The sequence below is a fragment of the Taudactylus pleione genome, unplaced genomic scaffold (genome assembly GCF_031769625.1).
Source record: "Taudactylus pleione unplaced genomic scaffold, aTauple2 ptg002768l, whole genome shotgun sequence".
Classification (NCBI taxonomy): Eukaryota; Metazoa; Chordata; class Amphibia; order Anura; family Myobatrachidae; genus Taudactylus; species Taudactylus pleione.
The window spans coordinates 41-72,129 of record NW_028287143.1 but is presented as its reverse complement, the minus strand read 5'-3'; the positions used below and the strand labels follow the sequence as shown (position 1 = coordinate 72,129).

The 72,089-nt window shown below is 46.5% G+C and overlaps 2 protein-coding genes across 2 annotated transcripts; one reads left to right on the top strand and one right to left on the bottom strand.

The window, feature by feature from the left end:
* The first annotated feature begins 13,105 nt into the window (after positions 1–13,105).
* DOK4 (docking protein 4) lies at positions 13,106–43,156 on the top strand. Its single transcript, XM_088466313.1, has 8 exons — positions 13,106–13,274; positions 27,993–28,100; positions 28,269–28,383; positions 28,513–28,632; positions 30,574–30,763; positions 36,981–37,116; positions 38,557–38,674; positions 42,955–43,156. The coding sequence occupies exons 1-8, from the start codon at positions 13,209–13,211 to the stop codon at positions 43,032–43,034; spliced, it is 933 nt and encodes a 310-aa protein (XP_088322439.1). The 5' UTR covers positions 13,106–13,208; the 3' UTR covers positions 43,035–43,156.
* A 79-nt stretch (positions 43,157–43,235) lies between these two features.
* Positions 43,236–67,306, bottom strand: POLR2C (RNA polymerase II subunit C). The gene is made up of 4 exons (XM_088466315.1): positions 67,215–67,306; positions 64,815–64,983; positions 54,859–54,933; positions 43,236–43,458 (listed from the first exon to the last, which is right to left on the bottom strand). Exons 1-4 carry the CDS (start codon positions 67,288–67,290, stop codon positions 43,314–43,316), a joined length of 465 nt encoding a protein of 154 aa, XP_088322441.1. The 5' UTR covers positions 67,291–67,306; the 3' UTR covers positions 43,236–43,313.
* Positions 67,307–72,089: the final 4,783 nt, after the last annotated feature.

Genomic DNA, 72,089 nt, shown 5'->3' with positions numbered 1-72,089 from the left:
CAATACACAATACTACATCACCATTTCCATTCTCAATCACTGCACACATATGTACTCTTATACTAGCGAGCAAACCATACACACTGCAGGCTTCAGCAATACACAATACTACATCACCATTTCCATTCTCAATCACTGCACACATATGTACCCTTATGCTAGCGAGCAAACCATACACACTGCGGGCTTCAGCAATACACAATACTACATCACCATTTCCATTCTCAGTCACTGCAAACTATATGTACTCTTATACTAGCGAGCAGACCATACACACTGCAGGCTTCAGCAATACACAATCTACATCACCATTTCCATTCTCAGTCACTGCAAACTATATGTACTCTTATACTAGCGAGCAGACCATACACACTGCAGGCTTCAGCAATACACAATACTACATCACCATTTCCATTCTCAATCACTGCACACATATGTACTCTTATACTAGCGAGCAGACCATATACACTGCGGGCTTCAGCAATACACAATACTACATCACCATTTCCATTCTCAATCACTGCAAACTATATGTACTCTTATACTAGCGAGCAGACCATACACACTGCGGGTTTCAGCAATACACAATACTACATCACCATTTCCATTCTCAATCACTGCACACATATGTACTCTTATACTAGCGAGCAAACCATACACACTGCAGGCTTCAGCAATACACAATACTACATCACCATTTCCATTCTCAATCACTGCACACATATGTACCCTTATGCTAGCGAGCAAACCATACACACTGCGGGCTTCAGCAATACACAATACTACATCACCATTTCCATTCTCAATCACTGCACACATATGTACTCTTATACTAGCGAGCAGACCATATACACTGCGGGCTTCAGCAATACACAATACTACATCACCATTTCCATTCTCAATCACTGCAAACTATATGTACTCTTATACTAGCGAGCAGACCATACACACTGCAGGCTTCAGCAATACTACATCACCATTTCCATTCTCAGTCACTGCAAACTATATGTACTCTTATACTAGCGAGCAGACCATACACACTGTGGGCTTCAGCAATACTACATCACCATTTCCATTTTTAATCACTGCACACATATGTACTCTTATACTAGCGAGCAAACCATACACACTGCGGGTTTCAGCAATACACAATCTACATCACCATTTCCATTCTCAATCACTGCAAACTATATGTACTCTTATACTAGCGAGCAGACCATACACACTGCAGGCTTCAGCAATACACAATACTACATCACCATTTCCATTCTCAGTCACTGCAAACTATATGTACTCTTATACTAGCGAGCTAGTGAGCAGACCATACACACTGCGGGCTTCAGCAATACTACATCACCATTTCCATTCTCAATCACTGCAAACTATATGTACTCTTATACTAGCGAGCAGACCATACACACTGCAGGCTTCAGCAATACACAATACTACATCACCATTTCCATTCTCAATCACTGCAAACTATATGTACTCTTATACTAGCGAGCAGACCATACACACTGCAGGCTTCAGCAATACTACATCACCATTTCCATTCTCAGTCACTGCAAACTATATGTACTCTTATACTAGCGAGCAGACCATACACACTGCGGGCTTCAGCAATACTACATCACCATTTACATTCTTAATCACTGCACACATATGTACTCTTATACTAGCGAGCAAACCATACACACTGCGGGTTTCAGCAATACACAATCTACATCACCATTTCCATTGTCAATCACTGCAAACTATATGTACTCTTATACTAGCGAGCAAACCATACACACTGCAGGCTTCAGCAATACACAATACTACATCACCATTTCCATTGTCAATCACTGCAAACTATATGTACTCTTATACTAGCGAGCAAACCATACACACTGCAGGCTTCAGCAATACACAATACTACATCACCATTTCCATTCTCAGTCACTGCAAACTATATGTACTCTTATACTAGCGAGCAGACCATACACACTGCAGGCTTCAGCAATACACAATCTACATCACCATTTCCATTCTCAATCACTGCACACATATGTACTCTTATACTAGCGAGCAGACCATACACACTGCAGGCTTCAGCAATACACAATCTACATCACCATTTCCATTCTCAGTCACTGCAAACTATATGTACTCATACTAGCGAGCTAGCGAGCAGACCATACACACTGCAGGCTTCAGCAATACACAATACTACATCACCATTTCCATTGTCAATCACTGCAAACTATATGTACTCTTATACTAGCGAGCAGATCATACACACTACGGACTTCAGCAATACACAATACTACATCACCATTTCCATTCTCAATCACTGCAAACTATATGTACTCTTATACTAGCGAGCAGACCATACACACTGCGGGCTTCAGCAATACACAATACTACATCACCATTTCCATTGTCAATCACTGCAAACTATATGTACTCTTATACTAGCGAGCTAGCGAGCAGACCATACACACTGCAGGCTTCAGCAATACACAATACTACATCACCATTTCCATTCTCAATCACTGCAAACTATATGTACTCTTATACTAGCGAGCAGACCATACACACTGCAGGCTTCAGCAATACACAATACTACATCACCATTTCCATTCTCAAATCACTGTAAACTATATGTACTCTTATACTAGCGAGCAGACCATACACACTGCAGGCTTCAGCAATACACAATACTGCATCACCATTTCCATTCTCAGTCACTGCAAACTATATGTACTCTTATACTAGCGAGCTAGCGAGCAGACCATACACACTGCAGGCTTCAGCAATACACAATACTACATCACCATTTCCATTCTCAATCACTGCAAACTATATGTACTCTTATACTAGCGAGCAAACCAGACACACTGCGGGCTTCTGCAATACACAATACTACATCACCATTTCCATTCTCAATCACTGCACACATATGTACTCTTATACTAGCGAGCAAACCATACACACTGCAGGCTTCAGCAATACACAATACTACATCACCATTTCCATTCTCAATCACTGCACACATATGTACCCTTATGCTAGCGAGCAAACCATACACACTGCGGGCTTCAGCAATACACAATACTACATCACCATTTCCATTCTCAGTCACTGCAAACTATATGTACTCTTATACTAGCGAGCAGACCATACACACTGCAGGCTTCAGCAATACACAATACTACATCACCATTTCCATTCTCAATCACTGCACACATATGTACTCTTATACTAGCGAGCAGACCATATACACTGCGGGCTTCAGCAATACACAATACTACATCACCATTTCCATTCTCAATCACTGCAAACTATATGTACTCTTATACTAGCGAGCAGACCATACACACTGCGGGTTTCAGCAATACACAATACTACATCACCATTTCCATTCTCAATCACTGCACACATATGTACTCTTATACTAGCGAGCAAACCATACACACTGCAGGCTTCAGCAATACACAATACTACATCACCATTTCCATTCTCAATCACTGCACACATATGTACCCTTATGCTAGCGAGCAAACCATACACACTGCGGGCTTCAGCAATACACAATACTACATCACCATTTCCATTCTCAGTCACTGCAAACTATATGTACTCTTATACTAGCGAGCAGACCATACACACTGCAGGCTTCAGCAATACACAATACTACATCACCATTTCCATTCTCAATCACTGCACACATATGTACTCTTATACTAGCGAGCAGACCATATACACTGCGGGCTTCAGCAATACACAATACTACATCACCATTTCCATTCTCAATCACTGCAAACTATATGTACTCTTATACTAGCGAGCAGACCATACACACTGCAGGCTTCAGCAATACTACATCACCATTTCCATTCTCAGTCACTGCAAACTATATGTACTCTTATACTAGCGAGCAGACCATACACACTGTGGGCTTCAGCAATACTACATCACCATTTCCATTTTTAATCACTGCACACATATGTACTCTTATACTAGCGAGCAAACCATACACACTGCGGGTTTCAGCAATACACAATCTACATCACCATTTCCATTCTCAATCACTGCAAACTATATGTACTCTTATACTAGCGAGCAGACCATACACACTGCAGGCTTCAGCAATACACAATACTACATCACCATTTCCATTCTCAGTCACTGCAAACTATATGTACTCTTATACTAGCGAGCTAGCGAGCAGACCATACACACTGCGGGCTTCAGCAATACTACATCACCATTTCCATTCTCAATCACTGCAAACTATATGTACTCTTATACTAGCGAGCAGACCATACACACTGCAGGCTTCAGCAATACACAATACTACATCACCATTTCCATTCTCAATCACTGCACACATATGTACTCTTATACTAGCGAGCAGACCATATACACTGCGGGTTTCAGCAATACACAATCTACATCACCATTTCCATTCTCAATCACTGCACACATATGTACTCTTATACTAGCGAGCAAACCATACACACTGCGGGTTTCAGCAATACACAATCTACATCACCATTTCCATTCTCAGTCACTGCAAACTATATGTACTCTTATACTAGCGAGCTAGCGAGCAGACCATACACACTGCGGGCTTCAGCAATACTACATCACCATTTCCATTCTCAATCACTGCAAACTATATGTACTCTTATACTAGCGAGCAAACCATACACACTACGGGCTTCAGCAATACACAATACTACATCACCATTTCCATTCTCAATCACTGCACACATATGTACTCTTATACTAGCGAGCAAACCATACACACTACGGGCTTCAGCAATACACAATCTACATCACCATTTTGCATCTTCAAGAAAAGTACTTCTAATTTCCGATCCCTGGGACACACTAACAGTGCATGCTTTCCAGATCTCCTTACAGGAGAACAGGTGTACTCATTACTGATTTACACTTTTTTAAAAATTCTTTATCGTGCGATTCTGTGAGGAGACCTGGAAAACATGCCCTGTTAGTGCGTCCCGAGGACTGGATCTAAGAAGTACAAACCACACCTCATAAATGCACATTATAAACTCAGAAATAGCCAGAACTCTGCACCCCCAGAAGGGACCTGGCACGCTTGCCACTGAGGGATTGAAAGCAGAGGTCCGGGGTTGGGGAAGAAATCGGAGGCGATGCGCCTGAATATATGATTTCCTCATCCACAAAGTTTGGACATTAACGAGACCTTGCCAATGGTGCGGAGTCTAACCTGCTGGGAGGTGTTCACCAGTGACCCCTACCAATCGGGATACGGGTATTTAGCTGCACCCAGCAGGCAGGTTGCGGTCCTTTGATCTGGTATCCAAACCCTGTGGGAAGAGAGTCACACAGATGGAGGCCCAAGGAATATGCCTTCCAGGTGGCACAGTTGCACCAGGAATTAGTACTTGAGGTACCCACAGGTAGAGGTGTGTAGACGCACAATTGCACTGAAGGAGGACTCTTTGGTATAGAACACAGGCTGAGGTGGTATGAGGCACTGTAGCTCCGGAAGGAGATGCTGAGGTGGTATGAGGCACTGTAGCTCCGGAAGGAGATGCTGAGGTGTACACAGGCTGAGGTGTTATGACACACTGTTGCGCTATAGGTAGCGCAGGATTTGCACACAGGCTGAGGTGTAATAATGCACTGTTGCACTGAGGATGGCATGGAGTTGGCTCACTGGCAGGGATGGTAATATCGGGTGGCCATGTTGCACTGGAGGTAGCACAGGTTAGCATTCCGGCAGAGATGGACAAACGCACTGGAGAAGATACGGAGGAAATCTCAAGGGAACCTGGAATGAGGACCAAACTAGCGTACACTAAGAATGAGAAACGTTGTTCAGGCAACTTCCTGGTGTACTGGGGCCGGTTATATACCTAGGGGTAGCAGTTGATAGTATGGTTTGGGTCAGCTGACGCTGTCCTACCATTGGTTGGAGGTACTGACACGTGAGAAGGACTGTCATGGCGGCACCCATAACTGTAACCACAATACCCAAGACACAGGACCGCCCATGTTAGTCCACCAGCGCCTAAGGTAGAATCCTCAGTGTGTCACCCGCCAAAGCACCTGACGTCTGACTGCACGAGAAGTCAGGGGAAGCTGGCGCAGATGTGAGCAACGGCCGATCCTAGGCTGAACCCGGACAGGACCAGTGCGCTGTAACTGCCGCTACACCAGCAGAAAAGACCCTTCTAAAGGAAGCGCAGAAGTATGAGAAAGGATACTGGGCCTGATTCAACAATGAACGCACAGGAGAGCACGCACGCGGCCGATGTTTTTGCTTTGCGCATGTATTGCACTGCATGTGCACGAACTTGCCTGTGCAATCGGGTTAGGGTAAACAGACTACACGCAGTGTGTACGCATACCCTTTCGCAAATTGACAGGAAGTGCCGTTTGTGGGTGGTGACGGGGTGGGCAGGCTTACTCAGACGTTATAATGCCGTTATAGGGGCGTGCATAATTAAGGCAGTGCAGCAGCATACGCAGCCATACTGTAAGCGGCCAAAATCCTGCGGCATGTCAGGTCAACCACTATTATGCATCCTGAGACCATACATGTGTGGGGTTACTTCTCAACCAAGGGAGTGGGATCACTCACAATTTTGCCTAAGAACAACAGCCATGAACATAGAATGGTACCAAAATATCCTCCAAGAGCAACTTCTCCCAACCATACAAGAACAGCTTGGTGAGGAACAATGGCCTTATCCAGCATGATGGAGCACCACCTTGCCATAAGTCAAAAGCGATAGCTAAGTGGCTCGGGGAACAAAACATCAATATTTTGGGTCCATGGCCAGGAAACTCCCCAGACCTTAATCTCATTGGGAACTTGTGATCAATCCTCAAGAGGCGGGTGTACAAACAAACCCCACAAATTCTGACAAACTCCAAGCAATGATTAGGCAAGAATGGGCGGCCATCAGTCAGTATGTAGCCCAGAGGGTGAGTGACAGCTGCCAGGGCCAATTGCAGAGGTCTTGAAAAAGGGTCAGCACTGTAAATACTGACTCTTTGCATAAACTTAATGTAATTGTCAATAAAGCCTCTGACACTTATGTAATGCTGTAATGTTACCTCAGTATACCATAGTAACATCTGACACTTATGTAATGTTACCTCAGTATACCATAGTAACATCTCACACTTATGTAATGCTGTAATATTACCTCAGTATACCATAGTAACATCTAACACTTATGTAATGCTGTAATGTTACCTCAGTATACCATAGTAACATCTGACACTTATGTAATTATGTAATGTTACCTCAGTATACCATAGTAACATCTGACACTTATGTAATTATGTAATGTTACCTCAGTATACCATAGTAACATCTGACACTTATGTAATTATGTAATGTTACCTCAGTATACCACAGTAACATCTGACACTTATGTAATTATGTAATGTTACCTCAGTATACCACAGTAATATCTGACACTTATGTAATTATGTAATGTTACCTCAGTAGATCATAGTAACATCTGACAAAAAGGTCTAAAAACACTGAAGCTGTAACCTTTGTGAAAACCAATACTTGTGTCATTCTCAAAACTTTTGGCCATGGCTGTATATGGATGACGTGCTTTTGGCCATGGCTGTATATGGAAGACGTACATTTGGCCATGGCTGTATATGGAAGACGTACATTTGGCCATGGCTGTATTTCTGGCACATTAGGTTTTTCTTTTTCATGCTCCATAGGGGACACAGGGACTACGCTGGGGTATAGGCTGGCAGGTAGGTGTCTTCACACTCCGGCAGCCCAGACTCCTCCTCTATACCCAACCCCAGACAAGGGTCGCCCCTTTTGGATTCAGAAATGGGTCCTCACCACGGATGCAAGTCTTCGAGGGTGGGGGGCAGTGACGTGCTAGCAGTCCTACCAAGGTTGATGGATGGCTCAGGAGAGCCATTTCTGATCAACATCGAGCTGTCTTCAGGGCTCTCTGTCAAGCACAGCAGCTCTTTCTACTTCGCCTAGTCCAGGTAAGGTCCAGCAATGCGATGGCCGTCGTTTACATAAACCATCAAGGTGACACTCCTCGTCGAGGCGCCATGAAGGAGGCGAGTCGCATTCTCTCTTGGGCAGAATGTCATTTACCAGCTCTGTCAGCTGTCTTCATTCCGGGAGTCCAGAATTGGGAGGCAGACTTTCTAAGCCGCCAGCACGTTCACTCAGGCAAGTGGACGTCTTTCAACTTCTTGTTCATCGCTGGGGCTTGCTGGATATTAACTTGATGGCGTCTCGGTACAACCAAAAGTTGCCCAGGTACTGCTCTCATACCAGAGATCCGGGAGCTCTTCTGGTGGACTCCTTAGCAATTCGGTGGACCTTTCATCTCATGTTCATATCCCCCTTGCTTCTTCCGTGGGTTCTCCGCAAGTTGAAATTGGAAGGCGGCACTGTGATTGTGGTAGCTCCCAATTGGCCGTTGGAGGACTTGGTATGCAGATCTTCGGAGCATCTTCATCGACACTCCACTGAGTCTTCCTCTACGTATGGATCTTCTATCTCAGTGCCCGTGCTTCTTCTCGGACCTGATTTGCCTCGCTTTGACGAGGTGGCTCTTGAGACATGCTTCTTAAGAGCTAGGGGGTTTCATGGTCAGTCATTCGTACCATGCTGAATGCACGAAAAACCCTCCTCGGCTAGGATTTATCATCGGGTTTGGCGTAGATTTCTCCTGGTGTTCTACCAGAGACCATAACCCCAGATCCTTTCAGCTTTCCCTTTCTACAGGCGGGTCTGGATTTGGGTATTCGCCTTTCATCTTTGAAAGTGCAGGTTTTGGCCCTTTTGGTTCTTCCAAAGACAGATTGCCTTGATGCCTGATGTCCGCACTTTCTTTCAGGGAGTGCTCCACGTCCAGACCTCATTTGTTCCTCCGGTGGCACTGTAGGATTTATCCTTGGAGCTTCTGGCTCTTCAGTCTTCTCCTTTTCGAGCCCTTGGACTCGGTGAACCTTCGCTTGACTAACGTGGAAGACTATCCATCTTCTGGCTATTGCTTCGGCCCGGATGGTGTCAAACTTGAGTGCGCTGTTGTGTCGCTCGCCTTTTTTGGTCTTTCATTCGGACCGGGCTGTTTTTCCTACTCGGCTAGGCTACCTTCCGCAGGTAGTTTACAGATTTCACCTCAATCAGGAGATTGTGGTCCCAGGTTTTCAGTCTCTGGGGGTTTCTGCAGAGGAGGCCTCTTTAGATGTTGTGAGGACCCTCCGGATCTATGTCAAGCTAACCAGGAATATCCGGAAGTCTGATTCCCTTTTCTTCCTCTATGGCTTCCATGAGCCGGGCTGGCCAGCTATGAAGCAGACCATGGCCAGTTGGCTCCTTTTAACCATCCACAACATGTATGCGGCGGCAGCGGTTCTTCCTCCCTCAGCCGTGGTGACTGTTCATTCCACTATAATTTATGTCTTACCTGGTTAAGTCCTTTTCTTCCTATTCCATAGAGGACACAGGGCACCCACCCTGATGCACCTGACTTGCAGGGTTTTCCTTGTTCCCCTGTCTCTTCAGATGTGTCTGCGTGTGTGTGTGTTCTGGTCTTCCTACTCCTTCATCCTGATACTGCCTTGGGCTTGCTAACTTGACTGGCCTTCCTGGGGCTGGAGTATAGGGAAGGAGGAGCCTGGGCTGCTGGAGTGTGAAGACTAACCTGTTTGGAAAAGGACTTGCCCAGGTAAGATATGTCTCCTTTTTATTGGTTTACATACATTAATACAAGGCTAGCCTGGCACATCTCTCTCTCTCTTTCTCTATCTCTCTCCCTCTCTATATATATATAATCTACAGTGCATCCGGAAAGTATTCACGGAGCGTCACTTTTTCCACATTTTGTTATGTTACAGCCTTATTCCAAAATGGAATAAATTCATTTTTCTCCTCAAAATTCTACACACAATTCCCCATAATGACAAAGTGTAAAGTTTTTTTATTTTTTGAGATTTTTGCAAATTGAATAAAAAAAGAAACTAAGACATCACATGTACAGAAGTATCACGGCCTTTGCTCAATACTTTGTTGATGCACCTTTGGCAGCAATTACAGCCTCAGGTCTTTTTGAATATGATGCCACAAGCTTGGCACACCTGTCTTTGGGCAGTTTCGCCCATTCCTCTTTGCAGCACCTCTCAGGCTCCATCAGGTTGGATGGAAAGCGTCGGTGCGCAGCCATTCTCAGATCTCTCCAGAGATGTTCAATCGGATTCAAGTCTGGGCTCTGGCTGGGCCACTCATGGACATTCACAGAGTTGTCCTGAAGCCACTCCTGTGATATCTTGGCTGTGTGCTTAGGGTCGTTGTCCTGCTGAAAGATGAACCGTCGCCCCAGTTTGAGGTCAAGAGCGCTCTGGAGCAGGTTTTCATCCATGAGGTCTCTGTACATTGCTGCATTCATCTTTCCCTCTATCCTGACCAGTCTCCCAGTTCCTGTTGCTGAAAAACATCCCCACAGCATGATGCTGCCACCATCATGCTTCACTGTAGGGATGGTATTGGCCTGGTGATGAGCGGTGCCTGGTTTGCTCCAAACATAACGCCTGGTATTCACGCCGAAGAGTTCAATCTTTGTCTCATCAAACCAGAGAATTTTGTTTCTCATGGTCTGAGAGTCCTTCAGGTGCATTTTGGCAAACTCCAGGTGGGCTGCCATGTGCTTTTTACTAAAGAGTGGCTTCCGTCTGGCCACTATAATATACAGGCCTGACTGGTGGATTGCTGCAGAGATGGTTGTCCTTCTAGAAGGTTCTCCTCTCTCCACAGAGAAATGCTGTAGCTGTGACAGAATGACCATCGGGTTCTTGGTCACCTCCCTGACTAAGGCCTTTCTCCCCCGATCACTCAGTTTAGACAGCCAGCCAACTAGGAAGTGTCCTGGTAGTTCTAAACTTCTTCCATTTACAGATGAAGGCCACTGTGCTCATTGGGACCTTCAAAGCAGCAGATATTTTTCTGTACCCTTCCCCAGATTTGTGCCTCGAGACAATCCTGTCTCGGAGGTCTACAGACAATTCCTTGGACTTCATGCTAGGTTTGGGCTCTGACATGCACTGTCAAGTGTGGGACCTTATATAGACAGGTGTATGCCTTTCAAAATTATGTCCAATCAACTGAATTTACCATAGGTGGGCTCCAATTAAGCAGTAGGAACATCTCAAGGATGATCAGTGGAAACAGGATGCACCTGAGCTCAATTTTGAGCTTCATGGCAAAGGCCGTGAATATTTATGTACATGTGATTTCTTAGTGGTTTTTTTTATTATTAAATTTGCAAAAATATAAAAAAAACCTTTGACACGTTGTCATTATGGGGTATTGGGGTAGATGTATGAAGCCCAGAAACGGTATCAGCGCACGTTAAGTAGATAGCAGCGCCGACAGCCTGGGCTATGTACGAACGGTCAGATCGTCTGACCGTTCGGCCGGCTGTAGCTGTCGTTATCGACAGCTACAGCCTGGCGTTAGCCTATCCCCACAGCAGGGACAGCGCTGTCCCTGCTGTGGCGGCTACCGGCTCCAGGGCTGCACGCGGGGATCTCGCGATACTTGCGAGATCCCGCGCATGCTCATTGGAGCCGGCCGGGCCTGACACACATCGCATCAGCACTAGGCTGATGCGATGTGGTCTGTAGCGGGTAGCGCCGGAGGGGGGCGTTAACGCCGCTCCTCTCCGGCCGGTGAGATGTTCACACATCTCACTGGTAGTGCTTCCTGCTTCGCCTCGGTAAAGAGGCGAAGCAGGAAGCGTTATAGCGGCACTTAACGTGCCACTATAATACATCTACCCCAATGTGTGTAGAATTTTAAGGACAAAAATGAATGTATTCAATTTTGGAATAAGGCTGTAACATAACAAAATGTGGAAAAAGTGAAGCGCTGTGAATACTTTCCGGATGCACTGTATATGAGACCCCTAATAATCACATATATGGGAGTGCCCCTGTATACACCATGTGCCCCTATATACAGCATATACACACTGAGTACATATGAGACCCCTAATAATCACACATACAGCAGTGCCCCTATATACACATATACAGCAATGCCCCTATATACACATATACAGCAGGGCCCCTATCTACAGCATATACACACACATAGCAGTGCCCCTATATACACACACATAGCAGTGCCCCTATATACACACACATAGCAGTGCCCCTATATACACACACATAGCAGTGCCCCTATATACACACACATAGCAGTGCCCCTATATACACACACATAGCAGTGCCCCTATATACACCATGTGCCCCTATATACACACATATATAACAGTGCCCCTATATACACCATGTGCCCCTATATACACACATATACACCATGTGCCCCTATATACATGCATATACACCATGTGCCCCTATATATACACACATATAGCAGTGCCCCTATATACACCATGTGCCCCTATATACACACATATACACCATGTGCCCCTATATACACCATGTGCCCCTATATATACACACACACATAGCAGTGCCCCTATATACACACATATATAGCAGTGCCCCTATATACACCATGTGCCCCTATACACACACACACATAGCAGTGCCCCTATATACACACATATATAGCAGTGCCCCTATATACACCATGTGCCCCTATATACACACACACACATAGCAGTGCCCCTATATACACCATGTGCCCCTATATACACCATGTGCCCCTATATACACCATGTGCCCCTATATACACCATGTGCCCCTATATACACCATGTGCCCCTATATACACACATATACACCATGTGCCCCTATATACACACATATACACCATGTGCCCCTATATACACACATATACACCATGTGCCCCTATATACACCATGTGCCCCTATATACACACATATACACCATGTGCCCCTATATACACCATGTGCCCCTATATACACACATATACACCATGTGCCCCTATATACACACATATACACCATGTGCCCCTATATACACAGTCCTGTATGGATGACATAGGGCGTCTCTGCGGCATCTTCCGGTGTCTCTGTGGTAAGCTCCCCCCGATCCCGTGCAGTGGTTTGTTCCGATTCACCCCGGCTCTGCTCTCCGTGGGACAGTCCACTGCTTGTCAGAGGGGGAGCCGGGCTGTGACAGGACCGGAGCCGGGAGAAGGATGAGGAGAGCCGGGCCCCGGTGAGCTGCGACATGGCCTCTAATTCCACCGACATCGTCCGACAGGGCTACGTGAGGATGAAGAGCAGGAAACTGGGGGTGTGTATCCGTCCGCACCCCAGCCTATGTACATCCCAGAATAGCATGTGTGCTCCCTATGCCCCAATATATAGTGTGTGCTCCCTATGCCCCAATATATAGTGTGTGCTCCCTATGCCCCAATATATAGTGTGTGCTCCCTATGCCCCAATATATAGTGTGTGCTCCCTATGCCCCAATATATAGTGTGTGCTGCTCCCTATGCCCCAATATATAGTGTGTGCTGCTCCCTATGCCCCAATATATAGTGTGTGCTGCTCCCTATGCCCCAATATATAGTGTGTGCTGCTCCCTATGCCCCAATATATAGTGTGTGCTCCCTATGCCCCAATATATAGTGTGTGCTCCCTATGCCCCAATATATAGTGTGTGCTCCCTATGCCCCAATATATAGTGTGTGCTCCCTATGCCCCAATATATAGTGTGTGCTCCCTATGCCCCAATATATAGTGTGTGCTCCCTATGCCCCAATATATAGTGTGTGCTCCCTATGCCCCAATATATAGTGTGTGCTCCCTATGCCCCAATATATAGTGTGTGCTCCCTATGCCCCAATATATAATGTGTGCTCCCTATGCCCCAATATATAGTGTGTGCTCCCTATGCCCCAATATATAGTGTGTGCTCCCTATGCCCCAATATATAGTGTGTGCTCCCTATGCCCCAATATATAGTGTGTGCTCCCTATGCCCCAATATATAGTGTGTGCTCCCTATGCCCCAATATATAGTGTGTGCTCCCTATGCCCCAATATATAATGTGTGCTCCCTATGCCCCAATATATAGTGTGTGCTCCCTATGCCCCAATATATAGTGTGTGCTCCCTATGCCCCAATATATAGTGTGTGCTCCCTATGCCCCAATATATAGTGTGTGCTCCCTATGCCCCAATATATAGTGTGTGCTCCCTATGCCCCAATATATAGTGTGTGCTCCCTATGCCCCAATATATAGTGTGTGCTCCCTATGCCCCAATATATAATGTGTGCTCCCTATGCCCCAATATATAGTGTGTGCTCCCTATGCCCCAATATATAGTGTGTGCTCCCTATGCCCCAATATATAGTGTGTGCTCCCTATGCCCCAATATATAGTGTGTGCTCCCTATGCCCCAATATATAGTGTGTGCTCCCTATGCCCCAATATATAATGTGTGCTCCCTATGCCCCAATATATAGTGTGTGCTCCCTATGCCCCAATATATAGTGTGTGCTCCCTATGCCCCAATATATAGTGTGTGCTCCCTATGCCCCAATATATAGTGTGTGCTCCCTATGCCCCAATACATAGTGTGTGCTCCCTATGCCCCAATACATAATGTGTGCTCCCTATGCCCCAATACATAATGTGTGCTCCCTATGCCCCAATATATAGTGTGTGCTCCCTATGCCCCAATACATAATGTGTGCTCCCTATGCCCCAATATATAGTGTGTGCTGCTCCCTATGCCCCAATACATAATGTGTGCTCCCTATGCCCCAATATATAGTGTGTGCTGCTCCCTATGCCCCAATACATAATGTGTGCTCCCTATGCCCCAATACATAATGTGTGCTCCCTATGCCCCAATATATAGTGTGTGCTCCCTATGCCCCAATATATAGTGTGTGCTCCCTATGCCCCAATATATAGTGTGTGCTCCCTATGCCCCAATATATAGTGTGTGCTGCTCCCTATGCCCCAATATATAGTGTGTGCTCCCTATGCCCCAATATATAGTGTGTGCTCCCTATGCCCCAATATATAGTGTGTGCTCCCTATGCCCCAATATATAGTGTGTGCTCCCTATGCCCCAATATATAGTGTGTGCTCCCTATGCCCCAATATATAATGTGTGCTCCCTATGCCCCAATATATAGTGTGTGCTCCCTATGCCCCAATATATAACGTGTGCTCCCTGTGCCCCAATATATAACGTGTGCTCCCTGTGCCCCAATATATAACGTGTGCTCCCTGCACCCCAATATATAATGTGCTCCCTGCACCCCAATATATAATGTGCTCCCTATACCCCAATATGTGTGCTCCCTGCACACCAATAAGTGTGCTCCCTTTACCCCAATATATGTGTGCTCCCTGTGCCCCAATATGTGTGCTCCCTGTGCCCCAATATGTAGTGTGCTCCCTGCGCCCCAATAAGTGTGCTCCCTGTACCCCAATATATAACGTGTGCTCCCTGTACCCCAATATATAACGTGTGCTCCCTGTGCCCCAATATATAACGTGTGCTCCCTGTGCCCCAATATATAATGTGTGCTCCCTGTGCCCCAATATTTAGTGTGTGCTCCCTGCGCCCCAATATATAATGTGCTCCCTGCACCCCAATATATAATGTGCTCCCTGCACCCCAATATATAATGTGCTCCCTGCACCCCAATATATAGTGTGCTCCCTGCACCCCAATATATAGTGTGCTCCCTGCACACCAATAAGTGTGCTCCCTTTACCCCAATATATGTGTGCTCCCTGTGCCCCAATATGTGTGCTCCCTGTGCCCCAATATTTAGTGTGTGCTCCCTGTGCCCCAATATTTAGTGTGTGCTCCCTGTGCCCCAATATTTAGTGTGTGCTCCCTGCGCCCAAATATATAATGTGCTCCCTGTACCCCAATATAGTGTGTGCTCCCTGCGCCCAAATATATAATGTGCTCTCTGTACCCCAATATATAGTGTGCTCCCTGCGCCCCAATATGTAACGCGTGCTCCCTGCACCCCAATATATATCACGTGTGTTCCCTGTGCTCCAATATGTGTGCTGCCTGCGCTCCAATATATGTGTGCTCACTGTACCCCAATATATAACGGGGATGTTGTCTGGAAGCAGATGGTGTAAATGCCGACCGCCGGCTTCCAGACAGCTTCATCCCGACTAGGGACGAATGACAGGCGTCTAAATCTAGACGCCTGTCATTTGCCCGACGTCGGGAGACCGGCGCCCGGCATCCCGATCGAGCGTATGCAGGGTGCCGCAGCGGAGGGGTTAGGTTTAGGGCTCCAGGGGGGACTTAGGGTTAGACAACCCCCCGGGAGGGTTAGGGTAAGGCTGGGGGAGGGAGGGCTAGGGTTAGGCACCCCTGGGGGGGACTTAGGTTTAGGCAGCGAGGAAGGGGGGGTTAGGTTTAGGCACGGGGGGGAGGAGGTTAGGGTTAGGCACCCCTAAGGAGGGTTAGGGGGGTTAGGTTAGTGTATACTTACCTTTAGGACGATTGGGATTTCCTCCTTTGTCGGGCAGCCGCTGTCGGGAATTGAACCTATCACACCCTATATAACGTGTGCTCCCTGTGCCCCACCCAATATAGCATGTTTCTGTCTCCCTATACTCCCATCCCTTTGCCCCAATATATATTGTCTTCCTTATGCCCCAATATAGCATGTGTGCTCTCAGTACCCCAATATATATTGTCTTCCCTATGCCCCAATATAGCATGTGTGCTCCCAGTACCCCAATACATATTGTCTTGCCTGTGCCCCAATATAGCATGTGTGCTCCCAGTACCCCAATATATATTGTCTTCCCTGTGCCCCAATATAGCATGTGTGCTCCCAGTACCCCAATATATATTGTCGCCCCAATATAGCATCTGTGCTCCCTGTACCCCACTCAATATAGCATGTGTGCTCTCAGTACCCCAATATATATTGTCTTCCCTATGCTCCAATATAGCATGTGTGCTCTCAGTACCCCAATATATATTGTCTTCCCTATGCCCCAATATAGCATGTGTGCTCTCAGTACCCCAATATATATTGTCTTCCCTATGCCCCAATATAGCATGTGTGCTCCCAGTACCCCAATACATATTGTCTTCCCTATGCCCCAATATAGCATCTGTGCTCCCTGTACCCCACTCAATATAGCATGTGTGCTCCCAGTACCCCAATATATATTGTCTTCCCTATGCCCCAATATAGCATCTGTGCTCCCTGTACCCCACTCAATATAGCATGTGTGCTCCCAGTACCCCAATATATATTGTCTTCCCTGTGCCCCAATATAGCATGTGTGCTCCCTGTGCCCCAATTTATGTGTGCTCCCTGTGCCATACCAATATAGCATGTGTGCTCCCAGTACCCCAATATATAATTTGTGTTCCCTGTGCCCCACCCAATATAGCATGTGTGCTCCCAGTTCCCCAATCTATATCATGTGTGCTCCTATATTCGCAGCCCTGTGCCCCAATATAGAATGTGTACTCCTTATATCCCATTATATGTGTGCTCTCTGTACTGCACCAAATATAGCATGTGTGCTCCCTGTGCCCCAATATAGCATGTGTGCTCCCTGTGCCCCAATATAGCATGTGTGCTCCCTGTGCCCCAATATAGCATGTGTGCTCCCTGTGCCCCACCCAGTATAGCATGTGTGCTCCCTGTACCCCACCTAATATAGCATGTGTGTGGGGACAGGCTATAGAACCCAGAGCGAGCAGTGTCAGATGGGGGTGGGAGAGGCTATAGACACCCAGAGCGAGCAGTGTCACATGGGGGTGGGAGAGGCTATAGACACCCAGAGGGAGCAGTGTAAGGTGGGGGTGGGACAGGCTATAGACACCCAGAGCAGTGTCAGGTGGGGTGGGACAGGCTATAGACACCTAGAGGGACCAGTGTCAGGTGGGGTGGGAGAGGCTATAGACACCCAGAGGGAGCAGTGTCAGATGGGGGTGGGGCAGGCTATAGACACCCAGAGCAATGTCAGGTGGGGTGGGACAGGCTATAGCCACCCAGAGGGAGCAGTGTCAGGTGGGGTTGTAGAGGCTATAGTCTCCCATAGTGATCAGTGTCAGTTGGGGTGGTAGAGGCTATAGACACCTAGAGGGAGCAGTGTCACATGGGGGTGGTAGAGGCTATAGACACCCAGAGGGAGCAGTGTAAGGTGGGGGTGGGGCAGGCTATAGACACCCAGAGGGAGCAGTGTAAGGTGGGAGTGGGACAGGCTACAGGCACCCAGAGGGAGCAGTGTCAGGTGGGGGTGGGAGAGGCTATAGACACCCAGAGGGAGCAGTGTCAGATGGGGGTGGGAGAGGCTATAGACACCCAGAGGGAGCAGTGTCAGATGGGGGTTGGAGAGGCTATAGACACCCAGAGGGAGCAGTGTCAGGTGGCGGTGGGACAGGCTATAGACACCCAGAGGGAGCAGTGTCAGGTGGGGGTGGGAGAGGCTATAGACACCCAGAGGGAGCAGTGGTAGAGGCTATAGACACCCAGAGGGAGCAGTGTCAGGTGGGGGTGGGAGAGGCTATAGACACCCAGAGGGAGCAGTGTCACATGGGGGTGGGAGAGGCTATAGACACCCAGAGAGGTGTCAGGTGGGGTGGGACAGGCTATAGGCACCCAGAGGGAGCAGTGTCAGGTGGGGTTGTAGAGGCTATAGACACCCAGAGGGAGCAGTGTCAGGTGGGGTTGTAGAGGCTATAGACACCCAGAGGGAGCAGTGTCAGGTGGGGGTGGGAGAGGCTATAGACACCCAGAGGGAGCAGTGTCACATGGGGGTGGGAGAGGCTATAGACACCCAGAGAGGTGTCAGGTGGGGTGGGACAGGCTATAGGCACCCAGATGGAGCAGTGTCAGGTGGGGTTGTAGAGGCTATAGACACCCAGAGGGAGCAGTGTCAGGTGGGGTTGTAGAGGCTATAGACACCCAGAGGGAGCAGTGTCAGGTGGGGTTGTAGAGGCTATAGACACCCAGAGGGAGCAGTGTCAGGTGGGGTTGTAGAGGCTATAGACACCCAGGTGTATATTTACTAAAGTGCAGGTTTTAAGAAGTGGAGATGTTGCCCATAACAACCAATGAGATTCTACTTATCATTTTGTCTAGCACCTTCTACAACAGGGGTGGGGAACCTTTTTCTGCCGAGGGCCATTTTGATATATATAACATTGTTCGCGGGCTCGGTGCAGGCCATGACATGGGGATGGGGACGCAATCACCAGTGATTACAGCAATGTCGGGAGCTCCAGGGAGCTGTAAGGGCAGCGCTGTCACCATATGAAGCGTTCTAAGGACCCTCCAGGCGGCACTGGTGCATAGACTCTGGCTGCGGGGTGCTATTCTAGACACAGTGATAGCCAGATGGGGCTAACAGAATAAAGCTCCGAGGGCCAGACCAAATGATTCTGGGGGCCTTATACACCCCCACCCGGGCCTGAGGTTCCCCGTCCCTGTTCTAGAATACAATAGCTAGAATCTGATTGGTTGCTATGGGCAACATCTCCACTTCTAAAAACCTGCACTTTAGTTAATATACACCCCAGAGAGAGCAGTATCGGGTGGGAGTGGGATAGGCTATATATAGACACCCAGAGGGAACAGTATTAGGCAGGCAGGGATAGGCACCCACAGAGAATCTTTCACTTACTGCATGTACTGTACAGTGACACCATACCTTCCTAATCCTTCACTTACTACATGTACTGTACAGTAACACCATACCTTCCTAATCCTTCACTTACTGTATGTACTGTACAGTGACACCATACCTTCCTAATCCTTCACTTACTACATGTACTGTACGGTAACAGCATACCTTCCTAATCCTTCACTTACTACATGTACTGTAGTGACACCATACCTTCCTAATCCTTCACTTACTACATGTACTGTACGGTAACAGCATACCTTCCTAATGCTTCACTTACTACATGTACTGTACAGTGACACCATACCTTCCTAATCCTTCACTTACTACATGTACTGTACGGTAACAGCATACCTTCCTAATCCTTCACTTACTACATGTACTGTACGGTAACAGCATACCTTCCTAATGCTTCACTTACTACATGTACTGTACAGTGACACCATACCTTCCTAATCCTTCACTTACTACATGTACTGTACGGTAACAGCATACCTTCCTAATCCTTCACTTACTACATGTACTGTAGTGACACCATACCTTCCTAATCCTTCACTTACTACATGTACTGTACGGTAACAGCATACCTTCCTAATGCTTCACTTACTACATGTACTGTACAGTGACACCATACCTTCCTAATCCTTCACTTACTACATGTACTGTACGGTAACAGCATACCTTCCTAATCCTTCACTTACTACATGTACTGTACGGTAACAGCATACCTTCCTAATGCTTCACTTACTACATGTACTGTACAGTGACACCATACCTTCCTAATCCTTCACTTACTACATGTACTGTACGGTAACAGCATACCTTCCTAATCCTTCACTTACTACATGTACTGTAGTGACACCATACCTTCCTAATCCTTCACTTACTACATGTACTGTACGGTAACAGCATACCTTCCTAATGCTTCACTTACTACATGTACTGTAGTGACACCATACCTTCCTAATCCTTCACTTACTACATGTACTGTACAGTAACACCATACCTTCCTAATCCTTCACTTACTGTATGTACTGTACAGTGACACCATACCTTCCTAATGCTTCACTTACTACATGTACTGTACAGTAACAGCATACCTTCCTAATCCTTCACTTACTACATGTACTGTACGGTAACAGCATACCTTCCTAATCCTTCACTTACTGCATGTACTGTACGGTAACAGCATACCTTCCTAATCCTTCACTTACTGCATGTACTGTACAGTGACACCATACCTTCCTAATCCTTCACTTACTACATGTACTGTACAGTGACACCATACCTTCCTAATCCTTCACTTACTGCATGTACTGTACAGTGACACCATACCTTCCTAATCCTTCACTTACTACATGTACTGTACAGTAACACCATACCTTCCTAATGCTTCACTTACTGTATGTACTGTACAGTGACACCATACCTTCCTAATCCTTCACTTACTGTATGTACTGTACAGTGACACCATACCTTCCTAATCCTTCACTTACTGCATGTACTGTACAGTGACACCATACCTTCCTAATCCTTCACTTACTACATGTACTGTACAGTAACACCATACCTTCCTAATGCTTAACTTACTACATGTACTGTACAGTAACACCATACCTTCCTAATGCTTCACTTACTGCATGTACTGTACAGTGACACCATACCTTCCTAATCCTTCACTTACTGCATGTACTGTACAGTGACACCATACCTTCCTAATGCTTCACTTACTGCATGTACTGTACAGTGACACCATACCTTCCTAATGCTTCACTTACTGCATGTACTGTACAGTGACACCATACCTTCCTAATGCTTCACTTACTGCATGTACTGTACAGTGACACCATACCTTCCTAATGCTTCACTTACTGCATGTACTGTACAGTGACACCATACCTTCCTAATCCTTCACTTACTGCATGTACTGTACAGTGACACCATACCTTCCTAATGCTTCACTTACTACATGTACTGTACAGTGGCACTATGCCTTACCAATTCCTCAAAACCTTAATGTACTGTATGTGACACAATTAACTCCCTATTACTGCATCTACTGCTCATTGACACCATACCTTACTGCAAGTACTGTACAGTGACATAATTCCTTACTAATCCTCCTATTACTGCTTGTAATGTACAGTGACAATTACTTATTCATCTACAACTACTACATGTACTGTGACACAATTCCTTACTAATCCTCACATTACTGTATGTATTGTAGTCACTAACTTCCTTAGTAATTATCCTATTTATGCATGTACTGTACATTGACACATTTCCTTATTAATCCTTTAATACTGCAGTTACTGAACAGCAATGCAATTCCTTGTTCATCCCCTATAAATTCATGTACTGTACAGTTGTACCATAACATACTAATCCTCCAAGTACTGCATGTACTTTACCGTGACACAAGTTTTTATTAATCCACTATTATTTTATGTTTGTTACAGTGACACACAGCCTTACTAAACTTTATATTACTGCATGTATTGTACAGTGCTACAATTCATTACTAATATATTACTGCTAATACATTGACACAATCCCTTACTAATTCCCTATTACTGTTTGTTCTGTACAGTGACAATTCCTAATTAATCCTCTATTACTACTATTCCCCTATTACTCTTTGTACTGTACAGTGATATTGTTTATTTATCCTCTTATTTCATGTACTGTATAGTGACAATTCATTTCTAATCTGTATTATTGCATGCATTGTACAGTGATACAATTCCTTACTTATTACTGTACTATTGCATGTAATGTAGTGACTCCATAATCCTTTTATTGCTGCATATATTCTACATTGACACAATTATATTATAATCCTTCTATGAAAGCATTTATAGTGTTACATTTCTAAACATATTGCCTATTTATGAAATATACTATACAATTATGTAATTTCTTACTCATCCCCTATTACTGCATGCACTGTACATATACACAATTTGTAATAAACCCTCCAATTACTTCAATCATCTCATACTGTACAGTGACATAATTCCTTTCAATCATCCTAACTGCATGCACTCAATTACATACCAATCCTCCTATTACTTCATGTGTACTGTACAGGGACACACTTCCTTACCAATCCTCCTATTACTTCATGTGTACTGTACAGGGACACACTTCCTTACCAATCCTCCTATTACTTCATGTGTACTGTACAGGGACACACTTCCTTACCAATCCTCCTATTACTTCATGTGTACTGTACAGGGACACACTTCCTTACCAACCCTCCTATTACTGCATGTACTGTACAGGGACACACTTCCTTACCAATCCTCCTATTACTGCATGTACTGTACAGATACACACTTCCTTACCAATCCTCCTATTACTGCATGTGTATTGTACAGGTACACACTTCCTTACCAATCCTCCTATTACTTCATGTGTACTGTACAGGGACACACTTCCTTACCAATCCTCCTATTACTGCATGTGTATTGTACAGATACACACTTCTTTACCAATCCTCCTATTACTCATATACTGTACAGGGACACACTTCCTTACCAATCCTCCTATTACTCATATACTGTACAGATACACACTTCCTTACCAATCCTCCTATTACTTCATGTGTACTGTACAGGGACACACTTCCTTACCAACCCTCCTATTACTGCATGTACTGTACAGGGACACACTTCCTTACCAACCCTCCTATTACTGCATGTACTGTATAGGGACACACTTCCTTACCAATCCTCCTATTACTGCATGTACTGTACAGATACACACTTCCTTACCAATCCTCCTATTACTGCATGTGTATTGTACAGGTACACACTTCCTTACCAATCCTCCTATTACTTCATGTGTACTGTACAGGGACACACTTCCTTACCAACCCTCCTATTACTGCATGTACTGTACAGGGACACACTTCCTTACCAATCCTCCTATTACTGCATGTACTGTACAGATACACACTTCCTTACCAATCCTCCTATTACTGCATGTGTATTGTACAGATACACACTTCCTTACCAATCCTCCTATTTCTGCATGTGTACTGTACAGGGACACACTTCCTTACCAATCCTCCTATTACTGCATGTGTATTGTACAGATACACACTTCTTTACCAATCCTCCTATTACTCATATACTGTACAGGGACACACTTCCTTACCAATCCTCCTATTACTTCATGTGTACTGTACAGGGACACACTTCCTTACCAATCCTCCTATTACTTCATGTGTACTGTACAGGGACACACTTCCTTACCAACCCTCCTATTACTGCATGTACTGTACAGGGACACACTTCCTTACCAATCCTCCTATTACTGCATGTACTGTACAGATACACACTTCCTTACCAATCCTCCTATTACTTCATGTGTACTGTACAGATACACACTTCCTTACCAATCCTCCTATTACTCATATACCATACAGATACACACTTCCTTACCAATCCTCCTATTACTCATATACTATACAGATACACACTTCCTTACCAATCCTCCTATTACTCATATACTATACAGATACACACTTCCTTACCAATCCTCCTATTACTCATATACTATACAGATACACACTTCCTTACCAATCCTCCTATTACTCATATACTATACAGATACACACTTCCTTACCAATCCTCCCATTACTGCATGTACTGTACAGATACACACTTCCTTACCAATCCTCCTATTACTCATATACTATACAGATACACACTTCCTTACCAATCCTCCTATTACTCATATACTATACAGATACACACTTCCTTACCAATCCTCCTATTACTGCATGTACTGTACAGATACACACTTCCTTACCAATCCTCCTATTACTCATATACTATACAGATACACACTTCCTTACCAATCCTCCTATTACTGCATGTACTGTACAGATACACACTTCCTTACCAATCCTCCTATTACTCATATACTATACAGATACACACTTCCTTACCAATCCTCCTATTACTGCATGTACTGTACAAGGGACACAATGACTCATTAATCCCCTCTAATTACATGCATTGTACAGTGACCATTTTATTTTTTTTTACAAATCTTCCTATTATTGCATGTACTGTTCAGTGACAATTCCTTTAGTGTACATTATATATATTAAACTTCTACATAGTTAAATATTTATTACTAATCTACATGTGACCATGTACTATACAGTGATTGAATTTGTTTTTACTAATCCTTTAGCACTTCTTGTACTGTACAGTTACATATCTACTACTATCTTCCCAAATTACTACATGTAATTTACAGTTACTCAATCCCTACTAATTATCCTATTGCTTTATGTGCTATATTTTGACAGATTTCCTACTAATCACCTGTACTGTAATTGAATGTTCTGTACAGTGATACAATTCCTTAGAGATTATCCCATTGGTGCATGTACTGTACAGTGACACAATTTCTTACAAAGACTCCTATTACTACATGTTCTCTACAGTGACTGAATTCCTACATATTGTTCTACTACTACTCGTAGTGTACAGTGACACAATTCCTACTAATCTTTCTACTACTACTCGTAGTGTACAGTGACACAATTCCTACTAATCTTTCTACTACTACTCGTAGTGTACAGTGACACAATTCCTACTAATCTTTCTACTACTACTCGTAGTGTACAGTGACAATTCCTACTAATCTTTCTACTACTACTCGTAGTGTACAGTGACAATTCCTACTAATCTTTCTACTACTACTCGTAGTGTACAGTGACACAATTCCTACTAATCCTTCTACTACTACTCGTAGTGTACAGTGACACAATTCCTACTAATCTTTCTACTACTACTCGTAGTGTACAGTGACACAATTCCTACTAATCTTTCTACTACTACTCGTAGTGTACAGTGACACAATTCCTACTAATCCTTTGGTTACTGCATACTGTACAATAACACAAATGCTGTTAATCCTTCTATTATTGCATGTACTGTACAATTATACTATTACTCTATAATACTCGTAATATTGCATATACTGTATATTGCCACATGCTTACTAATACCTCATTACTGCATATACAGTACAGTGACACAATTCCTTTTTAATCCCTTTATGACTGCATGTACTATTCATTGATACAAGGAATTACGACATTTAATGTATAGGAACACAATTTCTTATAAATCCTCCTGCTACTGTATGTCCTGTACAGAGACACAATTTCTACCTAATCCCCTATTCCTACATATACTGTACAGTGACACAATTCCTTACTAATCCCCTATTCCTACATATATTGTACAGTGACACAATTCCTTACTAATCCTCTAAGGATTGTATATTGTGTAGGACTATACCGTGCTCAGTCTGGCTATTATTGTATATTGTGTAGGACTATACCGTGATCAGCCCGGGTATTGTATATCGTGTAGGATTGTATCGTGCTCAGCCCGGCTATTATTGTATATCGTGTAGGACTGTACCGTGCTCAGTCCGGCTATTATTGTATATTGTGTAGGACTGTACCGTGCTCAGTCCGGCTATTATTGTATATTGTGTAGGACTGTACCATGATCAACCTGGGTATTGTATATCGTGTAGTATTGTACTGTGCTCAGCCCGGCTATTATTGTATATCGTGTAGTATTGTACTATGCTCAGCCCAGGTACTGTATATCGTGTAGTATTGTACTGTGCTCAGCCCGGGTATTGTATATCGTGTAGTATTGTACTGTGCTCAGCCCGGGTATTGTATATCGTGTAGTATTGTACTGTGCTCAGCCCGGCTATTATTGTATATCGTGTAGTATTATACTGTGCTCAGCCCGGGTATTGTATATCGTGTAGTATTGTACTGTGCTCAGCCCGGCTATTATTGTATATCGTGTAGTATTGTACTGTGCTCAGCCCGGCTATTATTGTATATCGTGTAGTATTGTACTGTGCTCAGCCCGGGTATTGTATATCGTGTAGTATTGTACTGTGCTCAGCCTGGCTATTATTGTATATCGTGTAGGACTGTACCGTGCTCAGTCCGGCTATTATTGTATATCGTGTAGGACTATACCGTGATCAGCCCGGGTATTGTATATCGTGTAGGATTGTATCGTGCTCAGCCCGTCTATTGTTTGTATATTGTGTAGGATTGTACCGTGCTCAGCCCGGCTATTATTGTATATCGTGTAGGATTGTATCGTGCTCAGCCCGTCTATTGTTTGTATATCCTGTAGGACTGTACCGTGCTCAGTCCGGCTATTATTGTATATTGTGTCGGACTGTACCATGATCAACCTGGGTATTGTATATCGTGTAGTATTGTACTGTGCTCAGCCCGGGTATTGTATATCGTGTAGTATTGTACTGTGCTCAGCCCGGCTATTATTGTATATCGTGTAGGACTATACCGTGATCAGTCCGGCTATTACTGTATATTGTGTTGGACTATACCGTGATCAGTCCGGCTATTATTGTATATTGTGTAGGACTATACCGTGATCAGCCCGGGTATTGTATATCGTGTAGTATTGTACTGTGCTCAGCCCGGGTATTTTATATCGTGTAGTATTGTACTGTGCTCAGCCCGGGTATTGTATATCGTGTAGGATTGTACTGTGCTCAGCCCGGCTATTATTGTATATCGTGTAGTATTGTACTATGCTCAGCCCGGGTATTGTATATCGTGTAGTATTGTACTGTGCTCAGCCCGGGTATTGTATATCGTGTAGGATTGTACCGTGCTCAGCCCGGCTATTATTGTATATTGTGTAGGACTATACCGTGATCAGCCCGGGTATTGTATATCGTGTAGGATTGTATCGTGCTCAGCCCGGGTATTGTATATCGTGTAGTATTGTACTGTGCTCAGCCCGGGTATTGTATATCGTGTAGGATTGTACCGTGCTCAGCCCGGGTATTGTTATATATAACTTGGTTTTCATGGAGGTTACAGTTGGTATATTTGTTGGGAAACCACACAGGTCCATCAAGTTCAGTGTCTCATAAATTGTCATTGTGTTGAATCGGTAGAAATAAAACAGAATACCCCAGTGTGCCTGCTCCCAGTTCTGTCTGCCTTCCTGACCCCGATCATAGCAGCGGATAAGCATCACCTACACTTATAATTATAGCTACATTCTAACCACAGCTCGTCTTCCCTTACGGTACCGAACCCTCCTTGTGCTGGTGATGAACAAATGCCGGATTGGTAGCAGTGAATGCTCTTCTCTCTCCAACAGTGTAATATAGCGCTATACGCGATTACTAATCCAGATTTATTGACCTTGCACAGGCCCTACCTGCGCTCTGCTATCCCTGCACCCCAGCAGCTGGAGCTCCCGGCCTCCCTTAGCCTCTCACCAAGACATATCTGACCTCCAGCCTCCTCTCCTGCAGATATTCCGGCGTTGCTGGCTGGTGCTAAGAAAATCTTCCAGTAAAGGTCCCTGGAGACTGGAGAAATATCCTGACGAGAGGTCAGTCCTCCTGCGCACGTCCCCTAAGGTGAGAGTATTACACAGGAAGGTGACATCATGTGAGGCCAAGAGCTAGGCGTAATGGCTGCTCCCTGCGGCAGACCTATATCTGGCATTGGGCACTGCGCTTATGGCAGTGTGAGGGGGAACCGGGAATGTGGCCTCCAACCTCCACTGGAGTTTTGTGTCTCCCTAGGTGACGGAGATCAGTAACGTCAAGTGCATTATGCGGCTGCCAAAGGAGACTAAGAGGCAGGCAGTGGCCATTGTATTCTCTGATGACTTAGCCCGAACCTTTACCTGTGATTCAGGTGAGCTGCTGCCAGGCATGTGGGAGCCAGTTCCTGTCTTCTCGCCATTACACAGGCCAATAAGGGGGTGTACATAATGCACAGCACATTAATGGGGTGTCACCAGTACCATGGTCTCTCTATTGTCAGAGCTGGAAGCTGAGGAGTGGTACAAAGTCCTGTCCATGGAATGTCTGGGAACCAGAGTCAGTGACTGTAATCTAGGAGAACCGGATCTGCTGACTCCAGGGGTGCAAAGCGAGCAGTCAGGTGAGGAAGACAGGAGCCCTCTATCCCCCCGACAGAGTCCTTCCCAAACTACAAGGGGACGACAGAAACGTATTTGCTGCATCTTGTTATTACTCCTCCTTTATAAAGTACTAAGTGGCTACATACGACAGTAAGTCACTCACCAGTAATGTCTGTATAATATGATCATATATGTCATCCTTCCCTACACACTGAGCTCCCCCCTACTCTCCTCTCACAGTCATAGCTCCATGTACACTCTCCTCATAGGCACCAGTAATGTCTATGATCATACATGTCATCCTTCCCTACACACTGACCTCTCCTCTCACAGTCATAGCTCCGTGTGTAGGGAAGGATGATATGTATGATCATATACAGACATTACTGGTGACTATGACTGTGAGAGGAGAGGTCAGGGTGTAGGGAAGGAGGACATACAGGCAGGTGCATAAATATTGGGACATTGACAGAATTTTCATATTTTGGCCTCTATTCACCACCACAATGGCTTTGAAATGAAACAAACAAGATGAGCTTTACCTGCAGACTTTCAGATTTAATTTGAGGGTAATTACATCCAAATCAGGTGAACGGTGTAGGAATTACAATGGTATCTATATGTGTCTCCCACTTTTTAAGGGGCCAAAAGTAATGGGACTATCAACTCAAAAGCTATTTCATGGACAGGTGTGGGCTATTCCCTCGTTATTTCATTATCAATTAAGCAGGTAAAAGGTCTGGAGTTGATTCTAGGTGTGACATTTGCATTTGGAATCAGTTGCTGTCGATTCTCAATATGAGATCCAAAGAGCTGTCACTATCAGTGAAGCCATCATTAGGCTGAAAAATGAAAACAAACCCATCAGAGAGATAGCAAAAACATTAGGTGTGGCCAAATCAACTGTTTGGAACATTCTTAAAAAGAGAGAACGCACCGGAGAGCTCAGCAACACCAAAAGACCCGGAAGACCGCGGAAGACCAGATTAGAGTTTGCCAAACAACATCTAAAAAAGCCATTACAGTTCTGGAACAACATCCTATGGACAGATGAGACAAAGATCAACTTGTACCAGAGTGATGGGAAGAGAAGAGTATGGAGAAGGAAAGGAATTGCTCATGATCCAAAACATACCACCTCGTCAGTGAAGCATGGTGGTGGTAGTGTCATGGCGTGGGCATGTATGGCTGCCAATGGAACTGGTTCCCTTGTATTTATTGATGATGTGACTGCTGACAAAAGCAGCAGAATGAATTCTGAAGTGTTTCGGGCAATATTATATGCTCATATTCAGTCAAATGCTTCAGAACTCATTGGACGGCCCTTCACAGTGCAAATGGACAATGACCTGAAGCATACTGCAAAAGCAAACAAAGAGTTTTTTAAGGCTAAAAAGAGGAATGTTATGCAATTGCCAAGTCCATCCCCTGACCTGAATCCGATTGAGCATGCATTTCACTTGATGAAGACAAAACTGAAGGGAAAATGCCCCAAGCACAAGCAGGAACTGAAGACATTTGCAGTAGAGGCCTGGCAGAGCTTCACCAGGGATGAAACCCAGCGTCTGGTGATGTCTATGCGTTCCAGACTTCAGGCTGTAATTGCCTGCAAAGGATTTGCAACAAAGTATTAAAAAGTGAAAGTTAGATTTCGGATTGTTTAGTTTGTCCCATTACTTTTGGCCCCTTAAAAAGTGGGAGACACATATAGAAACCGTTGTAATTCCTACACCGTTCACCTGATTTGGATGTAATTACCCTCAAATTAAATCTGAAAGTCTGCAGGTAAAGCACATCTTGTTTGTTTCATTTCAAAGCCATTGTGGTGGTGACTAGAGGCCACAATCTGACAATTCTGTCAATGTCCCAATATTTATGCACCTGACTGTATATGATCATATACAGACATTATTGCTCATAGAGCCTGGACCTGTGACCGCCATTTCATTGCTATATTTCAGAACGTTTCAATGTCTTCTTGCTGCCTTCCTCAAACTTGGACGTACACGGAGAATGTAAGATGCAAGTAACAGAAGAAAATCTCTACCTCTGGGACCCACATAACCCACGCAGCAAGCTGCTGTCCTGGCCGCTCTGTGCCCTGCGACGATATGGAAGCGACTCCTCACGCTTCACTTTCGAGGCAGAAAGGTTAGAAACTTGTTGATATCTCTTGTTCTAAGATGTAGACATAAGTTGGTGTAAAGTTATGACTTTGGGTGTAGAGGGAGAGGCGTAACAGCAGTGCCAGTGTTACAGATGGTCCTTACTCCGTGTACAGTAGATGTGTTTTCTGACAGCTGTTCCAGTATCTACATTTGGCTGGATTCTCTTTTCTATGCTAACGCGTTTTGCCGATCAGAGTCAGTCTCCTGAGGCAGTGAGGAAGCCGAATACCGTCCATGAAATGTTACTTTTTTCGACACCACATAGTTACATTATTATTTATTTTAAATTCTTAGTTTAATGTCTTTTGGATTTCATTTTTTTATTGTTTAAGTCTATTATTTTATCATTTAATTTCTATTTATTATTTTAGAATTTTTATTTTTTTAAACTGATGTTTTTAGTGTATGCTTTTTTGATCTTCTGATGCGGAATATTTGCCCTGGTATTATGAGAGTCCTTTATAGGAGCGCTTTAACCCAAGACCCACCCGCAAATGTATTTTACAATTTGTTAATTTTAAACACTGTAGTTGTTCCTGATCCTGTCCGTCCACTTATTATAGTAACAAACTAGGACAAGGATATTTACATTATTAATAATTCAAAAAAGAGCACTGTTCCCCTTACTTTATTTTCGCTGTAGCTCATGATATTATGTAAAATTATGTTTTAGTTGGAGATTTGTCATTTATTAGGGTTTTATGCAGCACTGGGGATAACAGGATTTTGGTACTTACCGATAAATCCCTTTCTCCGATTCCATAGGAGACACTGGAGGCTTCATGTCAGTGGGGTATAGACTGTGCTAACTGGGAGCTGGCAGTTTAAAATTTAGAAAGCGTGACTAGCTGCTCCCCCTCTATACCCCCCTCCAAGCCCAGTCTTAGGAAACTGTGCCAGTGGGAGCTGGGAAACAAACAGAAGAGGAGGAGGTGAAGCAAGTACACGTAACAAACACAGAATGTGTAGAAGGTTCGAAAAACCGTAATTAAAAGAAACTCAAAACAGTCATAACATATGACAACCACCATGGCAGGAAGGAAACAGGAATTTGGTACTTACCGATAATTCCCCTGTGCTGTTTTCTCCTTCATCCACTAGGGGAAACTGGAGGCTTCATGACAGTGGGGAGTCCCAGAGCTCCCTTCACGGGTGGGAGAGCATTGATAACAGCACAGTCATACTGCGTTGCAGAGGCCGCAAACGTGTCCAATCGGTAAAACCGGACAAAAGTATGCCGGCCCGACTAAGTGGCCGCCCGGCAAAGTAACTCCATTGAAACCCCGCGAGCAGCCGCCCACGAGGAACCCACCGAGCGAGTGGAATGCGCTGTATTCGAAAGCAGAGGCTCCCTAAAGGAGGCCATATACGCCTGTCTGATTGTCGGACGTATCCAGCGTGCAAGCATCTGTTTGGAAGCCGGCCAATCAGGACGAGCTGCATCATACAAGACATACAGGACTGCAGCTCTACGAAAATCTGACTCTCTATCAACATAGATCCGGAGAGCTCCAACGATGTCCAAGGATCTAGATGCTGGTGAATCCTGCGGAAGAACCGGCACCACCAGGTTGGTTTATGTGGAATGCAGAAACCACGTTAGGAAGAAAAGCCATTCTCGTACGAAGTTCTGCCCTATCTCCATGAAAAACCAAGTATGGAGGACGACAGGCGAGAGCCCCGAGTTCCGACACCCTTCTGGCCGAGGCCAGAGTGAGGAGAAGTACCACCTTCCATGACAGGTACTTCAATACCACAGTCTCTAACGGTTCAAACAGAGAAGACTGCAAGAAAGAAATTACGATATTTAGATCCCATGGAGCCGTATGAGGTACAAACGGTGGTTGTAAACGGATAACCCCTTGCAGAAAAGTCTGAACATCTGGGAGTAAGGCCAGTTTTTTCTGGAAGAAAACATACAGTTCAGAGACCTGAACCTTCAGGGATCCCAGACGTAGTTCCGCTGAGAAGCCCGCCTGCAGGAAAAGCAGGAGTCTGGATACCCTAAAATTTGTAGGAGGCGATCCCCACCATTCACACCAAGTTACGTAAGCCTTCCAAATGCGGTGGTAGTGTTTGGAAGTAACTTCCTTCCGGGCCCCGGAGCATAGTAGGGATTTACAGTTGATGGGATCCCCTTTTGCAGTAGTATTGCCCTTTCAATAGCCATGCCGTCAAACGCAACCGCCTTAAGTCTGGATAGACTAAAGGATTCTGTTGTAAGAGATCTTCTCTCAGAGATAGGGGCCACGAATCGTCGATCAGCAGAAGGCAGAGGTTGGAATACCAAGCTCTGTGAGGCCAATCCGGAGCCACTAATAGAACCTTGGATCTCCCCCTCTTGATGCGTTGTAGTAACCGAGGCAGAAGAAGAAATGGCGGGAATAGATGGACAAATCGGAACCTCCATGGTGTTGAGAGTGCGTCCACTGCCATGGCCTCCGGGTCTCTCGTCCAAGAGCAGTACAGAGGCAGTTGATTATTTTGCCTGGACGCCATGAGATCGACCTGCGGAAGGCATCACCTTTGGACAAGTTGTTGAAACACCTGGGGATGGAGCACGCACTCCCCATGATGCACATCCTGACAGCTGAGGTAGTAGTCTGCTTCCCAATTTTCCATGCCTGGAATGAATATTGCCACAGCTTACTGTTCCGCCCAGAGCAGGATGCGGCTTACCCCATTCATTGCCGCCCAACTTCTGGTGCCGGCTTGACTGTTTATATACGCCACCGCTGTGGTGTAGTCTGACTGGACTCTTACGGCTTGACTACACAACAGGTGATGAGCTAACTGAAGAGCATAGAACACTGCCTGTAATTCTAAGATGTTTATCGGCAGAATCGCCTCTTGTGAGGTCCAGTGGCCCTGGAAGTGGTTCTCCAGGGTCACTGCCCCCACCCTGTCAGACTCGCGTCTGTGGTGAGGAGAGTCCCTATCCCACACTCCGAACCTCTTGCCCTCCAATAGTTGAGACGAGCTCAGCCACCAGAGAAGAGATATCAGAGTCTTGGGATTTAGCTTCATGCGCTGGTGAAGGAAAAGATGGGATCCTGACCATTGGGAGATGAGGTCCAGCGGAAACGGCCTGGAGTGGAAACGACCGTAGGGAATGGCCTCGATAGTCGCCCCCATCTTCCCGAGGAGTCGTATGCAGAATTGCACCGATGCTCGCCGATGTTGAAGAACCAGCCTCACCATCTCCTGAATGGAAGCTGCCTTTTCCTGAGGAAGACAGACCTTCTGACAAACCGTGTCCAGGATCATCCCCAGAAACTGTAACCTCTGAGTCAGCTGCAGATGGGACTTGGGAAAGTACAGGATCCACTTGTGTCGTATTAGGAGTCTGTGAGTCACTACGATGTTCTGTAGTAACTGATACGTGGACGATCTCCTTCTGGAAGCTCAGAGAAGGGACAATCGTGAGCCCCTGTGTCCGAAGGAGACCCATCATCACTGCCATTACTTTGGTGAATACTCTGGGGGCCGATGACAATACGAAGGGCAAGGCCCGAAACTGGAAATGTGAGTTCCGAATGGCGAATCGTAGAAATGCCTAGTGAGGCGGCCAGATTGGAATGTGCAGGTAAGCATCCTTGATGTCTAGAGACACCATGAATTCGCCTTCCTCTAGTCCCGCAATGACAGATTGAAGGGACTCTATCTTGAACCTGAATACTTTTAAGTAGGGATTGAGATCCTTCAAGTTCAGAATAGGTCTGACCGATCAGTCTGGCTTCAGGAACCACAAACAAACTGGAGTAGAATCCCTGTTTGTCTAAGTTCCCATGCATGAAATCAAGCTCATGTAATGGTCCATCGCTTCCTGTAGTACGACACTCCTGTCGCTGGAAACTGGCAAACCTGTGGTGAAAATCCGTGGAGGTTGTTGGAACTGGAAATAGAGTTTGTATTCCTGAGTGACGAGGTCCCAAACCCAGGCATCTGGACAAGCTTCTGCCCATACTTCGCTGAAGTCCCGAAGACTAGCTTCCACCCTGGGGTCCCCCAGGTGAGAGGGAAACCAGTCATGCACTGGGTTTAGTGGTGGACTTGGTGTCCTGTTGAGCAGAGGGTGCTGCGGATCTTCCACAGCCCCTGGAACCACGAGAGGTTTAGGTCCTCCTCTGGAGCAGCCTGTGAATCTTCCCGGGGCATGAAAGGACTGAATGGAGGTCCAGAATAGGGCTTATGAGGAGCTGGAGCAGCAGATGGGAGATAAGTAGACTTACCCCCAGTAGCCTGGGAAATCCACTTATCCAGTTCTGGGCCGAATAGAACATTGGTGGAAAATCTACCTTTCACAGGCACTCTTTTTGATTCAGCATCTGCCTGCCACTGTCGAAGCGAAAGCGCCCTGCGTGCTGATACTGCAAAGGCCGACATTCTAGAGGCGAGATTACAAACATCTTTCCGAGATAGGAAGCCGATTCCACTATATGTTTTGCTAAAGGAATAAGGTCCTCAGCGGGGAGTTGAGCCCGTAGTCCGTCGGCTAGCTGTGTAGCCCAAGTTTCTATCACCTTGTCGGCCCAGCAGCCCACTATTGCTGGACGAAGAGTCACGCCTGCTGCTGTATATACGGACTTTGCGGAGTTCTCCAACCTCCTGTCCGATGGTTTCATTAACGAGATGGCCCCGGAAACGGCAGCATAGTCTTTTTGTACAGACGAGAGACTGAGGGATCTACCGCAAGAGGAGTCTCACATAACTTCCTGCTGTCTGCCGGGAAAGAGTAGGCGGACAAGAACCGACGGGATACCTGGAATCTTTTATCCGGGTGTTCCCAAGCCGCGGTCAGGAGAGAATCTAGTTCCTTTGATAGCGGAAAAGAGACAGCTTGTCTTTGCTTTTTTAAAAAGGATGGCTGTGCAGGACCCTGGTCCTCCTCCTCTATTTTTAACACCTCGCGGATTGCTGAAATAAGCGCCTCTACCCCCTGGGACACAGGTTCTGGCTCCTCCTGAAGCTCCCCAGAGTCCTGTGCATATTCCCCTTCCTCTAGAGCGGGCATATCCTCAGTCCTCCAGTCGGAAGACTCAGAGGATGAGGGTAACAGTCTCTTCTTGGAGATCTGTGGAGAATGAACCTCGGACGGGGCATGGGACAGTGCCATGGCTTTTGTGAGCCCTTCCATAGATTTTGCTTGGGACGGCACCCAGGCCGGTTCCTCTAGAGTAGTCGCTTGAGACCTGGAAACCTCTCTATCCTTAAGAGAAGACATAACAGTTATGAATTGCGCCGCCCATGTCGGTGTTTCCTGCACCAGAGTTTCAGCAGATTGCTCTGTATCACGCTTTTCACACTACAGGGAGATAGATGATTGGCCATGTGTACATTCTCAGCACATTTTGCGCAAGTAAAGGACTTCTGTGAAGCCTTAGAGCCCCTTCCAGCCATGGTACACAAACACTGAAAACGCACACAGCACAGTAGCGTAGTGGACAGTGAACCAGGCAGAGACTGAGATGCAGAGAGGAGGGCAGAGGGGGCCCTACTAGCGCTCCTAGCAGTGCTAGAAAACACTAGGCACAGAGTTAAAGCTAATTACTGTGCACCAAAGCTCTCTTGACCAGCCCAACCCCACCGATCACTCACAGTTCCAGGGTAAGCGGTCTCCGTCTCAGCGCTAGACATAGGGATCTCTGCAGCAGGAATCCGTGTAATAGCCGCCAGCATGTGTGGATGCAATGGGGATGCTGGGAGCAAGGAGCGGATACACGGAGATGGGCTTGTGTGATATTTGCCTGGGTGATATCTGAACCTCGGATAGGCATCGGATAGGCCCGGTAGTGTCACAAGGAATGTGCTGCCGCTGTCAGACGGCTCCTTAAGCTGAATTAGCGTCAGAATTGGCGCTTGTTCCCGAGGGAGATGAGGCTACATCTGCCTAATCCTGCAGTGAGCAGCCAATAATGTTTAGATTGTGTTCTCAGAAATACAGCTCGCAGTTCTCTCTCATTCTAACACATTACAGCGCAGTACACGGAAATCCTCGCCAGGTATAGGAAGCTACAACAGGTAGCACCAGACTTCTTATAGCTCAGGAAAACCTGTCGTAGGTGGCGGTATCTCGATACGGAATGATTTGCCATTATGCAGACGCCATATTAATAATATATTATTGAACCTGCTCCTCTTACAATGGGTGCTGTCTAGGGAGAGCTCTTGTCATATTACAGACATCTATTGGATTGTAGGGTGTGTGGAATCAGCGAAGGACTGTACACCTTCCAGACGCACGAGGGACAGCAGATCTACCAGCGAGTTCACAAGGCTGTCCTAACGCTGGCCCAACAGCACAAGAGCCTCCTCCAGATGGAAAGCAATTCCCGGGTGAGAGACGTTACCTGTCTGACGTGACCCTCCTCACCGTCCCCATACAGATTTGACGTGACCCTCCTCAGTCTCCATACAGATTTGACGTGACCCTCCTCACCGCCTCCATACAGATGTGACGTGACCCTCCTCACCGTCCCCATACACCTGTGACGTGACCCTCCTCACCGCCCCCATACAGATGTGACGTGACCCTCCTCACCATCCCCATACAGATGTGACGTGACACTCCTCACCGCCCCCATACAATGTGACGTGACCCTCCTCAGCCTCCATACAGATTTGACGTGACCCTCCTCACCGCCTCCATACAGATGTGACGTGACCCTCCTCAGTCTCCATACAGATTTGACGTGACACTCCTCACCGCCCCCATACAGATGTGACGTGACCCTCCTCACAGTCTCCATACAGATTTGAGGTGACCCTCCTCACCGCCTCCATACAGATGTGACGTGACCCTCCTCACCGTCCCCATACACCTGTGACGTGACCCTCCTCACCGTCCCCATACACCTGTGACGTGACCCTCCTCACCGCCCCCATACACCTGTGACGTGACCCTCCTCAGTCTCCATACAGATTTGACGTGACTCCTCACCGCCCCCATACAATGTGACGTGACCCTCCTCAGCCTCCATACAGATTTGACGTGACCCTCCTCACCGCCTCCATACAGATGTGACGTGACCCTCCTCACCGTCCCCATACACCTGTGACGTGACCCTCCTCACCGCCCCCATACAGATGTGACGTGACCCTCCTCACCATCCCCATACAGATGTGACGTGACACTCCTCACCGCCCCCATACAATGTGACGTGACCCTCCTCAGCCTCCATACAGATTTGACGTGACCCTCCTCACCGCCTCCATACAGATGTGACGTGACCCTCCTCAGTCTCCATACAGATTTGACGTGACACTCCTCACCGCCCCCATACAGATGTGACGTGACCCTCCTCACAGTCTCCATACAGATTTGAGGTGACCCTCCTCACCGCCTCCATACAGATGTGACGTGACCCTCCTCACCGTCCCCATACACCTGTGACGTGACCCTCCTCACCGTCCCCATACACCTGTGACGTGACCCTCCTCACCGCCCCCATACACCTGTGACGTGACCCTCCTCAGTCTCCATACAGATTTGACGTGACTCCTCACCGCCCCCATACAATGTGACGTGACCCTCCTCAGCCTCCATACAGATTTGACGTGACCCTCCTCACCGCCTCCATACAGATGTGACGTGACCCTCCTCAGTCTCCATACAGATTTGACGTGACCCTCCTCACCGCCCCCATACAGATGTGACGTGACCCTCCTCAGTCTCCATACAGATTTGACGTGACCCTCCTCACCGCCTCCATACAGATGTGACGTGACCCTCCTCACCGTCCCCATACAGCTGCATGTCCTGTCTCTCTTTTCTAGCGCCTGAACAAGGAGGCAGAGAATGGGCATCATCCTGGAGCCGGCACCTCCATGCTTCCCCGTAGTGCATACTGGCATCATATTACCAGTGGCCAGACCAGCACGGAGTCTTCCAGCCGTAAGTGCCACACACAACCCTTCATGACATACATAACATGGAAACGGTATGTAATACCGACAAACGGGACCCAGGCTGGCAGAATCCAGACACCTGGATCCCGACAGGGTTAACATACCGACACTTGTCGGTCGGTATGCTAACCCTCCCCCTCTCCCAACCCTCCCTGGTGCCTGACCCTACCCTCTCCCCCACCTCGCTACTTACCTGCGGCACCCCGGCGTCAGTATACTGACGCCGGTATTGTAAGCGTCGGCATCCCCTCCGCCGGAATGCCGAACGCATACCACATAACTCATTGATGCCTATTTCTTAACGATTACTGTTCTCCATGTATAATGTAGGGCGTTAGGTGTTTGCACACATACATTGTATGTCATTAGCGTGTTATCCCAGTGCAGAAAGAGCAGGTAAATCTCAGATGTGAGTGGGGGGCACAGGACACGCGTGGTCATACAGTGACAGGAACATGGACTCCACCTCTATACATAGATGACCAGGGAGGCTGGAAGCTGCGTCAGGTCTACCATTATGTCCCTCCATTCCCGAGAATGGACCATTGCGTCATGGCATGTCGCCGCAGATATCGGTAATGCTAACCCCACCATGACCCCAGGACCTGCATCGCTGCGTGGACTGATCCTCTTTACATTTGTGGGTGCGCAAATTGCTCCACAATCAGAGCTGCAATCTTTTTTTACTGGTAAAAGACCTTCTGCGCCTAAGAATCCAGGAGCGCTCCCAGATGTATCATTTGCTGTGTTGGAGAAAGTGACGACTTTTTCCAATTGACAATCCAACCATGCTGCTTTAGGCAGGCCACTGTCAGCTGGAGATGATGACGTATTACCACCTGAGACTGTGCCAATATTAGAATTCTGCCATACTTGGACGATCTCCTGACTCCTTGTCGCCTGAGAAGAGCAGTCATGACTGCCATTATCTTGGTAAACACCTGAGGAGCTGTGGACAAACCAAAGGGTAGAGCCTGAAATTGGTAATGTTGCTGATGAACAGCAAATCGTAGAAACCTTTGATTGAATAGTGCTATAAGCACATGCAGGAATGCATCTTGTCTAGGGAAACCATAAAATTCCCAGGTTCCATAGCCAGCATAATTGACCGCAGGGTTTCCATACAGAACTTGTGTACATGAACAAATTTGTTGAGATGCTTTAGATTCAGGATAGAGCGTTGAAACCCATTTGGTTTCTGAGTCAAAAACAGATTTGAATAATAGCTCCTTCCTTGTTGAACCAAGGGAACCGGAATGATCACTCCTGAACCCAACAAAGTCTGAATAGCTTTCTGGAGGGCCAGGGCTTTGACAGAGCTTGCTAGGGGATTTGGGCCAAAGAATTTCTGGGGAGGATGTCCTCGGAAAGTGATTGCATATCCCTGAAAGACCACTTCTCTGACCCAGGCATCTGCTGTTATCTGATGTCAAGTGTCGCAAAACTGAAGAAGTCGGCCCCCCACTATGAGGGGACCTGGCCCATCAGGCTGAAGTTTTGTCATCCAGCTTGGTAGCTGGACGTCTGGTTGACCAAGACTTCCTTGCTTGTTGTGGCTTGTTTGTCCTAAGGGAAGGACAAAGGGACGGTATTTTTCCAGGCACTCTACTTTCCCTTTCAGTCCTTTCGATCTCTAGGAATTACTTATTTTAATAGTTTGATGGTGGCTATGTTTGCAGCTTCAAATTCTGCTGGGCTGCCATCATCTTATCTAACTCTGGACTAAACAATCTTTTACCCAAAAAAGGCAGGGATTCTAGATCTTTCTTGGAACCCACATCTGCCTTCCAGGACCTTAACCAGAGGGCTCTGCGTGCCACAATTGAGGCTACCGACGCCCTAGATCCCATAATTCCTGCGTCCATTGCAGCATCCCCTATGTAAGATGCTGCCTCTCGCATAAGAGAAAAATAAGACAGTTGTTCTCTCATAGAAGAGTGGATGGCGGCATTAGAAGAGACTATGCCAGATGCTATGGCCTTGGCCACCCAGGCAGTCGCCGTAGCCGGCTGCGTAATTGCACCAGATAAACAACTGACTTTAAACAGGTTTCCAACCTTTTATAAGTAGCATCCTTCTTTAAGAAAGGTTGCGGACGGAATGGGCAATAGGGAACCCTTAATCAAATGAGTCACGTGCGCATACACCATGGGAGAGACCTCCCATTTATCACATTCACTTACTGGAAATGGTTCCATGCTACAAAGAAGTTATCCTGGTTATATCCGCCTATCCGGGGTATTCCATGAAACAGCCATGAGTTCTGAAGCTGTTCAGACTTGAGGAAACTCATCCTTAATCACCTTCTATGGTCTAAAGAGCGGAGCTTTAGCCCTAGGAGGTGCCTTTTCATCTTCTAAATTTAAAATAGATTTAACCGCTCTCACCAGAGAGGGAACATCCACAGAGACAGGACAATCCTCCTCCTCCTCAGATACCGATTCCGAGGAGGAAACCTGAGCAACATCCGAGTCTAAAGGCTGGGCGGAATGACGCAATGATCTCTTCCGACCCTGAACCTTAGTGGTTACCAATCTATCCGCCTGTCTAGGTTTAAAGAGCGACAGACTGTAGAACCATACCCTGTGAAGAATGAGCATAAGCATCCATCCAAGATGGATATCCAAGACATAGCAGCTTGCAACGGTTGTGGAAATTCCATAGTAGGTGGTAGTATAGGTGCCACTAAATGCGTTAGCACCTGTGAAAAGAAAGGACACCCGCAGTGGCTCTTGCACAGGAGCTGGTACACTGGGTTGATATGTGTATTTCTTATTGTAAGATTCCATCATACCATCCTGTATGAAATCCTGAGGAGACATGTAAATCCTGTCAGGCAGGCCTATCAGCCTCATGTTTCCCGTTGATCTTTGACAATGCAAATGCGACTTTTAAACAAGGATATAGAAGGAACCCCACCACGTGCACAGAGAAATGAGGAACAATAGTGATATAAAAAGAAGTAACAGACAGACAGAGCAGCGCTAGTACCAGGTCACATACAATGCAGATACAACTTTTAGTTGAAAATGAGCTCTGAATCAACTGTTCAAAACCCTATTAGAGTTGATTGATAGGATATAGAGCGTTATATACCTTGCCCCTGGGGGAGAGGTATACAGGGAGATCCCAACACCTCCTGAGACCAAACCACTTTCATAGAGCACAAACAGTGAGCGTCGCATATACAGAGGTGGGCAGAGCGACCCAGACGCACAAAACTTCCATAGCCCGGCCCTGGGTCGGGGCAGGGGCTGCCGGGGTGAGAGCTGTCCTCCCCTATGCTGCACAAACCAATCTGATACGTTGGCCTCTCAGAAACAGAATGCATCTGAAGCCCGTCCCCGGTGCCAGGTGATTATGGTCCCGATGGCCTATTTGGGAGCGGTGAACTGGGCCTCACTGCCGCAGCTTCCATACATCTCCCATGCTGGAAGCCCGGACTAGCTTGCTCTTACCAGACTTCCCCCAGGTTCTCCCGTTGCAGTCCAGGTTATGGCATCGCAATTTAGTACGCTCCGCCGTGACCCTGCCGAAATCACTAGACCACACAGGTTACTGGTGCTGCAGCGCCGGTGGGGGTAGATGTAGATGGAGTCGCAGCATGGGTATTTTAGAAGACACCCTGCTGCTAAACTCGTGGGAGTAAATTTACTAAAGTGAGTTTTTAGAAGCGAGATTTAGAAGAGATGTTGCCCATAGCAACCAATCAGATTCTACTTAACATTTAACTAGCACCTTCTAGAAGATAAGAGCTAGAATCTGACTGGTTGCTATGGGCAACATCTCCACTTCTAAAACTCTCACTTTAGTAAATTTGCCCCATAGAGTTCAAGGGAAAAACAAACAAAGCAGAAACTTGGGACTGTTTTCAGTCCCGTACTGTTATAACGGTGCGTCTCCTGCAGCACCAAACGAAAAACTGAGTAGGTAGGTTTCTGTCCTCCCTGAGCTCGCCTTAGGACACCTGTGTTACGGTTTGACAGGTGTACCCCCAGCCCCCCCCCACAAAAAAAAAAAAAAATCTGACATGGTACAGCATTCCCATTCTGTACTGCCTGCTGTGCAAACTGTGCCCCCCCACAAATCCCCCGTTACCAGCCAATGGGGGATACAGAGCAGTAATAAGGCTGGCCCTCGTTCCTGTCACTCTATAACCCAACATGCCCAGTGTCCCCCACAGACTGAAGGAGGAAATCTAGCAGTGCCAGCCCGGCCGCCATCTGCCCCAGTACTCACAGCTGATGATAACATTTTGTGTTACAGGACCGCACAGCGGCAGAGATTCAGATCCAATTACTAGACGGATGTTTGCTCGGAAACTGCCCACATCAGCCTCACAGTGACCAAAACAGCCTCTGTCTGTGGGATTGTACCCCCCCACGCGGGAGAAGACGCCTGTACTGAATGCGGAGAGCACATTTCTGTATAAAGCCAATTTTGCACTATAAAGAACCATTTTGTGTTGCATAGTGTGTGTTCTTTGCCGTACACAGTGCACCGGCCCAGGCAGGCCCGGCTGCAGCTTGTCACGCACAGACAACAACTTACAGGATAAACCTTTTATTGCAAAAAATGGGGCGCACTAGTACCAGCCAGGGCAAGCAAGGGGCATTTCGGGGGGTTCAGTTAATAGTCAGGACGTCACTCTGAATCTCATGGCTTAGCTGGGTCTGCAGGTCACTGAGTTTCTTCTTCAAACCAGACAGAGCAGAAAGGACGATGGTCTCCGGCCGGAGCGAGCCGCACGACTCCACATTATAGTAGAACCTTGTTGGGGAGAGAGGGACGGGGTGATTTTAGTACATAATATATAGAGAGAGATTACACAGTGGTCAATGTTTCCATATATTCATTATTGCAGCTTTAGACAACCAGTTACTGAGACAAGCAGAGGCTCTGAGTGTTAAGGTGCGAATCCACTACACGCGTGTACAACGACTGTACGATTATATTGTACGGAATTGTTCATCATACTGTGCAGTGTATAATGTGCCCTCACTGAGCGATGTGTCAGTCACTGCCGGCTCCCTCCCTCATCCCCGGCCAGGCACAACCTGTCCATATCGGCAGAGTGACCGGCGTGTTCAGGCGATGACAGATGCCGGCAACGACCAGCAGGAGCCGCGCATCGCTGGCATATTCACTGACCGATGTCGTAATCGTTCATTTTTATTGTGTGCACCTTTACATTCAGCAGTGAGAGTCTACTTTAAGCTATCGGAGCTTTACCTTAACAAGAACTCCTGGTATTTGAGTACAGAATAATGACAAAAAAAAAAAAAATCAAAGTGAGGTAGGGATCTGGGCCACAGAAGGGGGGGGTGGAGCCAGCAGAAGTGAGGTAGGGAGCTGGGCCACAGAAGGGGGGGGGGGATATGGGAGAGCAGGGATCTGGGCCACAGAATGATATGGGAGAGCAGGGATCTGGGCCACAGAATGATATGGGAGAGCAGGGATCTGGGCCACAGAATGATATGGGAGAGCAGGGATCTGGGCCACAGAATGATATGGGAGAGCAGGGATCTGGGCCACAGAATGATATGGGAGAGCAGGGATCTGGGCCACAGAATGATATGGGAGAGCAGGGATCTGGGCCACAGAATGATATGGGAGAGCAGGGATCTGGGCCACAGAATGATATGGGAGAGCAGGGATCTGGGCCACAGAATGATATGGGAGAGCAGGGATCTGGGCCACAGAATGATATGGGAGAGCAGGGATCTGGGCCACAGAATGATATGGGAGAGCAGGGATCTGGGCCACAGAATGATATGGGAGAGCAGGGATCTGGGCCACAGAATGATATGGGAGAGCAGGGATCTGGGCCACAGAATGATATGGGAGAGCAGGGATCTGGGCCACAGAATGATATGGGAGAGCAGGGATCTGGGCCACAGAATGATATGGGAGAGCAGGGATCTGGGCCACAGAATGATATGGGAGAGCAGGGATCTGGGCCACAGAATGATATGGGAGAGCAGGGATCTGGGCCACAGAATGATATGGGAGAGCAGGGATCTGGGCCACAGAATGATATGGGAGAGCAGGGATCTGGGCCACAGAATGATATGGGAGAGCAGGGATCTGGGCCACAGAATGATATGGGAGAGCAGGGATCTGGGCCACAGAATGATATGGGAGAGCAGGGATCTGGGCCACAGAATGATATGGGAGAGCAGGGATCTGGGCCACAGAATGATATGGGAGAGCAGGGATCTGGGCCACAGAATGATATGGGAGAGCAGGGATCTGGGCCACAGAATGATATGGGAGAGCAGGGATCTGGGCCACAGAATGATATGGGAGAGCAGGGATCTGGGCCACAGAATGATATGGGAGAGCAGGGATCTGGGCCACAGAATGATATGGGAGAGCAGGGATCTGGGCCACAGAATGATATGGGAGAGCAGGGATCTGGGCCACAGAATGATATGGGAGAGCAGGGATCTGGGCCACAGAATGATATGGGAGAGCAGGGATCTGGGCCACAGAATGATATGGGAGAGCAGGGATCTGGGCCACAGAATGATATGGGAGAGCAGGGATCTGGGCCACAGAATGATATGGGAGAGCAGGGATCTGGGCCACAGAATGATATGGGAGAGCAGGGATCTGGGCCACAGAATGATATGGGAGAGCAGGGATCTGGGCCACAGAATGATATGGGAGAGCAGGGATCTGGGCCACAGAATGATATGGGAGAGCAGGGATCTGGGCCACAGAATGATATGGGAGAGCAGGGATCTGGGCCACAGAATGATATGGGAGAGCAGGGATCTGGGCCACAGAATGATATGGGAGAGCAGGGATCTGGGCCACAGAATGATATGGGAGAGCAGGGATCTGGGCCACAGAATGATATGGGAGAGCAGGGATCTGGGCCACAGAATGATATGGGAGAGCAGGGATCTGGGCCACAGAATGATATGGGAGAGCAGGGATCTGGGCCACAGAATGATATGGGAGAGCAGGGATCTGGGCCACAGAATGATATGGGAGAGCAGGGATCTGGGCCACAGAATGATATGGGAGAGCAGGGATCTGGGCCACAGAATGATATGGGAGAGCAGGGATCTGGGCCACAGAATGATATGGGAGAGCAGGGATCTGGGCCACAGAATGATATGGGAGAGCAGGGATCTGGGCCACAGAATGATATGGGAGAGCAGGGATCTGGGCCACAGAATGATATGGGAGAGCAGGGATCTGGGCCACAGAATGATATGGGAGAGCAGGGATCTGGGCCACAGAATGATATGGGAGAGCAGGGATCTGGGCCACAGAATGATATGGGAGAGCAGGGATCTGGGCCACAGAATGATATGGGAGAGCAGGGATCTGGGCCACAGAAGGGGGGGGGGGATATGGGAGAGCAGGGATCTGGGTCACAGTTGGTAGCACAATGCCAGAATTACAATTTCCTGAATTAAGTGAAACATGGACACAAAGAAGAGACTCATTTGCAGAACTGCTCCGTCCAGGTAGAAATTCAAATACTGGGATCTACACAAATGAGCTACAAATAGGGGTCTGGGTGGAAGAAGGGTCCTTGATTTAGCAGATCAACCTGTTTGGAGCCTGCAGCCTCCACTGAGGTTCTGCAGCCAGAAAAAAAATATGTCCCTGTACCAAGGCCGTCGTGGCCAGTGTGGTGCCACCAGAATGATTAGGAACCTCTTCCCCTTGCCTTTCCTAAGGGCTCACAGAAACATGGCAAACACTGGAAAACCTTTCTAGGTGAAACCTCAGAGGAGTTGTCAGGGCATCCACAAGGACATCCTAAGGGTCCCAGGTTCTTGCTTCGTACAGTTGAACTGTGGAAACTCCTTTCATTACGCAGAATAAGGAAGAGGAATGGTGGTAACTCTCGCAGCCCTGTAACGGGAGCATTCACCCGTAGGGTCATTTCCCATTTGCTCGGGTGCAAAAGGGTATGCTGAGGCCAAACAATGTGGCACCTGATAACGCTCATCAGATTTCTGCCATGCCAATGGACAGACAGGAGGTAAATGGATGGCAGCTGGCGTGTAGTACAAGAGATAGAAAAGGTCTAAATCGACCCCAGATGTTAAACAGTTAATAGATCGACAGGTACAAAAGGTCTATATTGTATGTGGAAACATAAGGTGATTCCAAGGCAAAGAATTAACCCTTTTAGGTGCACTCATTTATCTAAAACGTAACTTTTAATATATTTATATTTTTGCAAATATTTAATACTTAATAAGTTCACTAATACAAACATAGAACATATATATTGTACAAAACACGAACAAGTATCCGCAGTCCACTTACATTCATTGCTGCGGTAATCGTTATAATAAAGTGGACTGCGGATACTTGTTCGTGTTTTGTACAATATATATGTTCTATGTTTGTATTAGTGAACTTATTAAGTATTAAATATTTGCAAAAATATAAATATATTAAAAGTTACGTTTTAGATAAATATTGAGTGCACCTAAAAGGGTTAATTCTTTGCCTTGGAATCACCTTATGTTTCCACACACAATATAGCTGTATATTGATCTTTTTCCCATGGTGCACCACCAGCCACAAGATAATGAAGTACAAAGTCTGTGATCAGACAATCAATATATCTATAATAGGCCGGGTATAAATATAAACTTTTCTTTTTTCCCTGTGCGGATTCAACAAAAATTACCCCTTTTCTAGGTACAAATGGTTGACAGGGTCAAAGGGTCGACATGAATATTGTCGACAAATGATTTATTTATTTTATTCGCTCGCCACATGGATTTATTCCCCCTCCATGCCCACTTGGATGGTAGGGAATGACGTTGGACACTGGCTCATCTTAAGTGCCTAAACAAAAAAAAAAAAAAGTGTCGACCATTTTCACCCGTCGACCTTTTGTACCCGTCGATCTATTGACTGTCTAACATCTGGGGTCGATCTAGACATAGACAGTAATTAGCTAGACAGACAATCTACAGTCCGGCAACTGGACCATCTACTTCTTGGTCCATTTAAACAAAGATACCAGAGTCACATGTTCCACCTGGTCTTTAAAGTCCAAGCTTCACATAAGAACAATCAAATCCTCAACACCTGGTCTACAAGTGACACATTTTTCCAACTTGTAGGATCAAAGTACCCCTGAACTTCACCCTCCTCCACTAGCAAGCGTCCAAATCAGACTCTCATTGGCAGGGCGCTCTTGTGAGACATGCTAGTTAATGCGGCCTCACATTAGTGGGAATAGGATCTGGGAGTGTTTGGGCTACTGGGGGCCCCTGACGAAAGTGGAGAGAGAATCTTGTTAACGCAGCCAAGCGTCCTATCGGGATGTGTTCTCCAGGTCAGAGATGGTGCATACTATTACGCCAACACAGACTCAGTCCCATTTCAGAGAAGTCATCTCCAGATGTGTGCAGTTCCTGGTTCCTTGGCATTGCAAGCTGCACAGCAATCACCTCGATACATAATGCCCTGAGGCAATGTAGCATGGGGTCGGGAACAAGGCACCTTTGACCTGGAACGTTTATCTGTTTCTCCTCTCCAGTATGTCAGACAGACCAACACTGCAGAACACAATCAGTACAATGACTAAAACAACCACCACCCGGGAAGATTACACCTGTGCAGCACAGCCGATAAATTGTTTCCTCTGGCTGTGTGTATGACGACCCGTCTACAGCCCGATATGTCTACAGAAGTAATTGATAAGACGTCACCAGTGGGCTGTCATATTCAAATTGGGCGATGTATCTGCCAGCAGAACAAATGATTGGGACATACCAATCGTTAGGTCAGCGGCCAGGTGTCTACCCAGCATAAGAGAGAGGGAGAAAGATAACCAGTCTAACAGAAAATTTGCCTCCAACTAACAAAATAATAGTACAGCTGTGCTCAGATCTACATACATCCACCCATCACTTTAATACGACCGACAGGGGAAGTGATCACTGATTATCCCGTTACTATGGCAACTTCTTGCCTAATATATCCCAGCCCTTGTCATCTGCCATAGTAACGGGATAATCAGTGAACAGTCAGTTCTTGAATTTGATATGTTGAAAGTAGGAATAATGGGCGACCATAAGGATCTGAAGGAAGGTGTGAACATCCAGCAGTGACGCAATTCTGCACTGGAACCAGATGGACAGACGTGCACTTTCAGAGAGGCCAGGCGGAATCCAAGAGCCAATCCAGCTTCAAGGAAGGAAAGGATCAGAGAAACCCCAAAACCTGAGGGTCATAGCTTCTGGTACCCCAAGCATGCTCTTGAGCATGGTCTTGACCATAAAGCGAAAAAGCCCTTTGGACCATAGGAGGGATGTCTCAAGAGCCACACCATCAAAGACAGACCAGCCAGGTCCGGATGTAGACAGGGACCCTGAGACAACAGATCCGACCGTTGAGGAAGTTGGAGAGGATTCTGAAGATTGGAGTACCAATGGCATCTGGACCAAGCCGGAGCTACCAACAGAACAGTTCCGCCTTCTTGCTTGAAATTACGAAGGAACAGAGGAAGAAGGGAGACTGGAGGGAAGAGGTACGACAAAAAAAATCGAAGCTCCACTTCACTGACAAAGCATCCACGAAGGCTGCTTCGGGGTCCCTTGTTCTGGACCCGTACACTTAAAGCTTGTGGTTGTGTTGTGAGGCCATGAGGTCTACGTCCTGTAGAACCTAGTTTACACCCAGAGGTCTTTCAGCTCCTGGTGGACGAGACCACTCCCCAGCGTGCAAGTTGTGATGGCTGAGGAAATCCGCCCCCCTATTGATAATCCCCGGGATGACCACCACGTAGATGGCCGGGAGACTATGTTAAGCCCACTTGAGAATGCATGCCACTTCTGCCATTGCCTCCTGAATGCGAGTGCCTCCCTGGTGACTGAGGTAGGCCACCGCTGTGGCATCAGACTGTACCTGTGCTGTCCTGCCCTGAAAAATATCCTGAGCCAGAGCGAGGGCTCTTAAGATTGCTCGGAGCTCCGGGACGTTGATTTGACACTCGGCGACTGTGGAGTAACCTGAGCACTTGTTGCTGTAGTGCGGAAATTTGGTCTGCTGTCAGGAAGATTTTCAGAACTTGAGAATCCAGAAGGGCTCCCAGATGTACCATCCTTTGAGAAAGGGTCAGGGAGGACTTTTTCCAGTTGATCAACCAGCCGTATAGAAAAGGCCAGGGTTACCTGAAGATGGCTGTGAAGGACCTCCGACGATCTCTTGCTGTTAGCACACCCCCTGACGACGAAGGTGGGCCACCATAACTGCCCTAATCTTGGTAAAGACCCGCGGAGCTGTAGAAAGCCCAAAAGGCAGTGCTTGAAATTGGTTTGCTGTCCTACGGCAACACTTCCAGAGATATCGCTGATGAGTGGGGGCTATAGGTACATGTAGGTAAGCGTCCTGAATGTCCATCGACACCATAAAGTCCCCAGGTTCCATAGCTAGGACAGTAGAGCAGAGGGTTTCCATATGATAAGATGGGCACTCTGATAAACTTGCTCATAGACTTGAGTTTGAGGATAAGCCGATGAGACCCATAGGGCTTCCAACAAAGAAAAGGGTAGAGTAATAACCGGTCCCTCGCTGTGACAACGGGCCCGGAATTATCACCCCCTAGTGCAGCAAGATCGGAATAGCCGTCTATAAAAGAAGACCTTTGCTCAGGTCAGATGGAGGGCCTGTGGAAAATAACTGCTACGGGGGCCGTCTCGGGAATGAGAGGGCGTACACGCAAGAGACTACGTCTTCTACTCAAGCGTCTGTGGAGGTCTGATACCAGAACTGGGAGAACTGTAATAGTCATCTCACACCCTGGGATCCCCCAGGGGAAGGGCAGCCCCGTAAGGCTGAAGACTTGTCCTCAGATTTGGCAGCTGGATGTCTAGTAGCCCAGGCCTGCTTGGTCCTTGGCTTGGAGGCCGACTGCCTAAAAAAACAAACCCTGACCTTTAGCCTTTTCCTGGGGATGAAAGGACCTAAAAGGATAACATCCGAGGCCTTGGTGTAGATGCTGAGGGCAGGAAAGCAGGTCTTAGAAGCTGCCAAGGTAGCCACAATCTTATCCAACTCCGTGTGCACCTTGTGCACTCCTCCCTGCCTACACCATGTGGCTACTGCATGGTAAGAGAGGTGAACTGGTGCTACAGCTCTTGTTGAACGTAAAGCTGCAGTATGCTAGGGTTTGTAGTTCAACAGCAATGTCAGCGTCAGTTGTTGCTTAATGCAATGTAATGTCGAGACAACTTGTATTTATACGATTGTTTTCGACCGCCCGACCTCACAGACTCCCCAGCGCTGGGGACCGCCCGACCTCACAGACTCCCCAGCGCTGGGGACCGCCCGACCTCACAGACTCCCCAGCGCTGGGGACCGCCCGACCTCACAGACTCCCCAGCGCTGGGGACCGCCCGACCTCACAGACTCCCCAGCGCTGGGGACCGCCCGACCTCACAGACTCCCCAGCGCTGGGGACCGCCCGACCTCACAGACTCCCCAGCGCTGGGGACCGCCCGACCTCACAGACTCCCCAGCGCTGGGGACCGCCCGACCTCACAGACTCCCCAGCGCTGGGGACCGCCCGACCTCACAGACTCCCCAGCGCTGGGGACCGCCCGACCTCACAGACTCCCCAGCGCTGGGGACCGCCCGACCTCACAGACTCCCCAGCGCTGGGGACCGCCCGACCTCACAGACTCCCCAGCGCTGGGGACCGCCCGACCTCACAGACTCCCCAGCGCTGGGGACCGCCCGACCTCACAGACTCCCCAGCGCTGGGGACCGCCCGACCTCACAGACTCCCCAGCGCTGGGGACCGCCCGACCTCACAGACTCCCCAGCGCTGGGGACCGCCCGACCTCACAGACTCCCCAGCGCTGGGGACCGCCCGACCTCACAGACTCCCCAGCGCTGGGGACCGCCCGACCTCACAGACTCCCCAGCGCTGGGGACCGCCCGACCTCACAGACTCCCCAGCGCTGGGGACCGCCGGACCTCACAGACTCCCCAGCGCTGGGTTGTCTGTGACAACCTACGGTTGGTGTAGTGCAGGTCTGGCCAACCTGTGGCTCTCAGCTGCTGTAAAGCTACAAGCCCCAGCATGCTTTACAAGCTAATACATGGGAAGGTATGCTGGGACTTGTAGTTTCACAATAGCTGGAGAGCCACAGGATGGCCAAGCCTGGTGTAGTGGGTAGTGGTTCCGCCTCACAATAAGATTCCCACCAAATCACTAACAGTGTGGAGTTTGTGTATGTGTGTATGGAATATAGGGTGAAGATTCACTGGGGAAGGGACGTAAGTGAATGGCCAAATATGCCGCAGTGCTTTTTATTGAGGATATGTGTGACAGTGATAAACACAAGTCGCCATTTCTCAGTCATAGACTTGCTGATATCAGGGTAAGGCAGGTGTGGTGCCAATAACCCAGGAGATAGCAGGAGGGTGTGCAACGGGGGACAGCAGAGAGATGGGAAAAGTAGGGAGCGAGGAGGAGGACACAGGAGATAGGAGGGTGTATAACAGGACAGCAGAGAGATGGGAGAAGTAGGGAGCGAGGAGGAGGACACAGGAGATAGGAGAGTGTATAACAGGACAGCAGAGAGATGGAAGAAGTAGGGAGCGAGGAGGAGGACACAGGAGATAGGAGGGTGTATAACAGGACAGCAGAGAGATGGGAGAAGTAGGGAGCGAGGAGGAGGACACAGGAGATAGGAGAGTGTATAACAGGACAGCAGAGAGATGGAAGAAGTAGGGAGCGAGGAGGAGGAGATAGGAGGGTGTATAACAGGACAGCAGAGAGATGGGAGAAGTAGGGAGCGAGGAGGAGGACACAGGAGATAGGAGAGTGTATAACAGGACAGCAGAGAGATGGAAGAAGTAGGGAGCGAGGAGGAGATAGGAGGGTGTATAACAGGACAGCAGAGAGATGGAAGAAGTAGGGAGCGAGGAGGAGATAGGAGGGTGTATAACAGAACAGCAGAGAGATGGAAGAAGTAGGGAGTGAGGAGGAGGAGGACACAGGAGATAGGAGGGTGTATAACAGGACAGCAGAGAGATGGAAGAAGTAGGGAGCGAGGAGGAGATAGGAGGGTGTATAACAGGACAGCAGAGAGATGGAAGAAGTAGGGAGCGAGGAGGAGATAGGAGGGTGTATAACAGGACAGCAGAGAGATGGAAGAAGTAGGGAGTGAGGAGGAGGACACAGGAGATAGGAGGGTGTATAACAGGACAGCAGAGAGATGGGAGAAGTAGGGAGCGAGGAGGAGGACACAGGAGATAGGAGGGTGTACAACGGGGGACAGCAGAGAGATGGGAGAAGTAGGGAGCGAGGAGGAGATAGGAGAGTGTATAACAGGACAGCAGAGAGATGGGAGAAGTAGGGAGCGAGGAGGAGGACACAGGAGATAGGAGAGTGTATAACAGGAGGACACAGGAGATAGGAGGGTGTACAACGGGGGACAGCAGAGAGATGGGAGAAGTAGGGAGCGAGGAGGAGATAGGAGAGTGTATAACAGGACAGCAGAGAGATGGGAGAAGTAGGGAGCGAGGAGGAGGACACAGGAGATAGGAGAGTGTATAACAGGACAGCAGAGAGATGGAAGAAGTAGGGAGCGAGGAGGAGATAGGAGAGTGTATAACAGGACAGCAGAGAGATGGAAGAAGTAGGGAGCGAGGAGGAGGACGACACAGGAGATAGGAGGGTGTACAACGGGGGACAGCAGAGAGATGGAAGAAGTAGGGAGCGAGGAGGAGATAGGAGGGTGTATAACAGGACAGCAAAGAGATGGAAGAAGTAGGGAGCGAGGAGGAGATAGGAGGGTGTATAACAGGACAGCAGAGAGATGGAAGAAGTAGGGAGTGAGGAGGAGGAGGACACAGGAGATAGGAGGGTGTATAACAGGACAGCAGAGAGATGGAAGAAGTAGGGAGCGAGGAGGAGATAGGAGGGTGTATAACAGGACAGCAGAGAGATGGAAGAAGTAGGGAGCGAGGAGGAGATAGGAGGGTGTATAACAGGACAGCAGAGAGATGGAAGAAGTAGGGAGTGAGGAGGAGGAGGACACAGGAGATAGGAGGGTGTATAACAGGACAGCAGAGAGATGGAAGAAGTAGGGAGCGAGGAGGAGATAGGAGAGTGTATAACAGGACAGCAGAGAGATGGAAGAAGTAGGGAGCGAGGAGGAGGACGACACAGGAGATAGGAGGGTGTACAACGGGGGACAGCAGAGAGATGGAAGAAGTAGGGAGCGAGGAGGAGATAGGAGGGTGTATAACAGGACAGCAGAGAGATGGAAGAAGTAGGGAGCGAGGAGGAGATAGGAGGGTGTATAACAGGACAGCAGAGAGATGGAAGAAGTAGGGAGTGAGGAGGAGGAGGACACAGGAGATAGGAGGGTGTATAACAGGACAGCAGAGAGATGGAAGAAGTAGGGAGCGAGGAGGAGATAGGAGGGTGTATAACAGGACAGCAGAGAGATGGAAGAAGTAGGGAGCGAGGAGGAGATAGGAGGGTGTATAACAGGACAGCAGAGAGATGGAAGAAGTAGGGAGCGAGGAGGAGATAGGAGGGTGTATAACAGGACAGCAGAGAGATGGAAGAAGTAGGGAGTGAGGAGGACACAGGAGATAGGAGGGTGTATAACAGGACAGCAGAGAGATGGGAGAAGTAGGGAGCGAGGAGGAGGACACAGGAGATAGGAGAGTGTATAACAGGACAGCAGAGAGATGGAAGAAGTAGGGAGCGAGGAGGAGATAGGAGAGTGTATAACAGGACAGCAGAGAGATGGAAGAAGTAGGGAGCGAGGAGGAGGACGACACAGGAGATAGGAGGGTGTACAACGGGGGACAGCAGAGAGATGGAAGAAGTAGGGAGCGAGGAGGAGATAGGAGGGTGTATAACAGGACAGCAGAGAGATGGAAGAAGTAGGGAGTGAGGAGGAGGACACAGGAGATAGGAGGGTGTATAACAGGACAGCAGAGAGATGGGAGAAGTAGGGAGCGAGGAGGAGGACACAGGAGATAGGAGGGTGTATAACAGGACAGCAGAGAGATGGAAGAAGTAGGGAGCGAGGAGGAGATAGGAGGGTGTATAACAGGACAGCAGAGAGATGGAAGAAGTAGGGAGTGAGGAGGAGGAGGACACAGGAGGTGACTGGGGATATATGGAGGGTAAGCAATCGGATTATTTACCTCTCTGGTTTTCCATTGGGATCATAAGGAGCCTGCACCTCTTCTTCATCAATTTCAGAATATTCACTCTTTGGCCTGGATGTATAGAGAAAACAATTACATGAAGAAATAAAGAACCTCATCCCCTGTTATTATATGATAAAGTAGGGTGGTACTGCCCAGCTAGATACTGACAATGCAGGGGAACCGTGTGGCAGGAGGCTAGTGTCCGGCCACTTACTGCCACCTGTTATTATATGATAAAGTAGGGTGGTACTGCCCAGCTAGAGACTCACAATGCAGGGGAACCGTGCGGCAGGAGGTTAGTGTCCGGCCACTTACTGCCACCTGTGGAAAACTTTACTCACTGAGAGACACCTACAGGTTACACAGAATTACTACTCAAAATACATTTAAAGCAATTATCCCACCACAGTGTTCTACCGCTATGTAACAATCCCTATTATATTTTTAATACAGAGTTTCCCCCAAAAAAAACGCACTGACAGTCCAGGTTGTAAGGATATCCATTCTTAAACACAGGTGACATAATTAGTATCTCATTCAATTTAATCTGGTCTCAAGCATAGATATCCTTAAAACCTGGACTGTCATGGCAGAGTTTAAGAAACAGCTATAATACATGAGAGGTGGGAAAGCGGTCACTACAGGACATTCTGCATTGTGACAGTCTCATTGCCATAAGTCTCTCATCGCTTCCTAGCCAGACCAAGCTTCATACCTGGTCACCCTGGTGATAACTGCTGCAGAGTATAGTCTAGAAGTAACATCATTGTCGTCTACTTGTGACAAACATGTTTATTTGGCAGAATACTGGAATCAGCCAAGGAAAAGCCCGAAGTCACTCTGCCTGTAATAACAGGCTAATTACCAACATCATTCACAGAGGGCTGTGAATGATTTTGTTTTTCACAAAGTCTGCTGCTTCAGTGTTATTAGATCTTTGTCAGATGTTACTATGGTATACTGAGGTAACATTACATAAGTGTCAGATGTTACTATGGTATACTGAGGTAACATTACATAAGTGTCAGATGTTACTATGGTATACTGAGGTAACATTACATAAGTGTCAGATGTTACTATGGTATACTGAGGTAACATTACATAAGTGTCAGATGTTACTATGGTATACGGAGGTAACATTACAGCATTACATAAGTTTCAGATGTTACTATGGTATACTGATGTACCATTACAGCATTACATAAGTGTCAGATGTTACTATGGTATACTGAGGTAACATTACAGCATTACATAAGTGTCAGATGTTACTATGGTATACTGAGGTAACATTACAGCATTACATAAGTGTCAGATGTTACTATGGTATACTGAGGTAACATTACAGCATTACATAAGTGTCAGATGTTACTATGGTATACTGAGGAGGTAACATTACAGCATTACATCAGTGTCAGATGTTACTATGGTATACTGAGGAGGTAACGTTACAGCATTACATCAGTGTCAGATGTTACTATGGTATACTGATGTAACATTACAGCATTACATAAGTGTCAGATGTTACTATGGTATACTGAGGAGGTAACATTACAGCATTACATCAGTGTCAGATGTTACTATGGTATACTGAGGTAACATTACAGCATTATATAAGTGTCAGATGTTACTATGGTATACTGATGTACCATTACAGCATCACATAAGTGTCAGATGTTACTATGGTATACTGAGGTAACATTACATAAATGTCAGATGTTACTATGGTATACTGAGGTAACATTACATAAGTGTCAGATGTTACTATGGTATACTGGGGTAACATTACAGCATTATATAAGTGTCAGATGTTACTATGGTATACTGAAGTAACATTACAGCATTACATAAGTGTCAGATGTTACTATGGTATACTGAGGAGGTAACGTTACAGCATTACATCAGTGTCAGATGTTACTATGGTATACTGATGTAACATTACAGCATTACATAAGTGTCAGATGTTACTATGGTATACTGAGGAGGTAACATTACATAAGTGTCAGATGTTACTATGGTATACTGAGGTAACATTACATAAGTGTCAGATGTTACTATGGTATACTGAGGTAGCATTACGTAAGTGTCAGATGTTACTATGGTATACTGAGGTAACATTGCAGCATGACATAAGTGTCAGATGTTACTATGGTATACTGAGGTAACATTACAGCATTACATCAGTGTCAGATGTTACTATGGTATACTGAAGTAACATTACAGCATTACATAAGTGTTACAGCTTTTATTGACAATTACATTAAGTTTATGCAAAGAGTGAATATTTGCAGTGCTGACCCTTCTTTTTCCAGACCTCTGCAATTGGCCCTGGCAGCTGTCACTCACCTTCTGGGCCACATACTGACTGATGGCCGCCCATTCTTACCTAATCAGTGCTTGGAGTTTGTCAAAATTTTGTGGGTTTTTGTTTGCCCACTAATGATACTGCATTAGAACCTCTATACACTCCTTCCTATACCTTCTAATATCCTGCCTATACCTTCTAATATCCTGCCTATACCTTCTAATATCCTGCCTATACCTTCTAAGGATGACGCTAATTTGCGTACGCAGTCATAGTAAATAAAGACTTCAGACCTGGAATCTGTGGTTCCAAAGCACAAAGTATTATTCAAGTAAAAGTACAGTCAGTTACACACTATTTATCCAGACACAATTGGGTCTGTATAATTCCTTTGCGCCTAAGTACAGTATACAAACGCAGCGCTTCCGGACCAGATGTTAGGCATCAGCAAGAAACCCCTCGTCAATCAGCATGAAAACTAAAGACTCAGTGTTTGAGCACACATATTTATACCCCCCAGGAATAGACAACACATTAGGGAAGTTTGTTGCTGATGCCATTGGTTCCCAAGGGGGATACATCTGTTACAGAGCGTTTAACAGGCTGATTCAAATAGACACAACCCAGCCTCTAACAACTGGGGGTCTCTGGTTTCCCGCCTCGTGCAATATCCTAACAGTTATTCATATAATATACATTTTGTTGCTTGCGGTCCATAAGCTGAGAATGCATGATGTGATCTCCCCACCGATAATACCGGAATACTGTTAAAAGAGTGCGCATCAGTACAATACCAAACACGGCTTACTTATCATGTATAATACCTTAATTACCAAATAATCTTTATTTCACAGCATTTATACTAAATGAACAAACTTAAATCTTATACCTTAAAGCTTATGGAACCTTGTATATGGATATGTAATGTGTGAGTATGCGGGGTTTGATATAGGGACGCTAGTTAACTTGGGACAGATGCGTGCGCATTTAGCTAATAAACAGCATTTTCATTCAAGGTCTTATGCATTCGCTAATATGCGACTAGTTAACAGTGCAATTGTGCGTATTAATGTGTATATGACAAATGGTGAATGTGCAATCGCATGGTGCTAATTGTAATTTCGCCATATGTACTTAATTGTGAGTTTATCTAAACTGGCGCTTGGGCGGCCATTCGCAAAATGGCGTCTTGCGATCTCATTTCCAAGATGGCGTCTTGCGGCCAGTCGCAAGATGGCGTCGCTGCGATTCAATTTTAAACTGATCTCGTCTCAGCCAATAATCCAGCTTCGACACCACCCGCCTCTTGGGGATTGACCATAAGTTTCTTTTTTTGTATATTCTGTTTTTATTAAAGTTTATAGAAAAATATAAAACATTGGAATCAAAAGGACACTTTAATTTATGTTCTGAATATCTTTATGCTATATCATAAACATTTATAGCAAATAACTATTTTTTATATTAGATTGTTTGGTAAGTAAAATTTAAAATCTAAAAACACACAAAAGAAAACCAAATAAAACTTCAAAAAGGAAAAACAAAAACATAGAACAAGAGGGAGAGGGGAGGGATATGCAGGTAGAATTAAGTGTGATCCTGAATATCATATTATACTAGTAAGACGACATCTTTTGAAATCATCTGAAGATTTATATTCCAACCAGGGTAGCCAGGTAATGGCAAAATCAGGCGGCTCGTCTAGTGAGGAAGTTAGAATATCTTCCATGGACATAAAATAGTCGATCTTATGGAACCAATCATTGCGGGTAGGAGATATGTTAGAGTTCCATAATACCGGAATAACAGAGCGTGCTGCGTTACAGAGATGAGGAAGAGATTTCTTGTATTCGGCCAGTGGAGTGTGAGAGCGTTTGAGTAACCAAAATGTGGGACCTGTCGGGACAGGAACACCCAAAATTAGTTGAGAAATAATAATAATAATCTCAGACCAATATTAGGTAGACGGGGGCAATCCCACCAGATGACTCTCTGCCCCTGGGTCTTTGAGACATATCTCCAACAGGAATTAGAAATTGATGGGGACATAACATGAAGTAAAGAAGGGTGTCTGTACCATCGCATTAGAATCTTACATTGCGTTTCTTTAATTGTAGTGCAAACAGAGCTCACATGAGCCTTTAGAAAGATGGTTTACCAAGCTGAATCAGATAAGGAAAGACCTAGGTCTTTTTCCCAAGCTCTAGCCCATTAAGGTATAGGGGAATCTTGGTTGGTCAATAGTAATTGATAAAGGGTGGTTATTGTGTGAGAAGGGGTTACAGGAGAAACACAAAGCTTCTCAAATAAAGTAAGGTCTCTCTTGGCTAAATTCACTCTATTTTCTGAGATTAAAAAATGATGGACTTGTAGGAATTTCCAAAAATCAGATTGGTGGGATAGCCCACATCACGGATTTCCGTAAATTGTTTAATGCCCGAAGAGGTTACCAGTTGGCCGATCCTAAAAAGGCCCTCAGTGACCAAATTAGGAAAAGGAGATAAGGTAAAACCAGGCAAAATATTTGGGTTATCTAAGAAACAGGTAAGAGGTCCGAAACATGAAGATATATTTGAAGACAGTCGGAGAAGTTTCCAAATGGTAAATGTGGGAGATATTGTTATGTGGGGAGGAATTATCAGTGGGAGATTTCATGAAGCAGCCTTCAAGGGCAACCCATTGTTTACTATGCCCGTTTCTAGTCCACTCAAGAATTCTATTTAGATGTATAGCTTTATGATAAGATGTAATATCTCGAAGCTGAAGACCTCCCATTTGCTTTGGCCTTGACAATAAATCACGTGTGATTCTAGGTTTTTTCCTGGACCAAATGAATTGGCGGATCAATAGATTGAGGGATCTAACCCAAGCTTCAGGTGTAAATATCGGTAAAGCTTGGAGAAGATAATTTGGGAAGTGTGTTCATCTTTACCACAATGATCCTCCCTAGCCAAGAAAGCTGCTTCAGATTCCACGGATTATAATCTAACAGAGGAAAGAATAGGGGAACAGTTAGCTGTAAATAGATAAAACATGTTTCTTGGTTGTTTAACCCCAAAGTATGTAATATGTGAAGAATGCCATGAGAATGGGAAGGAGGCTTGCAAACCCATTACTACGGAAGTAGGGGAGGAAATGTTCAAAGGCGAGGATTTGGATAAATTAATCTTAAAATTAGATAGTCTCCCAAATTCGATCATTAAATGAGGTAGTGACGTCACAGGATGAGAAACGGCGGCTAACAGGTCATCGGCAAATAGTGCTAAATTGTGATCAACTCCTTCAATGTGAATACCAGAGATATGTGGATTAGCCCTAATGGACCTTGTCAAAGCTTCCATACATTGTACAAAAGTTAAAAGGAGACAATGGACAGCCCTGACGAGCATCATTGCCAATAAAAAAAGCCACCGACAAGGTACCACTTACCCGGACGCCAGCCGACGGAGACGCATAAAGGGCCAGGATCCTATGTAACGCAAGAGAAGCCAGTCCCATTTGTCAGAGCGCATAAGCGTCCAGCTTATCCTGTCAAACGCTTTTTCTGCGTCAGTAGACAGAAGTATAGTGGGTATCTTCTGTATTGCTAAGTGTATCAAATGAAGGACCTTGGTTGTATTGTCGCGGGCTTCTCGGCCTGGAACAAAGCCACTTGGTCATTGTGAATCTATTGCGGTAGGTGGAATGTAGCCTGTTTGCTATTTTAAGGTCGCCGACGTTAAGCAAGGAGATGGGCCTGTAGCTCGGAGACAGGGAGGGATCCTTACCTGGTTTGGGTATGACCAAAATATGAGCCTCCAAAGTCGGATTAGAAAAGTAGGAGTCTGCAGAAACAGCATTAAAGGCCCGAAGTAGCATGGGGGCCAATTTATCTTTCACAGTTTTATACTAGGCTACGGTAAGGCCATCAGGGCCAGGACTCTCACCCAAGGGAGAAGAAATAGCCAGTTCCACCTCATGCAATGTAAAATGCTGTTCCAAAGTGTCCTTATAATATCTACTGAGGAAATAGTAGGGAAGGATATAGAGGACAGATAGTCAAACACATCCTGCGAGGAAGGAAGAGGAACAGACCTGTCAAGATATAGAGAGAATAATAATAATATTGTTGAAAACGAGGCAATTTTGGAAGACTCTGAAGTATACAACTTGAGCTATCTTGAATTGTGCTTATAAACCCAGATGCTCGTTGAGCTCTCAGGGCTCGGGCTGAAAGTTTCCCTGGTTTGTTCCCCCACTGGTAAAAGAGACTTTTACATTTTCGCAGCGATAATTTTATTTTGTCGGAGAGGAGTTTGTTGAGAGTAGCACGTACCTCCGATAGTCTAAGATAAATCTCACCAGACATGGACGATTTATGGGGACGTCTAAAGAAGCTTAATCTGTTGAAGCAAAGCAGAAATGTGTAGACTTTTGTTTTTTAACGTAGGAACCCAATTTAATACATTTTCCACGATGTACGCACTTATGTGCTTCCCAAACAGTAATCTGGGACATACCTGGGGCAGCATTATGAGCCAAATAATCAGCGAGAGCAACATCTATCTCAGCATCTTGCAGAAGAGACTCATTGTTTCGCCAAGTCCATTTACCGGGAGAGGAATGGGGGGGAAGGACTAATGTCAGAGAAATATGGGAATGAGCCCACCTAGTAACCGGTCCTATATAAGCTTCAGTAAGCATGTGGAGATGTCTATGCCTCAAACAGAGGTAACCTAGGTGGTTTGAGGGATGTCGTGGAAGCAGGACACTCCAACATAGGAGGGGTCACATCATCAATGTTGCACAAACAGCAGAAGTGCGGAGTACAATCCAGCTGTGCCAATAAAGGTATTATTTAAGTCCAATAAGAAGAAACAATTTCCCAGCAAAAAAAAAAGGGAAAAATATATCATCAGGTGCCTATAGAGAGAAGACACAGGGACACGTATCCAATCTGAGATGGTGCAGAGGTGGAGATTAGCTGCCTGTTGTAAAGCTTTTCCCTCTCTCTCTTATCCTTCCTTTCCTCCTCTCCTTAGTCCTTCTCCATTAAATCAAAGATGGCTGCCGGCTCCCATCCAGTCCCAGGCCCCAGAGACCAACGGCTGTGACAACACTCCCAAAAGGAAGGTGCCAGCGAGTGGAGCAGCACAGCTGCAGCTCCCACCAGGTATTAGGGTCAGGACCAATCTGTAGCGGTCAGGCAGGAGGTGAAAAGTGGGGGTCGCGGCAACCGGAAGGTCCGCGACTAGGCACTGCTCAGCAGGAGACGCCACGGCTTCCAGCAGCGTACCAGGCCGCGGTCGCGGGATCCACCCAATGGGACAGCAGTCAGTGGAGACAGAACTCCTAACTGCAGGGTCAGTTAGCAGCCCGCGGGAGCCGGTAAGCAGCAGGGCTCGGACGCAGGAGCACAGCTGAGACACGTCCGCAGTTAAGCCACGCCCCCGATCACAAGTTCTTAATGGGATTAAGGTCTGGGGAGTTTCCTGGCCATGGACCCAAAATTTCGATGTTTGTTTCCCGAGCCACTTAGTTATCACTTTTGCCTTATGGTAAGGTGCTCCATCATGCTGGAGAAGGCCATTGTTCCTCACCAAACTGTTCTTGGATGGTTGGGAGAAGTTGCTCTTTGAGGACGTTTTGGTACCATTCTTTATTCATGGCTGTATTCTTAGGCAAAACTGTGAGTGATCCCACTCCCTTGGCTGAGAAGGAACACCACACATGAATGGTCTCAAGATGCGTTACTGTTGGCATGACCCAGGGCTGACGGTAGCGCTCATCTTTCCTTCTCCGGACAAGCGTATTTCCAGATGCCCCAACAATCTGAAAGGGGATTCATCAGAGAAAGTAACTTTATCCCAGTCCTCAGCAGTCCAATCCATGTACATTTTGCAGAATATCTTGGGCACCCTGAAGCCTTCTTCACAACTATTGAACCTCTCTCCTTGAACGATAAATGGTTGATTTAGGTGCAATGATGACTGCACTTGTTTCCTTGCAGGTAACCATGGTTAACAGAGGAAGAACAATGATTTCAAGCTCCACCCTCCTTTTAAACCTTTGTCTGTTATTCTAACTCAATCAGCATGACAGAGTGATCTCCAGCCTTGTCCTAGTCAACACCGTCACCTGTGCTAACGAGAGAATCACTGACACAATGTCAGCTGGTCCATTTGTGGCAGGGCTGAAATGCAGTGGAAATGTTTTTGGGATTAAGGCCCTCATTCAGAGCCGTACGCTCTGAGCAGAGCACACGCTCTGAATGAGGGCCGCCCTCCATAAAAATGGAGCGTCCTCCTGGACGCTCGTACAGCTGTGGGTCACCACCCACAGCCTATACGAGCGTGCAGTTTGATGGCCGCGATGGTCGTGACCATCGCGACCATCGAAACTGCGAGCCGGAGCCTGCGGTTGAGGTTTTTAACCGCAAGCTCCGGAGTGATTTTGGCTCCATCAGAGCCAAAATCACTCCCACTGACATCACTAGTGATGTCAGTGGGCCGGCTTCTGACGGGAGGTGTTCCCGTGGGAACGCCCCTGTCAGGGAGGCATGCCCCCGGCACGCCCACCAAAGGGGGCGTGCTGTCAATCAACATCGACAGCACGCCCCCTTTGATCAGACACAACGAGCGAAGGACTTTCCTTCGCTCGTCGCATCTGGCGCATGCGCATGACGGAGCTCCCTCCGTCGTGCGCATGCTCAGTGCAGAACATCGACCCACTTGCGAGCGGACAGCCGCTCGCGAGTGGGTCTGAATCAGGGCCTAAGTTCATTGTCATGGCTAAGAGGGACTTTGTAATTAATTGCAATTCATCTGATCACTCTTCATGACATTCTGGAGTATATGCAAATTACCATAAACACTGAAGCAGCAGACTCTGTGACACCCTATACTTGTGTCATTCTCAGAGCTTCTGGCCATGGCTGTATAATATATATATACACACACACACACACACAGTGACACCCTATACTTGTGTCATTCTCAGAGCTTCTGGCCATGGCTGTATAATATATATATACACACACACACACACACACACACACACAGTGACACCCTATACTTGTGTCATTCTCAGAGCTTCTGGCCATGGCTGTATAATATATATATATACACACACACACACACACACAGTGACACCCTATACTTGTGTCATTCTCAGAGCTTCTGGCCATGGCTGTATAATATATATATATACACACACACACACACAGTGACACCCTATACTTGTGTCATTCTCAGAGCTTCTGGCCATGGCTGTATAATACACACACACACACACACACACACCCTATACTTGTGTCATTCTCAGAGCTTCTGGCCATGGCTGTATAATACACACACACACACACACACACACACACACACACACACACACACACACACTATACTTGTGTCATTCTCAGAGCTTCTGGCCATGGCTGTACATCAATATAATACAATATATTTTGACACTTCACCATCATTATGAACAGACCCCTGTGGCTGCTGTATTGCTTATAACAATCAATTGAAGATTTAGGACAATGAAATGACACAATGTAATATGTGACCACGGTGCCAGATATGAGGGACCCCCAATGCTGCTCATATAATCCCTTCTATCTACATCTAGTGTAACGTCTCTCACCCATCCACACCCAGAGCAAGGACCATACCATTCCTCGGGTTTGGGGTACACCGTGTGCCTTAGTGCGTTGTCTGGGTCATATTCAAACGCCACTCCTGCTGTGGGGTTCCACTTAGCATGTTCCTTTCCAAATCCTTTCTTGGCGTAAGCTCTCAGCCGTAACTCCTGCCCCTTACGCAGCTTCACCAGGAGAATGTCTGTGATGAGATAAGCCGGGTAATAAAGCAGCAACTCACAACATCTTATTATTCAGGACTCAAAGCACCCCCACCAAACCCAACACCCACCCCTTCTATTACCCCAACCAACACTCCCCATATCCCTCTACATTGTACTATCCTGCCCTACACTCCCCATATCCCTCTACATTGTACTATCCTGCCCTACACTCCCCATATCCCTCTACATTGTACTATCCTGCCCTACACTCCCCATATCCCTCTACATTGTACTATCCTGCCCTACACTCCCCATATCCCTCTACATTGTACTATCCTGCCCTACACTCCCCATATCCCTCTACATTGTACTATCCTGCCCTACACTCCCCATATCCCTCTACATTGTACTATCCTGCCCTACACTCCCCATATCCCTCTACATTGTACTATCCTGCCCTACACTCCCCATATCCCTCTACATTGTACTATCCTGCCCTACACTCCCCATATCCCTCTACATTGTACTATCCTGCCCTACACTCCCCATATCCCTCTACATTGTACTATCCTGCCCTACACTCCCCATATCCCTCTACATTGTACTATCCTGCCCTACACTCCCCATATCCCTCTACATTGTACTATCCTGCCCTACACTCCCCATATCCCTCTACATTGTACTATCCTGCCCTACACTCCCCATATCCCTCTACATTGTACTATCCTGCCCTACACTCCCCATATCCCTCTACATTGTACTATCCTGCCCTACACTCCCCATATCCCTCTACATTGTACTATCCTGCCCTACACTCCCCATATCCCTCTACATTGTACTATCCTGCCCTACACTCCCCATATCCCTCTACATTGTACTATCCTGCCCTACACTCCCCATATCCCTCTACATTGTACTATCCTGCCCTACACTCCCCATATCCCTCTACATTGTACTATCCTGCCCTACACTCCCCATATCCCTCTACATTGTACTATCCTGCCCTACACTCCCCATATCCCTCTACATTGTACTATCCTGCCCTACACTCCCCATATCCCTCTACATTGTACTATCCTGCCCTACACTCCCCATATCCCTCTACATTGTACTATCCTGCCCTACACTCCCCATATCCCTCTACATTGTACTATCCTGCCCTACACTCCCCATATCCCTCTACATTGTACTATCCTGCCCTACACTCCCCATATCCCTCTACATTGTACTATCCTGCCCTACACTCCCCATATCCCTCTACATTGTACTATCCTGCCCTACACTCCCCATATCCCTCTACATTGTACTATCCTGCCCTACACTCCCCATATCCCTCTACATTGTACTATCCTGCCCTACACTCCCCATATCCCTCTACATTGTACTATCCTGCCCTACACTCCCCATATCCCTCTACATTGTACTATCCTGCCCTACACTCCCCATATCCCTCTACATTGTACTATCCTGCCCTACACTCCCCATATCCCTCTACATTGTACTATCCTGCCCTACACTCCCCATATCCCTCTACATTGTACTATCCTGCCCTACACTCCCCATATCCCTCTACATTGTACTATCCTGCCCTACACTCCCCATATCCCTCTACATTGTACTATCCTGCCCTACACTCCCCATATCCCTCTACATTGTACTATCCTGCCCTACACTCCCCATATCCCTCTACATTGTACTATCCTGCCCTACACTCCCCATATCCCTCTACATTGTACTATCCTGCCCTACACTCCCCATATCCCTCTACATTGTACTATCCTGCCCTACACTCCCCATATCCCTCTACATTGTACTATCCTGCCCTACACTCCCCATATCCCTCTACATTGTACTATCCTGCCCTACACTCCCCATATCCCTCTACATTGTACTATCCTGCCCTACACTCCCCATATCACTCTACATTGTACTATCCTGCCCTACACTCCCCATATCCCTCTACATTGTACTATCCTGCCCTACACTCCCCATATCCCTCTACATTGTACTATCCTGCCCTACACTCCCCATATCCCTCTACATCGTACTATCCTGCCCTACACTCCCCATATCCCTCTACATCGTACTATCCTGCCCTACACTCCCCATATCCCTCTACATTGTACTATCCTGCCCTACACTCCCCATATCCCTCTACATTGTACTATCCTGCACTACACTCCCCATATCCCTCTACATTGTACTATCCTGCACTACACTCCCCATATCCCCAGCTCCATCTTATAGCTCACAGAGCAGCCTCACTCACCGTCCTGTTCCACATAGTCATTGGGGTCATTGTCTCTGCTCCGAGACGTCACCTGAAGAGGAGGAATGAAACACATTAGAAATAACGATGGGCAGGGCCCTGAGAGAGGAAAGTAATGCTGGGTACACACTAGATGATTTCTCAGACGTTATGCCGAATTGGACAGACATACCCAGACAGTACGGACCTTCCAGTGTGTATGCACTTGGCGTGCCGACATCGGGGTCGTTCCATTGGCGGTGAACAGCGGATGGAGCGACCCAGCTGATGACGCCGGGAAGGTAAATAGTGCAGGTGAACGATATATTGGGCGGTCCTTCACCGGATCAAGCACTGTGTACCGCCCGACCGATATATCGCTCTATTGGCTTTGCGGCTCGCCTAGTGTGAACCCAGCCTTAGAGTCGTCTCCACGTTGTGACAATTGCGGGTTCACACTGTATACTTGTATCTTTGTGTGTCCTGTAATTATGTGCATTACCTGTCTATGTGATGGAATTACTACAGGATGAAGGAGACAGTCTTGTGACCGATTACTATTATTGTGACGGAAATGTGGTTTCTATTATTATCAGTGTTTACGGGTAAATAATACAGGAAACATAAGCGGTGACTTAGTACTTTATACAGACCGTGGAGGGCACTATAACAGTATTGGCTAACCTTGACACTCTAGCTGTTATGGAACTACATAACCCAGCATGCACTGCTACAGTTTTGCTATTAGGGCATGCTAAAACTGTGGCAGGGCATGCTGGGATATATAGTTCCACAACAGCTGGAGTGTCAAGGTTAGCTAACACTGCGCTATAAGATGCTATATCTGTGGGACAGACAGTCAGCAATCACAGCGGACAGTGTCCAGCTCTTTATCACAGTGAGTCATTCCGCGCCAACACGTCACATCCATCCTCAGGCTACAATTACACTGATATATTACATACAGCGTTATTGCGCACCTTAGGCTACAATTACACTGATATATTACATACAGCGTTATTGCGCACCTTAGGCTACAATTACACTGATATATTACATACAGCGTTATTGCGCACCTTAGGCTACAATTACACTGATATATTACATACAGCGTTATTGCGCACCTTAGGCTACAATTACACTGATATATTACATACAGCGTTATTGCGCACCTTAGGCTACAATTACACTGATATATTACATACAGCGTTATTGCGCACCTTAGGCTACAATTACACTGATATATTACATACAGCGTTATTGCGCACCTTAGGCTACAATTACACTGATATATTACATACAGCGTTATTGCGCACCTTAGGCTACAATTACACTGATATATTACATACAGCGTTATTGCGCACCTTAGGCTACAATTACACTGATATATTACATACAGCGTTATTGCGCACCTTAGGCTACAATTACACTGATATATTACATACAGCGTTATTGCGCACCTTAGGCTACAATTACACTGATATATTACATACAGCGTTATTGCGCACCTTAGGCTACAATTACACTGATATATTACATACAGCGTTATTGCGCACCTTAGGCTACAATTACACTGATATATTACATACAGCGTTATTGCGCACCTTAGGCTACAATTACACTGATATATTACATACAGCGTTATTGCGCACCTTAGGCTACAATTACACTGATATATTACATACAGCGTTATTGCGCACCTTAGGCTACAATTACACTGATATATTACATACAGCGTTATTGCGCACCTTAGGCTACAATTACACTGATATATTACATACAGCGTTATTGCGCACCTTAGGCTACAATTACACTGATATATTACATACAGCGTTATTGCGCACCTTAGGCTACAATTACACTGATATATTACATACAGCGTTATTGCGCACCTTAGGCTACAATTACACTGATATATTACATACAGCGTTATTGCGCACCTTAGGCTACAATTACACTGATATATTACATACAGCGTTATTGCGCACCTTAGGCTACAATTACACTGATATATTACATACAGCGTTATTGCGCACCTTAGGCTACAATTACACTGATATATTACATACAGCGTTACTGCGCAATTTAGACTACAATTACACTGATATATTACATACACCGTTACTGCGCAATTTAGACTACAATTACACTGATATATTACATACACCGTTACTGCGCAATTTAGACTACAATTACACTGATATATTACATACACCGTTACTGCGCAATTTAGACTACAATTACACTGATATATTACATACACCGTTACTGCGCAATTTAGGCTACAATTACACTGATATAGTACATACAGCGTTATTGCGCACCTTAGGCTACAATTACACTGATATATTACATACAGCGTTATTGCGCACCTTAGGCTACAATTACACTGATATATTACATACACCGTTACTGCGCAATTTAGACTACAATTAACTGATATAGTACATACAGCGTTATTGCGCACCTTAGGCTACAATTACACTGATATATTACATACAGCGTTATTGCGCACCTTAGGCTACAATTACACTGATATATTACATACACAGTTATTGCGCACCTTAGGCTACAATTACACTGATATATTACATACACCGTTACTGCGCACCTTAGGCTACAATTACACTGATATAGTACATACAGCGTTATTACGCAATTTAGGCGCTGTTCCTCTGCCGTTACAGGGACCTGACGACGGCTCAGTGAAACATAGAAGATTAATGCTCCATTATTACATTACGGTGTATATGAAGCTTTGTGATAAAGAGGAAGGACATTGTGTAAGTGGGAACACGCTGCAGCGCTCTAACCGGGGTTATGTACCAATGACGGCTACAGGTTACTGCGCTGGTAAATTACTAAATGATACTGCCAGAAATAATCATAACGGTCAAGTGATTGTGTCCAATAAATAAATATTTTTCTTCTTCCTACTTCATAGCAGCCATTACTTCTGGCTTTCCCCCCATCCTCCTATTGTTAGACAGGAAGCTTTCCCCCCATAGGGTATATACTCCTCCCCATCCTCCTATTGTCAGACAGGAAGCTTTCCCCCCATAGGGTATATACTCCTCCCCATCCTCCTATTGTCAGACAGGAAACTTTCCCCCCATAGGGTATATACTCCTCCCCATCCTCCTATTGTTAGACAGGAAGCTTTCCCCCCATAGGGTATATACTCCTCCCCATCCTCCTATTGTCAGACAGGAAGCTTTCCCCCCATAGGGTATATACTCCTCCCCATCCTCCTATTGTCAGACAGGAAGCTTTCCCCCCATAGGGTATATACTCCTCCCCATCCTCCTATTGTCAGACAGGAAACTTTCCCCCCATAGGGTATATACTCCTCCCCATCCTCCTATTGTTAGACAGGAAGCTTTCCCCCCATAGGGTATATACTCCTCCCCATCCTCCTATTGTCAGACAGGAAGCTTTCCCCCCATAGGGTATATACTCCTCCCCATCCTCCTATTGTCAGACATGAAGCTTTCCCCCCATAGGGTATATACTCCTCCCCATCCTCCTGTTGTTAGGAAGCTTTCCCCCTTGGGATTGCCCCCTTAGGGTATATAGGCTCAGCCCTCCAGTGTAGGGAAGTCTGTTATTTTATCAATGCAGAGGACTTACCTCAGTGACTACCCAGTAATCAGTGTTCTCCCCACGCTTTCCTTTATGATGAGCTCCATGTGAGGCATCATCATGTCCACTGTCCCGGGGAGAAAGCTAGCTGGCCACATCATGGACTTCAGCAGACACCCGGCAAAATCACAATAACCTCCTACAGCTAGCCAGTATCCTCACCCTTCCCCCATTATTGACTAATAGCCCCTCTTACTGATACTGGCAGTCATCTCCCCCTGCTCTTACTGACACTGGCCATTATCCTCACCCTTCCCCTATTACTGACACTGGCCGTCATCTCCCCCTGCTCTTGCTGACACTGACACTGGCCGTCATCTCCCCCTGCTCTTGCCGACACTGGCCGTCATCTCCCCCTGCTCTTGCTGACACTGGCCGTCATCCTCACCCTTCCCCTATTACTGACACTGGCCATTATCCTCACCCTTCCCCTATTACTGACCCTGGCCATCATCTCCCCCTGCTCTTACTGACCCTGGCCATCATCTCCCCCTGCTCTTACTGACACTGGCCAATAGGGTGTTGCAGTCGCCAGCGGGAACAGTGAAGAGAGTGGTCCTCCTGCATCCACTCTGTCTGTGGCCGCCTGTAACTGAGCACCCTCCTCTGTAGCCAGCATCTAAGTACTGTTAAAAAAAAAAAAAAAAGGCCCTCCAAAAATTGGGCCGTATCTGGGCACTGTTTAAAAAATGATGTGTCCAAAAAGCAATTATTGAGCTGTATCTGGTTGCAGTTTATTTTGAAGGCCCCCACCGGCTACCTACAGTCAGGTGCATAAATATTGGGACATTGACAGAATATTCATATTTTGGCCTCTATTCACCACCACAATGGCTTTGAAATGAAACATACAAGATGAGCTTTACCTGCAGACTTTCAGATTTAATTTGAGGGTAATTACATCCAAATCAGGTGAACGGTGTAGGAATTACAACGGTTTCTATATGTGTCTCCCACTTTTTATGGGGCCAAAAGTAATGGGACTATCAACGCAAAAGCTATTTCATGGACAGGTGTGGGCTATTCCCTCGTTATTTCATTATCAATTAAGCAGGTAAAAGGTCTGGAGTTGATTCTAGGTGTGACATTTGCATTTGGAATCAGTTGCTGTCGACTCTCAATATGAGATCCAACGAGCTGTCACGATCAGTGAAGCCATCATTAGGCTGAAACATCAAAGTAATCCCATCAGAGAGATAGCAAAAACATTAGGTGTGGCCAAATCAACTGTTTGGAACATTCTTAAAAAGAAAG

Bases quoted from the DNA above. Each gene is read 5' to 3' on its own strand.
- DOK4 (XM_088466313.1), top strand. From the start codon at position 13,209: ATGGCCTCTAATTCCACCGACATCGTCCGACAGGGCTACGTGAGGATG. The intron at 13,275-27,992 runs GTGTGTATCCGT...CCTCTCCTGCAG, and splicing joins TGAAGAGCAGGAAACTGGGG to ATATTCCGGCGTTGCTGGCT. The intron at 37,117-38,556 runs GTGAGAGACGTT...TCTCTTTTCTAG, and splicing joins AGATGGAAAGCAATTCCCGG to CGCCTGAACAAGGAGGCAGA.
- POLR2C (XM_088466315.1), bottom strand. From the start codon at position 67,290: ATGTGTTTCATTCCTCCTCTTCAGGTGACGTCTCGGAGCAGAGACAAT. The intron at 64,984-67,214 runs GTGAGTGAGGCT...ATCTCATCACAG, and splicing joins TGACTATGTGGAACAGGACG to ACATTCTCCTGGTGAAGCTG. The intron at 54,934-64,814 runs GTATGGTCCTTG...CTATACATCCAG, and splicing joins TACCCCAAACCCGAGGAATG to GCCAAAGAGTGAATATTCTG.